This window comes from Lolium perenne, chromosome 3 (genome assembly GCF_019359855.2).
Source record: "Lolium perenne isolate Kyuss_39 chromosome 3, Kyuss_2.0, whole genome shotgun sequence".
NCBI classification, from domain to species: domain Eukaryota; kingdom Viridiplantae; phylum Streptophyta; class Magnoliopsida; order Poales; family Poaceae; genus Lolium; species Lolium perenne.
In genome coordinates this window covers 32285100-32357188 of record NC_067246.2, presented here as the reverse complement: position 1 = coordinate 32357188, position 72089 = coordinate 32285100, and the positions used below count along the sequence as shown (strand labels likewise).

Here is a 72089-nt window from a genome sequence, read left to right as displayed (position 1 = left end):
GCGCATAAAGTGCATGTGTATATGTGTGTGTTTTTTTGGCCAACAACGATATATAGATGATCGAGAGAGAGAGAGATTGAAATCCCCAAGAATATGTTCGATCAAATATATATTAAAATATATGCACGAATGCATGCATGGTAGGCCATGCATGCACACTAATTATATATATATATTATGAGGAAACTTAATCAAATGTGTTTTCATTCGAGAGAACTTGTCAAAATTCAAGTTAATTAATTTATCATCGATAATTATATAATTAATTAATGAATCTCAGGGAGATGTTATACAACATATGATCGATATAGGCCATGTCGTATATATTAATTGGTGTTAATCTACCGTTTAATTTGCTAGCTAGATGCTATATATAGATCGAGCATGTTTTTATTAGATCGGGTTATAGCTAGCTAGTATAGTTTAGGGTTATGTGTTTTAATGAACTAGGGTTTGATTAGCTAGGGGTTAGTTATATATATGGTTTAGGGTTAATGCATGGCACATTTAATTTAACTAGAGGACCGCGAGCTAGGCACCCCCTGGCTCGCTTGATGCACAATTAAGTGTCGTTGGCCTATATATAGGGTTTAATTAGGGTTTAGGGTTAGCTAGGGTTTAGGGTTTAGGGTTTAGTGTTTAGGGTGTTTAGCTAGGGTCTAGGGTTTAGTTTAGGGTGTTTAGGGTCTAGGGTTTAGGGTTTAATTAGTGTTTAGGGTGTTTAGGGTTTAGGGTTTAGGGTTTAGTGTTTACGGTGTTTAGGGTCTAGGGTTTAGGGTTTAGTGTTTAGGGTGTTTAGGGTCTAGGGTTTAGTGTTTAGGGTGTTTAGGGTTTAGGGGAGTTGTTTTAGGGTTGTTTAAGGTTTAGGGATCATCGATCGAGTGCGCACACTAATTATATATATATTATGAGGAAACTTAATCAAATGTGTTTTCATTCGAGAGAACTTGTCAAAATTCAAGTTAATTAATTTATCATCGATAATTATATAATTAATTAATGAATCTCAGGGAGATGTACGTTATACAACATATGATCGATATAGGCCATGTCGTATATATTAATTGGTGTTAATCTACCGTTTAATTTGCTAGCTAGCTGCTATATATAGATCGAGCATGTTTTTATTAGATCGGGTTATAGCTAGCTAGTACAGTTTAGGGTTATGTGTTTTAATTAAGTAGGGTTGATTAGCTAGGGTTAGTTATTACATATATATGGTTTAGGGTTAATGCATGGCACATTTAATTTAATTAGAGGACCGCGAGGCACCCCCTGGCCTGCTCGATGCACAATTAAGTGTCGTTGGCCTATACATAGGGTTTAATTAGGGTTTAGGGTTAGCTAGGGTTTAGGGTTAGGGTTAGGGTTAGGGTTAGGTTAGGGTTTAGGGTCTAGGGTGGTTTAGGGTCTAGGGTTTAGGGTTTAGGGTTAGCTAGGGTTTAGGGTTAGGGTTAGGGTTAGGGTTAGGGTTTAGGGTCTACGGTTTAGGGTTTAGTGTTTAGGGTGTTTAGGGTTTAGGGATTAGGGATTATTAGGGATTAGGGAAGGTTTTAGGGGTTGTTAAGTTTAAGGTTTAGGGATCATCGATCGAGTGCGCACACACATTATTAGAGGCACCCGAGCCTTTACGGATAAAGTGCATGCGTATATATGTGTGTTTTTTGGGCCACCAACGATATATAGATGATCGAGAGAGAGAGAGATCGAGACTGAAATCCCCAAGAATATATATGTTCAAATATACATTAAAATATATGCACGAATGCATTGTAGGCCATGCATGCACACTAATTATATATATATTATGAGGCAACTTAATCAAATGTGTTTTCATTCGAGAGAACTTGTCAAAATTCAAGTTAATTAATTTATCACGATAATTATATAATTAATTAATGAATCTCAGGGATATGTTATACAACATGATCGATATAGGACATGTATATTTTAATTGGTGTTAATCTACGGTTTGCTAGCTAGCTGCTACATATAGAGCATGTTTTTATTAGATCGGGTTACAGCTAGCTAGTATAGTTTAGGGTTATGTGTTTTAATTAAGTAGGGTTGATTAGCTAGCTAGGGTTAGTTACATATATATGGTTTAGGGTTAATGTATGGCACATTTAATTTAATTAGAGGACCGCGAGGCACCCCCTGGCCTGCTCGATGCACGCACAATTAAGTGTCGTTGGCCTATACATAGGGTTTAATTAGGGTTTTAGGGGTTAGCTAGGGTTTAGGGTTAATTAGGGTTAGGGTTTAGGGTCTAGGGTTTAGGGTCTAGGGTTTAGGGTTTAGGGTTAGCTAGGGTTTAGGGTTAGGGTTAGGGTTAGGGTTTAGGGTTTAGGGTTTAGTGTTTAGGGTGTTTAGGGTTTAGGGATTAGGGATTATTAGGGATTAGGGATTTAAGGTTTTAGGGGTTGTTTAAGGTTTAGGGATCATCGATCGAGTGCGCACACACATTATTAGAGGCACCCGCGCGCGCCTTTACGCATAAAGTGCATGCGTATATATGTGTGTTTTTTGGGCCACCAACGATATATAGATGATCGAGAGAGAGAGATCGAGATTGAAATCCCCAAGAATATATATGTTCAAATATACATTAAAATATATGCACGAATGCATTGTAGGCCATGCATGCACACTAATTATATATATATATATATTATGAGGCAACTTAATCAAATGTGTTTTCATTCGAGAGAACTTGTCAAAATTCAAGTTAATTAATTTATCACGATAATTATATAATTAATTAATGAATGTCAGGGATATGTTATACAACATGATCGATATAGGCCATGTATATTTTAATTGGTGTTAATCTACGGTTTGCTAGCTAGCTAGCTGCTATATATAGAGCATGTTTTTATTAGATCGGGTTATATCTAGTATAGTTTAGGGTTATGTGTTTTAATTAAGTAGGGTTGATTAGCTAGGGTTAGTTACATATATATGGTTTAGGGTTAATGCATGGCACATTTAATTAATTTAATTAATTTAATTAATTAAGTGTCGTTGGCCTATACATAGGGTTTAATTAGGGTTTAGGGTTAGCTAGGGCAGATGGTTAGGGTTAGGGTTAGGGTTTAGGGTCTAGGGTCTAGGGTTTAGTGTTTAGGGTGTTTAGGGTTTAGGGATTAGGGATTAGGGATTTAGGGTTGTTTAAGGTTTAGGGATCATCGATCGAGTGCGCACACACATTATTAGATCGAGGCACCCGGGCCTTTACGCATAAAGTGCATGCGTATATATGCGTGTTTTTTGGGCCACCAACGATATATAGATGATCGAGAGAGAGATTGAAATCCCCAAGAATATGTTCAAATATACATTAAAATATATGCACGAATGCATTGTAGGCCATGCATGCACACTAATTATATATATATATATATATATTATGAGGCAACTTAATCAAATGTGTTTTCATTCGAGAGAACTTGTCAAAATTCAAGTTAATTAATTTATCACGAGAATTATATAATTAATTAATGAATCTCAGGGATATGTTATACAACATGATCGATATAGGCCATGTATATTTTAATTGGTGTTAATCTACGGTTTGCTAGCTAGCTGCTACATATAGAGCATGTTTTTATTAGATCGGGTTATAGCTAGCTAGTATAGTTTAGGGTTATGTGTTTTAATTAAGTAGGGTTGATTAGCTAGCTAGGGTTAGTTACATATATATGGTTTAGGGTTAATGGATGGCACATTTAATTTAATTAGAGGACCGCGAGGCACCCCCTGGCCTGCTCGATGCACGTACAATTAAGTGTCGTTGGCCTATACATAGGGTTTAATTAGGGTTTTAGGGTTAGCTAGGGTTTAGGGTTAGGGTTAGGGTTAGGGTTAGGGTTAGGGTTTAGGGTCTAGGGTTTAGGGTCTAGGGTTTAGGGTTTAGGGTTAGCTAGGGTTTAGGGTTAGGGTTAGGGTTAGGGTTAGGGTTAGGGTTAGGGTTTAGGGTTTAGTGTTTAGGGTGTTTAGGGTTTAGGGATTAGGGATTATTAGGGATTAAGGATTTAAGGTTTTAGGGGTTGTTTAAGGTTTAGGGATCATCGATCGAGTGCGCACACACATTATTAGAGGCACCCGCGCGCGCCTTTACGCATAAAGTGCATGCGTATATATGTGTGTTTTTTGGGCCACCAACGATATATAGATGATCGAGAGAGAGAGATCGAGATTGAAATCCCCAAGAATATATATGTTCAAATATACATTAAAATATATGCACGAATGCATTGTAGGCCATGCATGCACACTAATTATATATATATATTATGAGGCAACTTAATCAAATGTGTTTTCATTCGAGAGAACTTGTCAAAATTCAAGTTAATTAATTTATCACGATAATTATATAATTAATTAATGAATCTCAGGGATATGTTATACAACATGATCGATATAGGCCATGTATATTTTAATTGGCGTTAATCTACGGTTTGCTAGCTAGCTGCTATATATAGAGCATGTTTTTATTAGATCGGGTTATATCTAGTATAGTTTAGGGTTATGTGTTTTAATTAAGTAGGGTTGATTAGCTAGGGTTATTTACATATATATGGTTTAGGGTTAATGCATGGCGCATTTAATTAATTTAATTAGAGGACCGCGAGGCACCCCTGGCCTGCTCGATGCACAATTAAGTGTCGTTGGCCTATACATAGGGTTTAATTAGGGTTTAGGGTTAGCTAGGGCAGATGGTTAGGGTTAGGGTTAGGGTTTAGGGTCTAGGGTCTAGGGTTTAGTGTTTAGGGTGTTTAGGGTTTAGGGATTAGGGATTAGGGATTTAGGGTTTTAGGGTTGTTTAAGGTTTAGGGATCATCGATCGAGTGCGCACACACATTATTAGATCGAGGCACCCGCGCCTTTACGCATAAAGTGCATGCGTATATATGTGTGTTTTTTGGGCCACCAACGATATATAGATGATCGAGAGAGAGATTGAAATCCCCAAGAATATGTTCAAATATACATTAAAATATATGCACGAATGCATTGTAGGCTATGCATGCACACTAATTATATATATATTATGAGGCAACTTAATCAAATGTGTTTTCATTCGAGAGAACTTGTCAAAATTCAAGTTAATTAATTTATCCCGATAATTATATAATTAATTAATGAATCTCAGGGATATGTTATACAACATGATCGATATAGGCCATGTATATTTTAATTGGTGTTAATCTACGGTTTGCTAGCTAGCTATATATAGAGCATGTTTTTATTAGATCGGGTTATAGCTAGCTAGTATAGTTTAGGGTTATGTGTTTTAATTAAGTAGGGTTGATTAGCTAGGGTTAGTTACATATATATGGTTTAGGGTTAATGCATGGCACATTTAATTTAATTAGAGGACCGCGAGGCACCCCTGGCCTGCTCGATGCACAATTAAAGTGTCGTTGGCCTATACATAGGGTTTAATTAGGGTTTAGGGTTAGCTAGGGTTTAGGGTTAGGGTTAGGGTTAGGGTTAGGGTTAGGGTTTAGGGTCTAGGGTTTAGGGTTTAGTGTTTAGGGTGTTTAGGTTTAGGGATTAGGGATTAGAGATTTAAGGTTTTAGGGTTGTTTAAGGTTTAGGGATCATCGATCGAGTGCGCACACACATTATTAGAGGCACCCGCGCCTTTACGCATAAATGGCATGCATATATATGTGTGTTTTTTTGGCCACCAACGATATATAGATGATCGAGAGAGAGAGATTGAAATCCCCAAGAATATGTTCAAATATACATTAAAATATATGCACGAATGCATGGTAGGCCATGCATGCACACTAATTATATATATATATTATGAGGCAACTTAATCAAATGTGTTTTCATTCGAGAGAACTTGTCAAAATTAGAGTTAATTAATTTATCACGATAATTATATAATTAATTAATGAATCTCAGGGATATGTTATACAACATGATCGATATAGGCCATGTTTATATTAATTGGTGTTAATCTAAGGTTTGCTAGCCAGCTGCTATATATAGAGCATGTTTTTATTAGATCGGGTCATAGCTAGTATACTTTAGGGTTATGTGTTTTCATTAAGTAGGGTTGATTAGCTATGGTTAGTTACATATATATGGTTTAGGGTTAATGCATGGCACATTTAATTTAATTAGAGGACCGCGAGGCACCCCTGGCCTGCTTGATGCACAATTAAGTGTCGTTGGCCTATATATAGGGTTTAATTAGGGTTTAGGGTTAGGGTTAGGGTTTAGGGTATAGGGTTTAGTGTTTAGGGTGTTTAGGGTTTAGGGATTAGGGATTAGGGTTTCAGGGTTGTATAAGGTTTAGGGATCATCGATCGAGTGCGCACACACATTATTAGAAGCACCCGCGCCTATGCGCATAAAGTGCATGCGTATAGTTTAGGGTTATTTGTTTTAATTAAGTTGGGTTTGATCAGCTAGGGTTAGTTACATATATATGGTTTAGGGTTAATGCATGGCACATTACATATAGTTTAAATCTCAAGAATGTTTATACATGATAGGCCATATGTGCAAAGGAATTTTTTTCCCTGTGAACTTGTCAAAATTCAAGTTTATCAGTGCCAATGGAAACTAGTCCAAAAAATTACATAGAGGACCAAAAGTACTAGACAATAACTAATAGAACCTGCAACTTTACAAAAAGGACCCCAAAACATATAGAAGAAAATCAATCGAGTCCTTCTCGACCGCACATCAGATCTCTGCTCCGCATCCTTTCCAGCAACTCCGTCACGGGGACGCACCACTTGGGACGGTGTCACCGGTAGTCGCCAGACGAAGGAGAAGAAGGGCCTCAAGCAACGGCATATTGGCTCTCGAGAAGGGCCGCCGAAAGGCCAAGATGTGCACGGGCAAGACGGATGACGCCGTCGTATGCCCCGAGCTTGTGAACTTTAGCAGCTTGACTTCCCCATTGACCAGATCTGAAGCACCGACCAAAGCAAGCCTCACCGTTAGCGCCATCACATTGATGGCACCAGATTGGGGTTTGGCCGGCAAGATCCGCCGCATTCACCATAGGCCGGATCTGAAGCCGATGACGAGATCCCGACTCCATTGCGCCATTCTGCTCATGGGAAACACTGGATCTAAGGTTACAACAACACTAACTCCCTCGGATCCAAATTAGCTGACTCAACTTTGCTTATCTAAATATGGATGTATCCACACATGTTTTTACTCTAGATACATACACGTCTAAGGAAAGTTGAATCAATTAAGTTAGTTCGGAGGGTGGACAATATACAGAGTGGAGTCGGCCTCGTCTCCCGGCCGGCGAGGCCGCCGGAGAGAAGGGGGAGAGGAGCCGGGAGTGGGAGAGACTCGAGAGAAAGAGAAGAGGAAGAAATGAGAGCTCCTCGGGGAAGAACATTATTTTTGTCGTTCGCTCGTAGCTTGAAACTGAAAATTTCGGCCGCGCGCCAAATCATCCCGCCGCATCCATTCGAAAAATCCAAAGTGACCAGTTTTACCCTTTTAACCCCCGGTCCTAAGCTACAACCCACCGACCATGGAGGGCTCATTCGGTAACAATGAAATATCTTGCCTAGATCCCGAACCCTCCCCACATGCCCACACCCACCCAACAACCATTAGCCCCATTAGCTCAAAAATACTCTCACACGCCAAAGCTCTGACTCTCTACAATACTAGATCTGCTTCGCCGCCGGCATACTCCTCCACGGCGTAGCCTTGATCGTGTTGGCTGTCCACCCACCTGATCCGCTCCCCCGCCGCCCTCGTCACCGACGGATCTGCTTCACCGCCGACCTTGCCACCGACGGATCTGCTTCACCGCCGACCTCGCCACCGACGGATCTGCTTCACCGCCGACCTCGCCACCGACTACCTCGTGCGCAGCGTCGTATCAACTTCACCGAATCCCTTGCCGGCCAACCAGATCTGCTTCACTAACGCCCGCTTCTCTTGAAACAGGTCGATTCATCGTCTCCCGCGTTCGCCGCCCGCTGGAATGCAAGTTGCCGCCCCCGTCCACCCCGCCGCAGCTTGGTTAGTACGCTGGCCCGTTAGATCGCGGTGTTTCTTTAGCCATGTTTTGTGTAGTTATTTGCAGATCTCATATGCCGTTAACTTTCTTGATGTGTTGCTTCGCATGAAGTTTGTTTAAATATTGTACAGGTCAAAAGCATTATCCGGTCGCTACCATCCTGTTCATTCTACTCGACACTGTGTGCATCCACATATTTATAGCCTTATACCCATTCATTTGCTGCCTATCAAGCTTTTGTACCGCATGCTATTGTCGCATCGCTTTTATAGTCATGCTATGGGCATTTCCAATCTGCTTGTTCTTATACCACGTCATTAGCTCACCGCTTCTAGTCGCTAGCTGTTTTCTCGTGTCTGCTATTCTCACACAGCTTTTATAATCATGCTATGTGCATTTTCAATCTGCTTGCTCTTATACCTCGTCTTTAGCTTATATAGTTATTGCTGCGTGCATGTCTGGTCTTTGTATTATCGTAGACTGACTTGTCAATGTTATTTTTCCTAGGGATTGATCATGCGAACCACTTATTAGAACATCCAACATTAACAATGGGGACGCTTAGGGAAGGTTGGAATCTGAAGTTCTTGGTTGGTAATTTTAGCGAGTTTACTTCGTTATTATCTATAACCTATATGCATTGTTCCTTATGCAAGAGATTAACACTTGGAACCCCGCCATAGCAATGCCATTCATGCTTTACTATGTTTCGCCTATTTGATATGCTTGTCTTGGAGAAAGCTGCGAAGGTGATTTGAACTCGACATTTGGTCATTCTTAATGCCAGTTTTACTTTATGTGGAAAACCTTGGCATTACCCTACTCTAAATCTGAATGTCTAAAATTCGTATCTCATGCAAAGCAACATCTAGTTGGTTTTATCTGATATCTGGTAAATATTGGCTTATTCATTTGGCAGCTCAAGTTTTTTGTTATTTGAAACCAAATTGACTTGGTCTTAAATGTGATATCTAAACACAGATTAAGGACAATGGAGCAGGAGGATTAGCATTTCACTTGATGGCTGAACTTAAAATGACAGGCATGTTGACCACGACTAGTGCACGCAAGAGAAGGACCTGCAGCGAGCCAGTATGTGCTTAGTACATGCATCTTATCTTATCTTGTGCTTATTTCTGCTACATGCTATTATCTGATCTCTACAATGCGTAATACATGTTTGAATAATTAATTGTTGTAACTATGTTTGCAATGTTACTAGAATGCAGTTTTAATGAAGCAGTCATCATTAGAAGATAGTCGCCAAAAAAGGATCTGTAGCGACCCTGTGCAACATTATGATGTAAGTTTGTGCTTAGTACAAGTTCCATACATTGTCTTATTTATGCAACTTGTTATTATCTTATATCTACATTGCATAATAAATGTTTGCATAGTTCATCGTTTAACTCTTTTTGCATTATTATCGAATGCGGTTGTGATGAAGCAATCTTCATTAGAAGTGAGGCCCACAAAAAGTTCTGATATTTCTTCTGATGCATCTTCTCATAGCCGTCAACCTAGACCATTGCTTTCATCAAACAGTAAATATCTCAAGGCTGTACTTTATAAAAGACATGGTATTGCTGCTTTAAGATCTGTAGCTGATATGTTGACAAAGAGTACACAAGATTCAATCAAGGCGATTGCCAAATGTCAACGTGTTATTGATGATGCTAATAGAAGTCCTCAATGATTCTATGTAATTTTTTTGTTTGGGCACATTAATTGCCTTGTAATTTTCCTACCTGTTTTATTTGTGTATGTAATTGTGTGTATCATTGATATCAGATTTTAGGCTCATGAAATGTAATGCAAGTTGACTAGTCAAACAAGTAGGGCACTACAACAGATTGGGCCGGCCGACTTATAGTAGTGTGGGACCCACTTTCATTTTGGGCCACCCACTTCTTTAGTAGGTCGCCCGGTTACACGATAGTGGGATCCACATGCTTATTGGGCCGGCCCACTATCTTGTTGGGCCAGACTATTTGCTATATGGTGGTCCCACATGGTAAATGGGCCGACCCTTTAACAGAAGGTGGGACCCACTGTGTTTTTGGCCCGGCCCACTATCTTGTTGGGCCGGCCCACTTGCTATATGCTTGGACCCCACATACTAAATGGGCCGGCCTTTTAAGCTGGAAAGTGGGACCCATCTGTGTTTTTGGCCCGCCCACTATCTTGTTGGGCCGCCCCACTTGCTATATGGTGGACCCCACATACTAAATGGGCCGCCTTTTAACAGAAGGTGGGACCCACATGCTTTTGGCCCGCCCACTATCTTATTGGGCCGGCCCACTTGCTATATGGTGGACCCCACACACCAAATGGGCCGGCCCTTTAACAGAAAGTGGGACCCACTGTGTTTTGGCCGGCCCACTATCTTGTTGGGCCGGCCCACTTGCTATATGGTGGACCCCACATACTAAATGGGCCGACCCTTTAACTGGAAAGTGGGACCCACCTGTGTTTTTGGCCCGGCCCACTTGCTATATGGTGGACCCCACACACTAAATGGGCCGGCCCTTTAACAGGAAAGTGGGACCCACCTGTGTTTTGGCCCGGCCCACTTGCTTCTTGGCCGGCCCGATTCTTTGTAAGGTGGACCCCACATGTTAAATGGGCCGGCCCATTTAAGTTTTGACTAGTCAACCTTAGAGGTTAGGCCCGGCCCACGTAACTAATGGACCAGCCCAGCTATATAGTTGACCGGTCAAACTATGTCAGCTGGCCCGGCCCGCTTAAGACGTGGCAGGCCTCGTGTGGGCCTACCATCTACCACGGGGTTTAATGGGTTAACGCCGTTAGCTGCCCGGCTAACGGCGTCACGCCACGTGTCGGTTGCATGACGTCGGCGATCAACGGCTCCGAAACACTTGGGCAATGGTCCGATTTTCCGTGGCGGAAGGGCGCCCAAGCGCGACGGACCGAAAAAATCGTCGTAGGACTTTGCCTGACGCAGTTTCCACAACAGAACCCATATCGTCGGGTTAGGCCCATAGGCGACGAAAAATACCCCTTAGCGGACGATTTTGAGACGTTGTCTATCAGAACTTTTCTTGTAGTGATAAGCTTCAGGAAGAATGTGATCAACAGTTTTAACTTCAATACATTTACCTATAGGTGAATCAGTTTTATCTTTGTAAGGTTCATGATACTTATCAAAATTCTTCCTAGGCAATTCAAAATGAGAGGCAAAAGCTTTATAAAAATTTGCAACAACTTGAGAGTCAAGACCATAAGTAGCACTCATATTACGAAATTTATCAGTATCCATAAAAGTTTCAATGCATTCATAATCATAATTTATACCTGACTCTCTACCTTTGTCGTTCTCCCATCCTTCAGTATTCTCCTGAATCCGATCAAGAAGGTCCCATTTAAACTCTTCTTTGTTGCGTGTGAATGATCCAGAGCAAGTAGTATCCAGCAAGGTTTTATCCTGAAAAGAAAGTCTTGCATAGAAATTATCAATGATGATATTACCAGGAAGCTCATGAATGGGGCATTTGAGCATTAAAGACTTCAATCTCCCCCATGCTTGGGCAATACTCTCTCCATCATGAGGCCAGAAATTATATATGCGGTTTCGGTCTTTGTGAATTTCACTTGGAGGATAAAATTTAGAATAAAATAGAGGCACAATATCCTTCCAATCAAGAGAATTTCCATTCTTCAGCAATTTATACCAATGCGTGCTTTACCGGACAACGATATAGAGAATAGTTTCTTCCTAACTTCATCCATAGAAATACCTGCACACTTGAATAACCCGCATAATTCATGTAAAAACAGTAAATGGTCTCCAGGATGGACAGTTCCATCCCCTTCATAGCGGTTATCCACAACACGTTCAATAATTTTTTATATGGAATCTTTTCCTCACCTGGTGCCTCATCCACTACCGTTGCAGGAGTAGTAGATTTTCCAAATAGGAATTCAAGAGAAGATCTCTCCATAATGAATTATAGCAGCAGGCAGAAATAAAAACAACACGTACAGTAAAAACTTTCCTTACTAATTCCACTTACCAATAGCGCTTCACTCCCCGGCAACGGCGCCAGAAAATAGTCTTGATGACCCACAAGTATAGGGGGTGTATCGTAGTACTTTCGATAAATAAGAGTCTCGAACCCAACGAGGAGCAGAAGGTGTTGACAAGAAGTTTCGATGAAGGATTCACTGTAATGCTCACAGACAAGTTTTCAGGGGATTTTGATATAGCAGATAAATAAAGTACAAGTAAGTAAAATGCGAGAGTAATAATTGCAGCGAGTGGCCCAATCTTTTTTAGCACAAAGGACAAGCCGGTTTGTTTACTTATGATGACCAAACGTTCTTGAGGACACACGGGAATTTAGTCTAGTGCTTTCGCTTCATATAGTTGATTAATCTTCATTGTTTTGATAAGTGTTGTGTGGGTGAACCTATGCTAATGCACCACCCTTCCTAGCTAGGACTAATACATACTTGTGATTAAACCCCTTGCAAGCATCCGCAAATACAAGAAAGTAATTAAGATAAATCTAACCACAACCTTAAACTCTGAGATCATGCTATCCCTCATGCATCGATATACCAACGGGGGTTCAGGTTGCTGTCACTCCGGCAACCCCACAATTAGCAAACGAATACAAGATGCATTCCCCTAGGCCCATAAAGGTGAAGTATCATGTAGTCGACGTTCACATGACACCACTAGAAGAATAACACGACAACTTAAATATCAAACCATTAAATATTACTCAACATAGTTCACTACTAACATTTAGACTTCACCCATGTCCTCAAGAACTAAACGAACTACTCACAAGACATCATATGGAACATGATCAGAGGTGATATGATGATGAATAACAATCTGAACATAAACCTTGGTTCAATGGTTTCACTCAATAGCATCAATAACAAGGAGTAATCAACATCGGGAGAGTTTCCCCTATGAAATAATCAAGATTCAACCCTAGATGTTACAGCGGAGACGAGGTGTAGCGGTAGAGATGATGGTGTCGGCGGTGGAGATGATGATGATCCCAATGAAGTCCAGCTTGATGACGGTGGCGATGGCGACGATTTCCCCCTCCGGGAGGGAATTTCCCCGGCAGATTTCAGCCTGCCGGAGAGCTCTTTTCTCTCTGGTGTTTTTTCGCCCCGCAGAGGCGGCTGTGTCTCTCCTCGATGTCCCCTGCACCTTAGGGTTTTCTGGAGATGAAGTACGCGAAAGGGAGATGGCCGAGGGGGGTCGTGGGCCCCTTCCCCACATGGCGGTGCGCCAGGCCTGGTGGCCGCGCCGGCCTATGGGGGGGGGGGGGGGGCCATGGTGGCCCTCCTCGGCCTCCCCTTCTGGCTGGCTCCGTCATTTGGAAAAATAGGAGCTTCGGTATATTTTCCGTCAATTGTTGATCTTCAGAAATACTGTATCCTGACGGTGCTTTTTCCAGTAGAATCCTGACTCCGGTGAGTAATTCTCCAATAATCATGAAACATGCAAAATAAGTGAAATAACATAAGTATCATCTCTAAATATGAAATATATCAATGAATAACAGTAAATTATGATATAAAATAGTGATGCAAAATGGACGTATCAAGGCGTTGGCGCCTGCTGCGCACGCGTCGGCGCTTGCTGTCTTCGAGGACGAGGTGGCGGTGGACGGTCGAAGGGAAAGTCCCTGTCGCCCATGAAGCCTGCCCTCCTCCTCCGATCCCTCTCGGACATGAGATACGTGCGCCAGCTGTCGAAGTCGATGGCGTACGCCGGATTGGCGCGGAGGTCTGGCGGCAGGTACTGCCCCAGGCATGTGCACATCCCTCCAGGTGTCGCACGGCGTCCAGTGCGCGTGCATCAGCCTCCCCACGCTGACGGGCAGCGCCACCCTGTTCCACTGCTCCTCCTTCTTGGTGCCGCTGCCGGACGCCTCGAAGTCGTTCTTCTTCTTGCCCATGGTGCTGCGGTGGTGGTGGTGGGAGTGGAGGTGTGGTCGATGGAGCAACGATGCCGGTGGACTTTTAAGGCCGGCCACGCGTGGGAAACGATGCCATTGAAGGCGGCGCAGAAGCCCAGCCGCCGCCCGCCAGTGCGCATGCAGAAGAGGCAGCCGCGACATTGATGGCGAAGGCTGCAGCGTAGACGCGGAAGCGCTGACCGCGGAAGCGATGGCCGCGGAAGCGATGACCGTGGAAGCGATGCCCTCGATATAGGCTCGCTTCCAGACGGGCCCGGTGGAGATGCGAGCGGTCACTTGGTGCGTCCGCGCAGCGTCCGCCGCGACGCATTCCAGGCGCAAATATGCGTCGGGTTTGCGTCATCGCGGATGGTCCGATCACGATGCGTCGCCCCGCTAAAGGTGGTACCAAACGCATTTTCAGGCCGGGCGAATGCAAACGGTCTCTCAGCGTCCGTTTGCATGGCCCCGTAGCGGTGTTGCTTGTCAGAATATAGGGGACGCCCGCTGAGAGGGGCTCCTGTATATCACTATAAGAGGGCGCGGGCATGGTTCCGCTCGAAGGAATTAACGCTAGGCTAGTGGAGGAGGCGTTTTGGCTCGTTGAAACATTTACATCTATTATGTAAAATAATTTTAAAACTGTTAAAAAAATTGACATAAAATTTATGGTGTACATTGTGACTTTTTATGTTCGTATGCAAGTTTTCATGAAAAAATAACATTTTATGTGGCATTTACAAAAAGACAAAAAAAATGTCATGCAAGTAGCTATGTTGTAGCATTAAAATTTGTCTTTTTACAGGAGACACGGAAAAATATAAAAGTTTCTGGAAACTTATGTACGAACATAAAATGTCTAGATGTACATGCAAAATTTATTTCGGATTTTTTAACACTTTAAAATGTACACAACAGGTTCGTATGCTTCTATAAGCCAAAGTGGATTTTCCTAGGCCAGTCCCATTTATTCTGTCGCTCTTCTCTCATTCTCTTTCATGCCTGACAGCGTGAGTTGCATGGTTTCTTCATCTTTCCAAACTCTAAACAAAGATTCAAAATCTGTATCGAACAAAATTTAAAATTGAAAAGATCTAGAAAACGAACAGGTTTCAAAATCGAACAATTTTTTACAAAGGTCAAATTTAAAAAATTGATATATGAAAATGTTCCAAAATCTAAAATAGTTCAAACCTGAAAATAGTTCAAACTCAGAAAATGTTCACATTTTAAAAAAATCAAATCTGAAAATAGTCCAAACTTGAAAAATAGTTAGATTTAAAATTGCTCAAAATAAAAAATGTTCCACCTTAAAATTTGTTCAAATTCGAAAAAGTACAAATCTAAAAAGTTTACACTTGAAAAAAGTTCAAATTTAAGAAATTTCAAAATATAAAAATTCAGAAAAAACCGAATGGCCAAACCAGAAACTGAAGACACCATCATAACCAAAGGAAAAACCGAAAGAAAAAGAAAAATAAAAGAAGAAAAACGAAGGAAAATCCCTACCCTCGGTAATGGCCAATGGACGCGCTCTAAGTGGAGCACCAGATAGCGCGCTATGAGCGGCCACGCCCTTACATGTTTCTCCCACTGGTGTTGGCCTCTAAAGTACGTATGAAAAGTCTGAACTAGCATGCCGATGACCGTATCCTTATAGTAGTACTGTAGTCGCCTCCAACTAGTTCCTGTCCAAATCGGAGAAACACGCACACCCTAGCCGACTCATATATGTCAAACTGTGGTATATATATTTACCCGGCCCAGGCCAAGACCCAATCGATAAGCTGTAATCGAAGACGCAATTCAGAGGAAGAACACGCCGACCACCAGCAGCATCATGGAAGTCCCCTATGACGTGGTCCGCGAGATCCTCGCCCGCGTCAAGGATGTGACTACGCTCTTCCGCTGCGCCACCACCTGCAAGGGATGGTGCAGCCTCCTCGTCGCCGACACCTCCTTCCTCTGTCGCTGCTTGCCGCAGGACACGCCGTCCCCCTTTTCGGGCTTCATCGCCCAGCGACACTGGCATGCGCCGTGCTTCGTCCCGGTGCCACATCCGGTGTTAGCCCCCCGTCCGTGTCCGGTGCTGTATAATGGTCGCCGCTTTCTCGACTCGTTCTTCCCCGACATCCCTACCGGCTACTTCAACAACGCGGTGCCTCTATCCTCGCGCCACGGCGTACTCCTCGTGCGCCTCGAACCGCACCATGCGGCCCGCGATCCAGATCCGAGCGGCGTGCTTCTGGCCATGTGTAACCCACTCGCCGGCACGGTCCATGAACTCCCCCGTCTAGAGCATTACTGGGATTTCCAAGAAGGCAATGAAGTGACCGGCTATGCCCTACTTACCGATGCCGACTGTTCTTCCAGGTCGCACGAAAATGGTGCGCAGCGGCCGCCCGGCTTCTTCAAGGTGTTAATCATTACCGTCGACCATAGGCAGATGCACTACAATCTCCACACCTTCTCGTCAGCCGGCGAGTCGGGATGGACCACGTGCTTCGGTGCCCATCGCATCTCAGCGAAGCTCATGCAACAAGATGCTGTCGTGCTCCATGGTACGGCACACTGGCTCTTGTCCGGCACGACCGGAACCTACACGCTAGATGTGAGCGCCGAGACCGGCCATGTCTCCTCTACCGAAATGATGGGGGTAACAGTCTATAGCTTTTGTAGAAAATACTGTGGCAAGCCATACCTTACCGTCAACGGTTTGGGGAACCTCACGGTGCTCCACCTACGTAAAGATGGTCTTCACTTGGAGATCTGGACATCGCACGACAACGGGAGATCCTTTCAAGGTTCGACGCTCATGCTACAACAACCAGATCAACTGGGGAATAGGTATACTCACGTGTACACTTGCTTGGGAGAGAAGTGCGGCATGATGCTTGTCAAGGTCAACAATAGACACGTCTATATTGTTGATATCAAGACGGGGGTGATGAGGAAGGTCCCGGATTGGCCTAGCAGTAATGCTCTGAACCGTATGAAGATTGTGCCCATTGAGATAGATTGGATGGCCTTCTTTGCTTCTCGACTTGCATATGTTGTGCGTTAACGATTATCTTGTAGCTGGATTTAACTTACATTATCAGATTTTTTTCCGAAATGGAGGGTGTACTGTGCCCCAGACTCTGCGTCAAAATGATGCGATTTAACTTACATGATCAGATATAGTGTACAGTGTATGCAAGTTCATTTGTTCGACATAGTTTAAATAAAACCCCAGTTGCATGAAGTGCAAGGTGTATTTTTTTCTTTCTAAACTACAGTTGTACTTTTCTCCGTTGACTGTGACTTAAAAAATAGTTAAGTGAGACATAGACAAACCCTAAAAAGAGAGACCAAACCAACATGAAAAGTGTGGGAAATGAGAAAATTCCCAAAAAGTCGACATATACAATTTTGTAGCGGTGCCTACTATGCCTGCATGATCAATTCGAGTAGGAGTCTACTTGGATCCAATATCCTAACGAGGAAATGTTACATCCGAAACAGAAGCAAGCCCACTCGATGAAAAACACGGCGGGTATATAGAACGGAAAACGCTCAACCAGAATGAAGAAGGGCTTGTTCGGTTTTGGGCATTCAAGGGGGATTGAGGTGTATTGAGGTGATCGTCAGTCTCACTGTTCTTCTGCCTTCCATTTACTAGTAGGAAAAGGCTCATTAGTGGCGCACCAAAAAGGCTATTCTGTGGCACATGGACGGTGCGCCACATAATTTTCGCCACAAAAATAAGAATTCTGTGGCGCACGGCCCCATGCGTCACAGAAAGTCTTCCACATAAGTCTTATTTCTGTGGTGCACCGGCGGTGGTGCGCCACAGTTTTTTTTTTAAATTTCAAAAAAATATGGAGGCCAGATCTAGATCTGGGGCCGCCGGAATTTTATTTAAAATTTGCTGGAGGTCATTGGAGGTGGGTGGGTTGATGGGGTGGGGTGGGTTGAGGTGGGTGGAGGAGGAGGCCGGCCGGAGTGGGTGGGTGGAGAAGGAGGAGGAGGGGGTGGGTGGTGGAGGAGGAGGAGGCCGACCGGATTGGGTGGAGGAGGAGGAGGCCGGCTGGAGGTGGAGGAGGAGGAGGAGGAGGCCGGACGGAGGTGGAGGATGAGGATAAGTGGAGGTCGCCATAGGAGGAGAGGAGGTTGCCAGAGGAGGAGGTCGCCGGAAGAGGAGGTCCCCGGAGGAGGTCGCTGGGTGGAGGAGAGGAAGGAGGAGAAGTGGAGAAGTGGAGGAGATGAGGAGGAGATGTGGAGAAGTCCAGAAGAGGTGGAGAAGTGGGGGAGAGAAGGACAAGTGGAGAATAAGAGGAGAAGGTGAGGAGAAGTGGTAAGTGAAGTAAAGAGCGGAGGAGGTCACTACAAAATACAAATTTTCGAGCAACATTCTGTGGCGCATGGGCAGCTCCATGCACCACAGATTTTTTTTTTCAAATTTTCTATTTTTGGAGGAAAAAATCTTTACTTTGCGCCATATCTTTTTGCTCTTTTCGAATTTTGAGATTCTAAAAAATTTCCAACTGGGTAAACCGGTCATTTTGATATATTATACGTTTTTTTTTCGAGATCGTATGCAATCAGAAATGCGTTTGATGATTTTGCAACACAATTTTGCAAAAAAAAGTCAAAATTCATGTTTGTTAATTCTCAGTGGTATTACACGACATAATACATGGGAACCTCGAAGGGTTTATTTTTTGAAATTTCTATCTATTTCTTTTGTATTTTACAGTGCTAAAAAGGCGATCCACTGGGGGGGTGGTCGCATGGAGAGAAAAAAAATCTTCTGTGCCGCATGGAGCTCATGTGCGCCACATAAATGTGTATTTTCTGTGCTCCACCGATAGTCTTATTTCTGTGGCGCACCTTGGCTGGTGCGCCATAGAATGTCTTAATTATGTGGCGCACGTGATCATGTGCGTCACAAAAATAGTGAAACCAATGGTTGGGCTGGCAGGGGGTGAGACCCACCTTATTTCTGTGGCGCATGGGTGGCAGGTGCGCCACAAAAAATACGCTATTTTAGTGGCGCACATTGTCACGCAAAACCGGTGCGCCACAGAATAGCATCTTCGCAAGTTGGGTACAATAATTTTTTGTGATCCTCTAACATCTGGTCGAAGCTCAACCTTTCCTTTTTTAGTTTCACATTCTCTCCTTGCATCAGCAATGACCCGACCAAGATTATCAACAGGCTCATCTTGTGCCTCTTGATCTTTTGTTTCATTGTCTTCATTGCCTTCTGATGGAAAACAATCCACCTTTGCAGTATCACCGTATTCAGCAAACATGGGATAGTTGTCATCATCCTCTTCTTCTTCATTGTTTTCCATCATAACCCCTCTTTCTCTGTGCTTGGTCCAACAATTATAGTGGAGCATGAAACCGAACCGCAGTAGGTGAGTGTGAATGGTACTCGACGAAGAGTAATTTATGACATTCTCACAGTTAACACATGGACAATACATAAAACCACCATGTTTGTTTGCCTCAGCCACATCGATAAAAAATTTCAGGCCCGAAGTGAACTCGTTAAAGCGTCGGTTAATGTACATCCATTGCCGATTCATCTGCATGATATAATTAAGCTTATCAAAAACAATTACATAACATCATGATTAGTGAAACGATGTATATATATATATATATATACATGCATTTTATCAATGACAGATGAAAGGATAAAGTTGTTAACCTCGATGAAGAAGGAAAAAAGACAGTTAAATGTGGCTTGTTTTATGTGAACTCAATTGGCAAAAGCTCTTAGGCATTTCATCGAACACCTCTTGTGCATATGAAGAGGGCAAAGCAACATACACCTCTCTTGTGCTAAGAAGTGGAAAATGCTAAGTGTGGCTCACACTTGGGCAGGGCAAGGGTATATATAGACAGATGGACACTTGGTCCCGATTTGTCTTACAAACCGGGACCAAAGGGTAGGTCTTTGGTCCCGGTTGGTAATACCAACCGGGATTAGAGGGTATCGGGGCCTGACACGGCCTGCAGCGCCCTGCTGCAACCCCTTTAGTCCCAGTTTGTATTACAAAGCGGGACCAAAGGCCCTAAACGAACCGAGACCAGAGGGTGGCGTCGCGCCGCGAAACGAACCGGGACCAATGCCTCCCACTGATCCTGATTTGCTTTAAAACTGGGACTAAAGCTTCCAGGAGCTTTGGACGAAAGGCATGTTTTGTACTAGTGAGAGTGACGACGATGACAACTGATAGCAACATCGATGGTTGTTTTTCTTCTTGATGGCTTTTGTGTATGCGCTTTGTGTGCGTGGAAAGGTCAGGCAGGGTGCACAATGTGGTTTCACTGATGATATTGGTCATTTGTAACGATTTTATACCGGTTCCTGCTAATGAGCTGGCGGTTTAATCAAGGTTTTGTCGACTATAAATTGATCAACATTATGGAAAAAACTGGATGAGAAAAACCAAAGGGGTATTGGCATGCCAAATAATTGCCAGTTATCTAAAGGAAGAGCATAATTTTTGTCATGTCCGACTCTCTGGTAGGGTGAATTTTAGCCAATCCAAACATAGCCAAATGCAAAATCACGTGGGTCAGCTCAGGCTCGGGGAGGCTCAAGATGGGAGCCATAGGATGAACTAGAGGCGAAATCCATAAGCGGCTCCGGTTGCATGGTTACTAGAGCTCGGAGTCTATTTTTTGTTCGGTGACCAAGTGTTTTTCTAGTACTCGTACAACTATTTTTTGGCAATTATTTTGAAACAGATGGAGTACGAGAAGTTGCTTGCAGTAACTCTTGACCATTTCATTCTCGAGAACAAAAGTCCTTACCTTTTCAAAATCTTATAATGGCACCAATATAATCCTTTTAATCTAGCACTAGGTGTTCCTGTTTTTCCCCTTAAAACCACATGAGCCAGTTTGACTCCAAGCTTGGCTTCTTATCCAATCCAAAGTCCAAACATATGCATGCATACATACGGACAGACATTGTATAAGGGACTATCTATTTGGCAACCGAGTGTTTTCCTTTTCGGTAACACCTGAATTTTCTGTCCAATGATGCAGCGACAACTGTCGTGGTCTCTCTCCTCTTCCTAACAGAACAATGAAGGAGATATGCCCTAGAGGCAATAATAAAGTGGTTATTATTTATATCTTTATGTTTATGATAAATGTTTATATATCATGCTAGAATTGTATTAACCGAAACATTAGTACATGTGTGATATGTAGACAAACAAGAAGTCCCTAGTATGCCTCTTAAACTAGCTTGTTGATTAATGGATGATTAGTTTCATAATCATGAACATTGGATGTTATTAATAACAAGGTTATGTCATTGTGTGAATGATATAATGGACACACCCAATTAAGCGTAGCATAAGATCTCGTCATTAAGTTATTTGCTATAAGCTTTCGAAACATAGTTACCTAGTCCTTATGACCATGAGATCATGTAAATCACTTATACCGGAAAGGTACTTTGATTACACCAAACACCACTGCGTAAATGGGTGGCTATAAAGGTGGGATTAAGTATCCGGAAAGTATGAGTTGAGGCATATGGATCAACAGTGGGATTTGTCCATCCCGATGACGGATAGATATACTCTGGGCCCTCTCGGTGGAATGTCGTCTAATGTCTTGCAAGCATATGAATGAGTTCATAAGAGACCACATACCACGGTACGAGTAAAGAGTACTTGTCAGGAGACGAGGTTGAACAAGGTATAGAGTGATACCGAAGATCAAACCTCGGACAAGTAATATATCGCGAGACAAAGGGAATTGGTAATATATGTGAATGGTTCATTCGATCACTAAAGTCATCGTTGAATATGTGGGAGCCATTATGGATCTCCAGATCCCGCTATTGGTTATTGGTCGGAGTGAGTACTCAACCATGTCCGCATAGTTCTCGAACCGTAGGGTGACACACTTAAAGTTGGATGTTGAAATGGTAGCACTTGAAATATGGAATGGAGTTCTAATATTTGTTCGGAGTCCCGGATGAGATCCCGGACATCACGAGGAGTTCCGGAATGGTCCGGAGAATAAGATTCATATATAGGATGTCATTTTATGTGAAATAAAATGTCGCGGAAGGTTCTATGGAAGGTTCTAGAAGGTTCTAGAAAAGTCCGGAAGAAACCACCAAGGAAGGTGGAGTCCACATGGGACTCCACCACCATGGCCGGCCAGCCCTAGATGGGGTGGAGTCCCAAGTGGACTCCACCATAGGGGGCCGGCCACCCCCCCACATGGGAGGTGGAAATCCCACCCTTTGGGTAGGAGTCCTAGTTGGGCTAGGTTTCCCCTCTTATGGAAGGTTTTGGTTTCGGGTCTTATTCGAAGACTTGGACACCAACACTTGGGATCCACCTATATAATGAGGGGCCAAGGGAGGGGGCCGGCCACCCCTAGACCACAAGCTGGCCGCCCCCCATAGAGTGGCCGGCCACCCCTCCCAAACCCTAGCCAAGCTCCTCTCCACCATATCTCCCGCGTAGCTTAGCGAAGCTCCGCCGGACTTCTTCACCGCCACCGACACCACGCCGTCGTGCTGTCGGATTCAAGAGGAGCTACTACTTCCGCTGCCCGCTGGAACGGGGAGGTGGACGTCGTCTTCATCAACAACCGAACGTGTGACCGAGTACGGAGGTGCTGCCCGTTCGTGGCGCCGAACCGATCGTGATCAAGATCTTCTACGCGCTTTTGCAAGCGGCAAGTGAACGTCTACCGCAGCAACAAGAGCCTAATCTTGTAGGCTTTGGAATCTCTTCAAGGGTGAGACTCGATACCCCTCGTTGCTACCGTCTTCTAGATTGCATCTTGGCTTGGATTGCGTGTTCGCGGTAGGAAATTTTTTGTTTTCTATGCAACGTTATCCTACAGTGGTATCAGAGCCGTGTCTATGCATAGATGGTTGCACGAGTAGAACACAATGGTTTGTGGGCGTTGATGCTCTTGTTATCTTTAGTTTGAGTACTTTGCATCTTTATGGCATAGTGGGATGAAGCGGCTCGGACTAACTTTACATGACCGCGTTCATGAGACTTGTTCCTCGTTCGACATGCAACTTGTATTGCATAAGAGGCTTTGCGGGTGTCTGTCTCTCCTACTATAGTAGAGATTCAATTTACTCTTCTATTGAAAACATTAGTATCAACGTTGTGGTTCATGTTCGTAGGTAGATTAGATCTCTCTCGAAAACCCTAAACCACGTAAAATATGCAAACCAAATTAGAGACGTCTAACTTGTTTTTGCAGGGTTTGGTGATGTGATATGGCCATAATGTGATGATGAATATGTATGAGATGATCATTATTGTATTGTGGCAACCGGCAGGAGCCTTATGGTTGTCTTTGAATTTCATGTTGAGTAGTATTTCAAAGTAGTTGTAATAGTTGCTACATGGAGGACAATCATGAAGACGGCGCCATTGACCTTGACGCTACGCCAACGATGATGGAGATCATGCCCGAAGATGATGAAGATCATGTCCGTGCTTTGGAGATGAAGATCAAAGGCGCAAAGACAAAAGGGCCATATCATATCACATATGAACTGCATGTGATGTTAATCCTTTTTATGCATCTTATTTTGCTTAGATCACGACGGTAGCATTATAAGATGATCCCTCACTAAAATCTCAAGATAATAAAGTGTTCATCCTTAGTAGCACCGTTGCCAAGACTTGTCGTTTCGAAGCATCTCGTGATGATCGGGTGTGATAGAATCAACAAGTGCATACAACGGGTGCAAGACAGTTTTGCACATGCGGATACTAAGGTGGCCTTGACGAGCCTAGCATGTACAGACATGGTCTCGGAACACGTGATACCGAAAGGTAGAGCATGAATCATATGGTTGATATGATGAACACTTTGAGTGTTCGCCATTGAAATCACACCTTGTCTCGTGATGATCGGACATAGGTGCGGTGGATTTGGTTCGTGTGATCACTAAGACAATGCGAGGGATATTGTTTTGAGTGGGAGTTCACCTAGGGTTTTAATTATGTTGAATTAAAATTTGAACTCAATTTGTCATAAACTTAGTCTAAACTATTGCAAATATATGTTGTAGAGATGGCGTCCCCAATCAATTTTAATCAGTTCCTAGAGAAAGAGAAACTTAAGAGCAACGGTAGCAACTTCACCGACTGGTTCCGTCATGTGAGGATCTTCCTCTCTGGCGGAAATCTGCAATTTGTGCTTGATGCACCGCTAGGTGACCCTCCGGCAGAAGATGAATCCGATGAAGTAAAAGCTATTTACGCAACTCGGAAAACTCGGTACTCTCAAGTTCGTGTGCCATCCTGTGCGGTGCGGAATCCGATCTTCAAAAACGTTTTGAGCACCATGATCCTCATGAGTTGATGAATGAGCTGAAAGCTATATTCGAGACTCATGCGGCGATGGAATGCTATGAAGCATCGAAACATTTCTTCAATTGTATGATGGAAGAAGGCAGCTCTGTTAGTGAGCACTTGCTCGCCATGAACGTGCATGCTAAGAAACTCTTTGACTTGTTAATAGTGATTACTAACAGATCGGGATTAATCGTGTCCTTCAATCACTGCCACCAAGTTACAAGAACTTTGTGATGAACTACAATATGCGAACATGAACAAGGAGTTACCTGAACTCTTTGGCATGCTAAAAGCTATGAGACTGAGATCAAGAAAGAGCACCAAGTGTTGATGGTCAACAAGACCACCAAGCCAAGAAACAGGCAAGTCTAAGGGTAAATTCAAGAAGGGTGGCAAGAAAGCTGCCACGCCTCCTATGAAACCTAAGAACGGCCCTAAGCCTGATGCTGAGTGCTATTACTGCAAGGAGAAGGGACACTGGAAGCGTAATTTCTCCAAGTATCTGGCTGATCTGAAGAGCGGCCTTGTCAAGAAGAAGAAAGAAGGTATATCCGATATACATGTTATAAATGTTTATCTCACCGGTTCTCGTTCTAGTACACTGGTATTTGATACCGGTTCGGTTGCTCATATCTGTAACTCGAAACAGAACTAAAGAATAAACGAAGACTACTGAAAGATGAAGTGACGATGCGCGTTGGAAATGGATCCAAAGTCGATGTGATCGCTGTCGGCACACTTCCTCTACATCTACCTTCGGGATTAGTTTTAAGCCTAAATAATTGTTATTTTGTACCCGCGTTGAGCATGAACATTATATCTGGATCTTGTTTAATGCAAGACGGTTATTCATTCAAGTCTGAGAATAATAGTTGTTCTATTTTTATGAATAATATCTTTTATGGTCGAGCACCACAAAAGAATGGCTTATTTCTGTTAGATCTCGATAGTAGTGATACGCATATACATAACATTGATGCTAAGCGAATTAAACTTAATGATAATTCTACTTATATGTGGTAATCGTCTTGGTCATATTGGAGTGAAACGCATGAAGAAACTCCATCTTGATGGATTACTTGAATCACTTGACTTTGAGTCACTTGATAGATGCGAAGCATGTCTAATGGGAAAAATGACAAAGACTCCATTTTCTCAGTATGATGGAGCGAGCCATCGACTTATTGGAAATCATACATACCGATGTATGTGGACCAATGAGCGTAGCATCGCGCGGTGGTTATCGTTATGTTCTAACCTTCACAGATGATCTGAGTAGATATGGGTATATCTATTTCATGAAACATAAATCCGAAACTTTCGAGAAGTTTAAGAAATTTCAAAGTGAAGTAGAAAATCAACGTAACAAGAAGATCAAATTTCTACGATCTGATCGTGGAGGTGAATATCTGAGTTATGAGTTTGGCATGCATTTAAAGAAATGCGGAATACTTTCACAATTGACACCGCCGGGAACACCTCAACGAAACGGTGTGTTCGAACGTCGTAATCGAACTCTCTTAGATATGGTTCGTAGTATGATGTCTCTTACTGATTTGCCGTTATCATTTTGGAGTTATGCATTAGAGACAGCCGCATTCACTTTAAATAGAGCACCATCAAAATCCGTAGAAACGACACCGTATGAATTATGGTTTAATAAGAAACCTAAGTCATCGTTCTCGAAAGTTTGGGGTTGCGAAGCCTATGTAAAGAAGTTACAACCGGACAAGCTAGAACCCAAAGCGGAGAAATGCGTCTTCATAGGTTATCCTAAGGAAACTATAGGGTACACTTTCTATCACAGATCCGAAGGTAAAATCTTTGTTGCTAAGAACGGAACCTTTCTTGAGAAAGAATTTCTCACTAAAGAAGTGACTGGAAGAAAAGTAGAACTCGATGAGATTGATGAATCTATACTCGTTGATCAGAGTAGCGCGATCTGAAATTGTACTGCATCGCCTACACCGGCAACAGAGGAAGCTAATGATAATGATCATGAAACTTCGAATGAGGAAACTACTGAACCTCGCAGATCGACAAGGGAACGTGCCACTCCTGATTGGTATGATCCTTGTCTAAATGTCATGATTGTAGATAACAATGATGAGGACCCTGCGACGTATGAAGAAGCGATGATGAGCCCAGATTCCAACAAATGGCAAGAAGCCATGAAATCCGAAATGGGATCCATGTATGATAACAAAGTATGGACTTTGGTAGACTTACCTGATAGCCGAAAGGCTGTCGAGAATAAATGGATCTTCAAGAGAAAAACAGATGCTGATGGTAATATTACTGTCTATAAAGCTCGACTTGTCGCAAAGGGTTTCCGACAAATTCAAGGAGTTGACTACGATGAGACTTTCTCACCTGTAGCGAAGCTAAAATCTGTGAGGATTTTGTTAGCAATAGCTGCATTTTTCGATTATGAGATTTGGCAGATGGATGTCAAAACGGCGTTCCTTAATGGAGACATTGAGGAAGAGTTGTATATGGTACAACCCAAAGGTTTTGTCGATCCTAAAAATGCTGACAAAGTATGCAAACTTCAGCGTTCAATCTATGGACTGAAGCAAGCATCAAGAAGTTGGAACCGACGCTTTGATAAGGTGATCAAAGACTTCGGGTTTATACAGTGTCATGGAGAGGCCTGTATTTACAAGAAAGTGAGTGGGAGCTCTGTAGCATTCCTGATATTATATGTAGATGACATATTATTGATCGGGAATGATATAGAACTATTAAGCAGTGTTAAGGGTTATTTGAATAATAGTTTTTCAATGAAAGACCTTGGTGAAGCATCGTATATATTAGGCATCAAGATTTATAGAGATAGATCAAGACGCCTAATAGGGCTATCACTGAGTACATTTCTGGTCAAGATTCTAAAGAAATTTAGAATGGACGAAAGTAATAAAGTGTTCTTACCTATGTTACTGTGCAAGGTATTGAGTAAAACTCAAGGACCGGCTACGGCGAGAAGAAAGAGAAAGGATGAGTAACATCCCCTATGCCTCGGCAAAGAGGATCTATCATGTATGCCATGCTATGTACTAGACCGGATATAGCACATGCCGTTAGTTTGACTAGCAGATATCAAAGTGATCCAGAATGGAACATCGGACAGCTGGTCAAGAATATCCTGAAGTACTTGAAAAGAACTAAGGATATGTTTCTTTGTTATGGAGGTGACCAAGAGCTCGTTGTAAATGGTTACACCGATGCAAGTTGGAACACCGATCCCGATGACTCTAAGTCACAATCTGGGTACGTGTTTATATTGAATGGTGCTGCGAGCAGCTGGGCAAGCTCGAAGCGGTGCACGGTGGCGAAGTCTTCAACGAGAATCAGAGTACATAGCGGCTTCAGAGGCTTCATCGTAAGCGGTATGGATGAAGAGGTTCATTGTAGAGCTCGGTGTGGTTCCTAGTGCATTGGACCCATTAATCATTTACCGTGATAACATGGGTGCCATCGCCAATGCACAAGAGCCAAGGTCACACAAGAGGCTGAAGCATATCAAGCTGCGTTACCACTCGATTCGCGAGTACATCGAAGATGGAGAAGTAAAGATTTGCAAAGTACACACTGATCTGAATGTAGCAGATCCGTTGACTAAAGCTCTCCCTAGGGCAAAGTATGACCAACACCAGAATGCCATGGGTGTTAGGTATATTACAATGTAATCTAGATTATTGACTCTAGTGCAAGTGGGAGACTGAAGGAGATATGCCCTAGAGGCAATAATAAAGTGGTTATTATTTATATCTTTATGTTTATGATAAATGTTTATATATCATGCTAGAATTGTATTAACCGAAACATTAGTACATGTGTGATATGTAGACAAACAAGAAGTCCCTAGTATGCCTCTTAAACTAGCTTGTTGATTAATGGATGATTAGTTTCATAATCATGAACATTGGATGTTATTAATAACAAGGTTATGTCATTGTGTGAATGATATAATGGACACACCCAATTAAGCGTAGCATAAGATCTCGTCATTAAGTTATTTGCTATAAGCTTTCGAAACATAGTTACCTAGTCCTTATGACCATGAGATCATGTAAATCACTTATACCGGAAAGGTACTTTGATTACACCAAACACCACTGCGTAAATGGGTGGCTATAAAGGTGGGATTAAGTATCCGGAAAGTATGAGTTGAGGCATATGGATCAACAGTGGGATTTGTCCATCCCGATGACGGATAGATATACTCACGGGCCCTCTCGGTGGAATGTCGTCTAATGTCTTGCAAGCATATGAATGAGTTCATAAGAGACCACATACCACGGTACGAGTAAAGAGTACTTGTCAGGAGACGAGGTTGAACAAGGTATAGAGTGATACCGAAGATCAAACCTCGGACAAGTAATATATCGCGAGACAAAGGGAATTGGTAATATATGTGAATGGTTCATTCGATCACTAAAGTCATCGTTGAATATGTGGGAGCCATTATGGATCTCCGTATCCCGCTATTGGTTATTGGTCGGAGTGAGTACTCAACCATGTCCGCATAGTTCTCGAACCGTAGGGTGACACAATTAAAGTTGGATGTTGAAATGTTAGAACTTTAAATATGGAATGGAGTTAGAATATTTGTTCTGAGTCCCGGATGAGATCCCGGACATCACGAGGAGTTCCGGAATGGTCCGGAGAATAAGATTCATATATAGGATGTCATTTTATGTGAAATAAAATGTCGCGGAAGGTTCTATGGAAGGTTCTAGAAGGTTCTAGAAAAGTCCGGAAGAAACCACCAAGGAAGGTGGAGTCCACATGGGACTCCACCACCATGGCCGGCCAGCCCTAGATGGGGTGGAGTCCCAAGTGGACTCCACCATAGGGGGCCGGCCACCCCCCCACATGGGAGGTGGAAATCCCACCCTTTGGGTAGGAGTCCTAGTTGGGCTAGGTTTCCCCTCTTATGGAAGGTTTTGGTTTCGGGTCTTATTCGAAGACTTGGACACCAACACTTGGGATCCACCTATATAATGAGGGGCCAAGGGAGGGGGCCGGCCACCCCTAGACCACAAGCTGGCCGCCCCCCATAGAGTGGCCGGCCACCCCTCCCAAACCCTAGCCAAGCTCCTCTCCACCATATCTCCCGCGTAGCTTAGCGAAGCTCCGCCGGACTTCTTCACCGCCACCGACACCACGCCGTCGTGCTGTCGGATTCAAGAGGAGCTACTACTTCCGCTGCCCGCTGGAACGGGGAGGTGGACGTCGTCTTCATCAACAACCGAACGTGTGACCGAGTACGGAGGTGCTGCCCGTTCGTGGCGCCGGAACCGATCGTGATCAAGATCTTCTACGCGCTTTTGCAAGCGGCAAGTGAACGTCTACCGCAGCAACAAGAGCCTCCTCTTGTAGGCTTTGGAATCTCTTCAAGGGTGAGACTCGATACCCCCTCGTTGCTACCGTCTTCTAGATTGCATCTTGGCTTGGATTGCGTGTTCGCGGTAGGAAAATTTTTGTTTTCTATGCAACGTTATCCTACAAACAAAAGGTCGTTTTCTTGTCTGGTTTTTCTCCGGTTCTCTTTCTAACAACGGAAAAAACCCAACTCCCGGCGTTGGCTCGTGGGCACCTTCTGGCGACGCACGAAAAGCAGACAACAAGAACACAACCAGTCGCCAGATCCAAAACACAGGAGACGAGTACCGAAACAAGCAGAAAAAGGAGAGGGAAAACCCTCCATGATCTAGATGGAAGAGGATGTCGATTGTTGATGCAGAATCCATCCTGGAGAACACCCAACTTAGCCAGGTTCTTCTACTTCCCTCCTAGAATCTCTGTCGTCTTTCCTCTCTGTTGCTCTTTTGTTCCTGCAAAAAAATCAAGGGAAGAACAGAAAAAGTAAGAGATGATAGACGGGGGAACTATGCTTGTTCATGAATTTACTTGTACATGATTCTACTTGTTCAGATTCATATAATCCCATCAAGGATTCTACTTGTTCAATTAATGAAATCTGAGAAATAAGAAAAGTTACAGATAAAATACTGACATAAAAGAAGAAGACATGTATTAACTTCAGATTCATATAATCAATGTACATAACAAGTGAACATACATGTGTGAGAAGTTAATACAAATAAACAGAATAGATTCCTGGTGAAAGAAACATATAGTTTTCGGCTAACTATAACAGAACAAAACCAACTAACATTCTTTGAAGCAGACACGACACTGCCAAAAAGCCATCACATACATATTTCTACAAAAGGATGCAAAATGGTATCATTTTCAGAAAATTCACTTGAAAAAAAAAGCACATCAACAACGGAAGCATGTTCAAAAAATATGAACTGTTTCTTCATGACTAGAAACTAAAGCTTTTCGTACTGGTATATCTAACTTCATGTATCATATATTTACACTGCATTTACACTACCTTGTGTGTAGTTTACAACATATTTACACTGCATTTACAAGTATATTTACATGTATTTAACACTGTGAAAAAAGAAACAAATGTATTTACAGTGTACATGCGCTTGCAATTACATTTGCATCAGTGCATGTTAGCGGTGATACACTGTAAATGCAGGCTAAATTACTTAGCGGTGATACAACAACAACAACAACAACAACAACATCAAAGCATTTTCCCAAGCAAGTTGGGGTAGGCTAGATATGAAACCCAGCAGAAACAAAAGGTAAATTTTCTTAGGATTTACAGTGTATTTGCAGTGCATTGAAATGAAAAAATAGGTCGGTTTTAACTGATACATTTCAATTCATGTGCAGACTAAATTACTTAGAAAATAATTATGCAAATTAATTATCAAATCTGAAAACCAAAAACATCAAGGAAAAACTTTAAATTTGCCATGATGTATTTTCAGTGTATGTTAGTAGTGTATATACTGTAAATGCAAACTAAATTACTAAGTGGTGGCACACTATAAATGCATGTGAAATTACTTAGGATTTACAGTATATGTACATTGTATTTACAGTGTAAACCACCAAGTCCAAAACAGGAGCATATAATTTCGCATGATGTATGTTCAGAGTATGTTAGCACTGTAAATGCAAGCCAAATTTCTAAGTGGTGACACAGTGTAAATGCATGCGAAATTACTCAGGATTTACAGTATATGTACATTGTATTTACAGTGTAGACCACCAAATCCAAAACATGTGCATATAATTTCAGGTTCAAGACTATGTGTTCAAAACAACAAGCGGATAGGTACCTTTTACTTCTTCCAGGCTCCAGGACCACAACACACTGTAAACCAACGCAACCTGCTGGCTGTTGCTTGCACTTCAGAACCAAGTGGACATCCTCATTCAGTCTTGGAGAGAAAGATCGTTTCGTGCTGCTGCGATTTTCAGACAGACCGTTACTAGATTCTTCAGGAGATAAGAATCCTAAAATAAAAGGAAACAAGTTCATAGTAAGATTTACTGTATCCCATCCATTCTGAAATGGTCATCAGCCATATTGAAGACACGCATTTCTTACAAACACGCTTTTGTATTTCTTTACAGTGTGTGTACAAGTTAACGCTAATAGGTAGGACATAGCTACGTGCTCTGGTGAAAGGGGCGGCAAGCCGGCAGTGGCAAAAATTCATCCAGGGGTTATTCACTTACTAGGCTAATGTCAAAATGGACAGTAACCTTAATTATAGCACAGCGATCAGAACAAAATGAGGAGAAAGAAAATGGCATATCTCACAGAGTTATATACACTGAACACCTGAACATACATTGCATATATATCCCCCATGACTGTCTATCCATTATTAAAAACTGGTACAAATACAAGAGAATTTACACTGCATATACATCCCCATGGCTATGTATATCCAAACTGTCAAATGACTGTATATCCATCAACAAATTGGCTGCCCAAAACCAACACAGACAATCAAACGTGTTATTTTAAGTTAACAAAAAGATGAAACGAATTGCACAAGCGAACACTTAAGACATGGGCAGAAGCATAGTTGAGAAAGAGACAAAAACAATACAAACACTACACTACTTAGACTACAAACTGAACACGCTTGGCACCAAGTGCAGCTCAGAACTGACAGCATATACATTTGCAGCTCACAACTGACAGAATAGCAACTCGTATATGTGAACTAAAAACATGGTTGTATACACTACATATAAATCTGGATGCGGAAAATTGCATCTCTCCCCACATGGTAGAAACAGGTGCAGCTGAACCTATAAACATCCAAAAATGTCCATAAAACCTATTGCAAAAACACACTGACAACTCACTTCTCATGAGGGATGAAAATCCACAGAACAAGTGAAGAACAATTACTCGCACTCACCTCTCATGAAACTGTGTTCCAGCCGCTACTACATATATGACAATTTATCCCCCAAACATACTCACGGTGGTGTGCAAAAAACAACACTCAGGTCGATCTACTGAAAACAACACTCAGGTCGATTCCTTCGGCTCATGAGCCCTGTATACCTTCCATGCTACTCGATTTCTCCTGCTCATGAGCAAACACCAGAGAAGTGCTGTATAAAAACACCAGTAGCATCCACTAAAAATCCCCCAGCTCCCCCACTGTTCACCAATACCCTAGACGGCGACAAAAACTTGGCTAGAAAGCAACACGCGGGTCTCCTAAAACTCACGGCGTTGTTTTTGACGAGTAGGCATGGATGAACATTGAATTCGCGCGGAACTCGACGCGCGGCGATGGAGAAAGTTCGGCGCAGAACAGCTACGACCTAGCGACGACTGCCTCCTCCCCCAACCCCCCGCACAGTACGTAAGGGCGCAGCGAGCTGCGTGGCGAACACAGGAGCGCGCGCTCCCAAAGACCGCCGACCGCTGGCGGCGAATCCTTGCCGCTCTCCTCTGCCTCTGGGTGTTCCTCTGGTGGAGAATTTGGGTGAAATGAGGACGGGAAGAAAATGAAGAAAATGGCCCACACGTAAGGGTAAAAGGAAAAAATGGCGTTGATGGCCTGTGGGCTCCCGACTCCCGTCCGTTCTCTCGCGCGAGAAAAGAAAAACCGAAGAAAAGAAGAAAATAACCGGAACCGTACTCGACGCGGACGTGCGGAAGAAAAAAAAAAGAACAAAATTAGCGGCCGAAACAAAACACAAGCAACGTATGAAAAACATTCCGAGTGTTGTCGAATTGAAAAACAACCGGTTGCAAGATAGCAAAAGTGTTGTATAATGGAGATAATTAATGAAAATAGAACAAATCAAGCATCTGGTCGATGCATGATGGACAGCTCGCTTGATGTATCGACCAAATAGCGTGGAAATCACATTCTTTAATTTATCTTCGTTTGAAGAGATCAGCATGGGGCCAAGATGAAGATTCATTCCTAAGCAAACGATGTCAAATTGTCAACTACAAGCATCAAGGTTCAAGGATGGCTCCCGCCCACATATAATAGTCGATCCAAGCATACCAGTATACCACCCCAGCCCAACCGCAGGTAGCTGGTCGGAGAGCACAGGAGATGGCCGGAGAAAGAGGAGGAGAGGAGGTGACGCTGCTGGGCCACTGGGGGAGCCCGTACGTGATCCGGGTCCGGCTAGCCCTCTACCTCAACGGCGTTCCTTACACCTACGTCGAGGAGGACCTTCGCAGCAAGAGCGACCTGCTCCTCCGCTCCAACCCCGTCCACCAGTCCGTGCCCGTGCTCATCCACAACGGCCGCCCCGTCTGCGAGTCCCAGGTCATCCTCCAGTACATCGACGAGGTCTTCGTCGCCGGCTCCAGCGGCGGCGCGACGTCGTCGGCCGTCTCCCTCCTCCCCGCCGACCCCCACGCGCGCGCCGTCGCCCGGTTCTGGGCGGCCTACGTGGACGACGAGATCGGCGCGCCGTGGGACAAGGCGTTCAGGGCCGGGACGGAGGAGGAGAGGGCGGAGTGGATGGGGAAGGTGGCGGCGGCAGTGCCGGGTCTGGAGCGGGGGCTGAGGGAGTGCACCCGACGGGGGTCGCAATGGCTGCTTCTTCGGCGGGGCCGGTGGAGTCGGCTACGTCGACGTCGTGCTCGGCGGCGTGGCGCCGTACGTGCACGCGATGGAGAAGGTCTCCGGCCTGAGGCTGTTTGACGGCGAAAGGACGCCGCTGCTGGCGGCGTGGCTCGAGCGGTTCGGCGAGCTCGAGGTCGCGAGGGCCGTGCTGCCGGACGTGGACCGAGTGGTGGGATACGTCAGGATGATACACGCCAAGAACGCCGCAAAGGGTGGAGAGTCACTACAGGAAAATTCATCACTGCCGTGCGTTGCACCTTTGCCGTGCGCTGCTTCACGGCAAAGGATTCTTTGCCGTGCAAGGTTGCACGGCAAAGAAGGCAACCACGGCAAAACAAATTAGAGCACACGGCAAAGAAGCATAGCACGGCAAAAGCCCAGAGACAACGCACGGCAAAGAAAAACGGCACGGCAAAGACTATAAACAACGCACGGCAAAGAAATACTCACGGCAAAGGCCAGAAAAGGCCCACGGCAAAGAAAATACACGGCATACCGCCAGGCAGGGCCCACCACTACGGCCCAGGTGACGGGGCCGTGGTGACGGCAGGGCTTTGCCGTGTGCCTTACCGTCAAGCACGGCAAAGATTTGAACCTCCAAATTCTATTTCACCGCGAAAATTTCCCGCCATTTTATTTTATAACCCGCGAAAATGGCCTGCCCGAATGATTCAACGCGGGAAGCTTCTTTGCCGTGTAAGTGTGCACGGCAAAGGATTCTTTGCCGTGTAACCACGCACGGCAAAGGCTTCTTTGCCGTGTAACCGTGCACGGCAAAGAGCTTTTTTTTACCCCTTCTTTCCCTCCATTTTCTTTTAGCACACAATTTATATGTTTAGGTCATAGGTAAATTACACCTTCCACGACACTTACTAGGCGGACGCACCTGGGGGTTCAACATTGGATACAACACCACACTAGTGTACACACCATGCATGTGGGCATTCCCACCCGAAGGTAGATTTTCGGACAAACCCTAATTCCGCTAAACACGCTGTCTACATTATTGACTGGGCACCGGCGTCGCCTCCCTGGTGGACTTATGCCTCCATTTGAGCTTGGCTAGGTCATAGGAGCATGTGGTGACAAGGACCACCCCATATGCTCTCGGGATTAGCCCCTCTCTGGAGTTCCTCACATACGTCCCAAACATGGCTAAGTGTCGTCAGCGCATGTGCGTGTAGCCGAACGCACCCGGGGGTTCAACATTGGATACAACAACACTCCACCACACTAGTGTACACACACCATGTGGACACACACAAGTTTAGGGTTACGATAACGGTTTAGGGTTAGGCTTACAGTTAGGGTTAGGGTCACACCGGGTTGACATGTGTTGCACAATTTGGTGAATTATACCTTCCACGACACTTACTAGGCCCACATGCAAGATTTGTTGAGATTTCGGTGCTCCGGCGGTCATTCTCCAGCTAAAACACCCCATAGGCCCTTAGGGTTAGCGTCTCCCAGGAGTTCCTCTCATACGTCCAGAACATGGCTAAGTGTCGTCAGCGCATGTGCGTGTAGCCGGACGCACCCGGGGGTTCAACATTGGATACAACAACACTCCAGCACACTAGTGTACACACCATGTGGGTATCCCACCCTCCAAAGGTAGATTTTCGGAAAAACCCTGATTCTGTTGATCACGCGGTCTACATCATTGTCTGGGCACCGGCGTCGCCTCCCTGGTGGACTTATGCCTCCATTTGACCTTTGCTAGGTCATAGGAGCATGTGGTGACAAGGACCACCCCATATGCTCTTGGGATTAGCCCCTCTCTGGAGTTCCTCACATACGTCCCAAACATGGCTAAGTGTCGTCAGCGCATGTGCGTGTAGCCGGACGCACCTGGGGGTTCAACATTGGATACAAGAACACTCGACCACACTAGTGTACACACACAAGTTTAGGGTTACGGTAACGGTTTAGGGTTAGGCTTACGCTTAGGGTTAGGGTCACATCGGGTTGACATGTGTTGCACAATTTGGTGAATTATACCTTCCACGACACTTACTAGGCCCACATGCAAGATTTGTTGAGATTTCGGTGCTCCGGCGGTCATTCTCCAGCTAAAACACCCCATAGGCCCTTAGGGTTAGCGCCTCCCGGGAGTTCCTCTCATACGTCCAGAACATGGCTAAGTGTCGTCAGCGCATGTGCGTGTAGCCGGACGCACCCGAGGGTTCAACATTGGATGCAACAACACTCCAGCACACTAGTGTACACACCATGTGGGTATCCCACCCTCCAAAGGTAGATTTTCGGAAAAACCCTGATTCTGTTGATCACGCGGTCTATATCATTGTCTGGGCACCGGCGTCGCCTCCCTGGTGGACTTATGCCTCCAATTGACCTTTGCTAGGTCATAGGAGCATGTGGTGACAAGGACCACCCCATATGCTCTTGGGATTAGCCCCTCTCTGGAGTTCCTCACATACGTCCCAAACATGGCTAAGTGTCGTCAGCGCATGTGCGTGTAGCCGGACGGACCTGGGGGTTCAACATTGGATACAAGAACACTCGACCACACTAGTGTACACACACAAGTTTAGGGTTAGGCTTACGCTTAGGGTTAGGGTCACACCGGGTTGACATGTGTTGCACAATTTGGTGAATTATACCTTCCACGACACTTACTAGGCCCACATGCAAGATTTGTTGAGATTTCGGTGCTCCGGCGGTCATTCTCCAGCTAAAACACCCCATAGGCCCTTAGGGTTAGCGCCTCCCGGGAGTTCCTCTCATACGTCCAGAACATGGCTAAGTGTCGTCAGCGCATGTGCGTGTAGCCGGACGCACCCGGGGGTTCAACATTGGATACAACAACACTCCATCACACTAGTGTACACACCATGTGGGTATCCCACCCTCCAAAGGTAGATTTTCGGAAAAACCCTGATTCTGTTGATCACGCGGTCTACATCATTGTCTGGGCACCGGCGTCGCCTCCCTGGTGGACTTATGCCTCCATTTGAGCTTTGCTAGGTCATAGGGGCATGTGGTGACAAGGACCACCCCATATTCTCTCAGGGTTAGCCCCTCCCGGGAGTTCCTCACATACGAACATGACTAAGTGTCGTCAGCGCATGTGCGTGTAGACGGACGCACCCGGGGGTTCAACATTGGATACAACAACACTCCACCACACTAGTGTACACACACCATGTGGACACACACAAGTTTAGGGTTGTGGTTACGGTTTAGGGTTAGGCTTACGGTTAGGGTTAGGGTCACACCGGGTTGATATGTGTTGCACAATTTGGTGAATTATACGTTCCACGACACTTACTAGGCCCACATGCAATATTTGTTGGGATTTCGGTGCTTCGGTGGTCATTCTCCAGCTAAAACACCCCATAGGCCCTTAGGATTAGCGCCTCCCGGGAGTTCCTCTCATACGTCCAGAACATGGCTAAGTGTTGTCAGCGCATGGGCGTGTAGCCGGACGCACCCGGGGGTTCAACATTGGATACAACAACACTCCAGCACACTAGTGTACACACCATGTGGGTATCCCACCCTCCAAAGGTAGATTTTCGGAAAAACCCTGATTTTGTTGATCACGCGGTCTACATCATTGTCTGGGCACCGGCGTCGCCTCCCCGGTGGACTTATGCCTCCATTTAAGCTTTGCTAGGTCATAGGGGCAAGTGGTGACAAGGACCACCCCATATGCTCTCAGGGTTAGCCCCTCCCGGGAGTTCCACATACGTCCAGAACATGGCTAAGTACCGTAAGCGCATGTGCGTGTAGCCGGACGCATCCGGGGTTCAACATTGGATACAACAACACCCCACCACACTAGTGTACACACCATGTGGACACACACAAGTATTGGGTTAGGGTTACGATTTATGGTTAGGGTCACACCGGGGAGACATGTGTTGCATCAGTTGGTGTATTATACCTTCCACGACACTTCCACACATATGATAGGCCCACATGCAAGATGTATATCTACATTTTTTATTTGATAGAACAAGTGTATCTGACCACCTTAACCACCATTCCAACGTTTGCGACAACATTGACCACCTTAACCACCGTTTCATTTATTAGTAATGTTTTAAAAGTAGAAGAAAATAAGATATAAAGAAATTGTGGCTTTGCCGTGCGCCTTCACACGGCGAAGGTTGCGTTGCCGTGACATGTTACACGGCAAAGAATACTTTACCGTGTGCCTTTGCACGGCAGAGAAAGACGTAGAAAATTAACATACAAAGGATTAATCTTTGCCGTGTGGGTGTGCACGGCAAAGTTCGATCTAGGTTTTGCAAAAAATGGGTTCGGCCGGCCTCTCCAACTACGGCCCTATCCACTCACACACAGCACGTACGCCCCCATCTCCACTTTGCAAAAAATAGCCTCAGCACAGCCGCCGCCGCCCCACCCCGTCCGACCTCCTCTCCCGAGCCGCCACCCCCGTCGAGCCTGCAGCGGCCGCCCCGGTCGCAGGCCCGCGCCGCCGCCCCGGTCGAGCCTGCAGCAGCTGCCCCGGCGCAGGCCCGCGCCGCCGCCCCCGTCGAGCCTGCTGCAGCCGCCACCGTCGCAGGCCCGCGCCGCCGCCCCCATCGCGCCCGCAGCCCCACCTCGTCCCGCGAGTGCTCCGGCCGGCACCCTCGAAGGCTGGTGCGTTGATCTCTGCCTTTTTCCTGTGCCACTTTTTCTCCCGTTTCAAGCCCGGAAACCAGGTCAATGAGGGGCTCTTTTTGTGCCGGACGGCATCAGGGAAAAGCGCAGGGTGTTCTCATCTGGTATTGTTGCATTTGAGGGTTAAATTGATGTGAAAGTACCGGTGCCACTTGCATTTTTGTGGGCGAGGCCTTGTTTTAGATCTTGCTGATTGCTTCTTTTTTGGCCTTGAAAGTGCTTTGTTTTTCCATGGCATCTTTCAGAGAAATTTCAGTGAAATTCTAGACATCTGAAACTACAACTAGTTTCCAATCAATTATACTAGTGTACTGTATATATTGCAAATTTATCGCCTATTGAATTAAGTGGAGGTTTTACTTTTACCATAGCATATGTAGCAGCGGCAGGAGCAACAATTTTTTTTACCATATATAAGAAGTGTCCAATATTACTAGCTAGCTGGTAGCTATGAGCAAAAAGGAAGACAGTAATCAGATTGTTCGATGCTTTACCGTACTGTATGCTGTGTTGTGCTAGCAAGTTTCGTGCATGTTGACTTCAGTTAGATTGGTATAGTGGAAATTATGTTAAGCTGTCAATGACAGCGATTACAACACTATGTTGACAGATTAGTCATTTTCGTGTTTCTAAAACAAAATTTGTATAATAATGTGTATCATTTGCATGGGCAGGCTATGCTTCGAGGTGGACACCGGGGCCGGCGTCGTAGAGCTGGTTGAAGGAGTGTCCCAGATCTTCTTCGACGATTCGCTCACGCTTCTAGGGTATAAATATCGCACCTAACATTACATGTACCTAGGTTTTATTTTTGTGTCTAGATCACCAAGTCAGTCGCGTTACCTAGGCGTCTCCCGTTCGGAAGGGTTACGCGAATATATATATGCATTAAATTGCATATATATATGGTCGTAACTGTTTCGGATTGTCCACGTATTTTGGACAGCCGGAGGATGTGCAGATTGGGTACATTCTCCATGCTCTAGCTCGCCACGAGACAGAATTTCGGCGGCACCTCCCCGTTGTTCTCCGGATACACACCCTCTCGGCTTTTGGCTGAGACGTGTATCGGGAGAACAGCGGGGAGGTGCTGCCGAAATTCTGTCTCGCGGCGGGGTAGAGCATGGAGAATGTACCCAATCTGCACATCCTCGGGTGGGATTAGGACATATCTTTACCTATTAGAGAGATAGGTGTGGGTGCAACGCGTAAAACCTGTATTTCTTGAAATTAATCGAACTAATACTTGATTTAACAACATGTTAAGTTGAAAAACATTATATGTCTGTTTTTGTACTAGTCAAGAGGATGGATCCAGAACGTTTGTGGATGTACGAGGGCTGGACCGGTCATGGGAAGTTTACTGATGAGTGGCAAGAGAAGGCCGAGCAGTTTGTGGACAGTGTGTTTGCCGACCCTATAAGACCCGCAAAAGTGTTGTGCCCCTGCGCGCAATGTTGTAATGCTAAACGGAAGTCGAAGGATGAAATGACTATACACCTGATAAAATTCGGGTTCACACCGGGATACAGTCGGTGGATTTGCCATGGCGAGACACCTGCAAAAGCACCAAAATGTGCTAGAAAGCAGTCGCAGCCGAGTCAACTAGCGGGAGGATTTGATGCTGGGTTTGACAAGTGCTTAGATGACTTCCTTGATGCAAATGTGCCTGAAAACCGTAATGCAGAGGAGGCGGAGACACCACAGGTGACGGAGACAAACGAGGAGCCTGAGGAGAGCTGATGGCGTGTATTTCACACGTTCATTGGGCAACCCCAAGAGGAAGGTATGATGCGCATGTTATCACCGGAATTTGACCAAGTCAGAGGTGGGCCGCGACCAAGATGGACTTGAAGATATATACGTGGAAGAAATATATGAATCGGCCTTGTGTACCAAGTTTGGGCTAAATTGCCCATGTATCTGTAACATATTAGGATACGTGTCGTTTGGAGGTTAGAGTTTGGGCTCGTGCCCGGTTGGGATTGTTCCCACGTTAGAAAGTCCCCTGGACTATAAATATGTATCTAGGGTTTATGAAAGAAACAACAACTCACGTTCAACCCAAAACAAACCAATCTCGGCGCATCGCCAACTCCTTCGTCTCGAGGGTTTCTATCAGGTAAGCGACATGCTGCCTAGATCGCATCTTGCGATCTAGGCAGCACAAGCCCCACGTTGTTCATGCGTTGCTCGTACTGAAGCGTCTTTGATGGCGAGCAACGTAGTTATCATAGATGTGTTAGGGTTAGCATAGTTCTTCGTATAATATGCTTACGTAGTGCAACCCTTGCATGTCTAGCCGCCCTCACACCTATCTCAGGTGTGGGGGCGGCACCCCGCTTGATCTTTATTTAGTAGATCTGATCCGTTACGATTGCTCCTTGTTCTGCAAGGATTAGTTTAATATCTGCAATAGTTAGGCCTTACAAAGGGGGGGGAGGATCCAGCGGCACGTAGGGTGGCGTTCGCAAGTCCTAAACAGGATGTTCCGAGGATCAACTTCATGTTGGTTTTTAGGCCTTGTTTAGGATCGGCTTACGATCACCGTGCGTGGCCGCGAGGCCCAACCTGAAGTAGGATGATCCGATTATGCGGTGAAAACCCTAAATCGTCGTAGATCTAATTAGCTTTATCTTGATCAAGCAGGATCACCATATGTTCGTGCACCCCGTACGAATCATGGGTGGATCGGCTCTTTGAGCCGATTCACAGGATAACCTGAGAGCCGATCGAGGCTCGTATTTAATGTTTACGTGTATGCCATGCAGGAAACTAAGCGAGGCATCCCCATCACCTTCCTGACCAGGTATAGGTCAGGTGGCACGCCCTTGCACCTCGCATCGCCGCGTGTGACCTGAAGAGCATTGCGGGCCGTCGCTCGGAGGGGTCTCAGCCAGCCGCAGCTCTAGGCTCTTCCCGGCTCTACCGTGTTGACAGTCGCTGCCCGCCGGTGGGTTTTGGCAGTCAACACATTCTGGCACGCCCGGTGGGACCATCGTCTACATCAACCACATCGCCATCTACATCTGAGATGGCGGATGGCACGCCAGTCACCTACGAGGAGCTGCCTGACGAGCTCAAGAAGAGATACGACGAGATCAAGGTCACCCTCGAAGCCGACCTCATCGGCTCTTTTCAGAGAACCCGTTCCCATGGCATCAGATGGAAGGGGTTCTCACCGCAAGGTGCACTCGATGGGATAGACCTCTCTGCCCCGTCGGAGGAACGCACCAGGGGCCTGCGGCAGGAGATCAACTACTTGGTGGCTCACTCGCTACACCGCCACTCTGAGAACTTGGTCAACGTGTTGGAGCGTGTCGCTCTGCGCGTGATCCAGGAGATCATGAGCCACCAGTACTCGCCGTCAGGACCAGCTCTCGGGACGCATCAAGGAGAGTTGCCACTCCAGTCCCGTCCACCGCTGCCATATGCGTTGGCAGCACCAGCTGAAGTGCCGGCTACACCGGCATTCGTCGTCTACAAGATCGGTGGTGACCCTAGTGACTACCAGTTCTTGGCTGAGGCGCCTAAGGAGATCCCTCAAGGATACGCGTGCACGTATGTGCCCATTGTGGCAACCGGGCACTCTCAAACCAGGCCACAACATCAGGGACTCCGCGAAAACAGAGGAACGTCGGCAACAGAGCTTGAGAAGCACGTGGCTAACTAAGTACGCCACCCCGACGAAACTCCAGAGCCCAGCTCCTGCAGTTGGCTCAGAGCTGGAAAAGCAAACATGGCTGGCTAAGTACGCCACCCCGGCGAATCTTCGAGTGCAACTCTCGCAGCCAAAGACAGCCGGATCAGATCAGCACCATACCGAGAGACCAGTTCGGCATGGTGCCGAAAAGAAGGACAATCGGCTATTCCAAGCCGTACCCGACGAGTACGAGATGATCCCGCTGCCACCTAAATATCGGCTCCCGACTTCTCCAAATTCAGTGGATCGGATGGCTCCAGCTCCATCGAGCACGTCGGCCGATATGTGGCGCAACTAGGACCGGCTTCAGTGTCGGATCAGCTACGCGTGAGGCTCTTTTCTCAGTCCCTCACGGGATCGGCTTTTGGATGGTACACCTCTTTTGCCAAGCAAACTCCATCCAGTCTTGGAAGCAATTGGAAGAACAATTCCATACGCAATACCATTCGTAAGCTTCCGAGTCTAGCATTGCCGATCTAGCACAACTACGTCGAAGCGCGGAGAAACGGTGACAGAGTACATCCAGCGCTTCAGGAATCTTAGGAACCGATGTTATTCGGTTCGTATAATCGAAAAGGAAGCGATCGAGTTGGCGTAGCTGGCCTTGCAACACAGCTCAAGGACATGGCCTCCCAAGCAGATTATCCCTCGCCGGCGCACATGGTTCGTAAACTATCAGCATATGAACAGCGCCACCCGGACCTGTACCAAGACAAGTTCAAGCGTGCAGTAGTCCTGGTCGATGCGGAGGAAGACGAAGTTCCTGCGGGAGACCAAGAAGTAGCAGTGGCTGAGTGGACTCGGGGAGGAACCCCCGTGTCCTGCAAATGGGTAAAGCCACCAGGGCCGCCCAGGGGATTTGATTTTGACGTGACCAAGACTGAACAAATCTTCGACCTCCTGCTCAAGGAGAAACAGTTGACGATTCCTGAAGGTCTCAAGTTCCCCACGGCGCAAGAGCTAAACGGAAATCCGTACTGCAAATTCCACAACTCGCTCTCCCATGCCACCAACGACTGCAGGGTGTGGCGTCAGCACATCCAAGCGGCGATAGAGAAGGGGCGTTTAATTTTCAACCAGATGCGCCATGAAGGTCGACACCCAACCCTTCCCCGCCGTTAACATGGTGGAAGTCACCTACCCTGAGGGTTGCCAGCCAGGTCCCTCGTTCAGTATCAACATGGTAGGACCTGGAAACCACTCTGGCAAAGATGGAGATGAGGGCAGCTGCTCTCATAGCAAGGACACAAAGGAGGCCGCTCCACGCGATCGGCTCCATCATGATGGCAAGCGCTACGTCACAGAGGGAGAGGTGAAGAACATAAGATATCAACGACCTCTCTCTGATCACCTCCTCAACAAATATGTGAGTCAGTATGACCAACGCCGACGGTCCAACTATGATGATGAAGGAGATCGCCCGGCTAGAGAAGCCTTAAGACATCGTAGGCTTGATCGCGATGAGGAGGAGTGCGAGCCCCGTGCCACGGACAGGTCAAGGGAGCAAGATGACAACGCTGGTTAATCGGGATTGCCCTTTCTTCGTATATCGCTGGGATTCAGGAATGAGCCGATTGCCCACAATCGGCAATTGCCCAGAATGCAACAAGAAGAAGAAGGAGGCAGCCAACGTGTCTGTGTTCGAGCGCTTAGGGCCTCTCCCGCCACAAAGCAAACGTGCTGAGTCACCTCGTTGGGCAGATCTTGAGGATTCCGAAGACGAGGGACTAGAAGAAGAAGAAGACAGGTACCACCATCCAAGGTGGTGCCCTGACGGACTTAGCCGTTCACAGAAGCGCAGGGTTCAGCGGTTGCGCGGCCTGGAGGAAGCCGAAAGGTTATACCTGCATACGCTAAGGAAGGCACGGCCTGATCTGGCTGCAAAGGTTCAGCGAGCCCTGGATGAATAGGGTCATCCACGGAGAATGGAGTGGCGTCCCAAGCAAAAGAAAGCCGATGATGAAACATCGGCTGGCACAAACATGGTGCTCGTCCTTCCGACAGAGTTTAGTGCTCCACGAGTCTACGATGCACTCAAAATGGACGACAGCAGGCGCATCAAGTCAGAGGTTGGGTTGGTTTTATCCAGCCTGACCGAGTAGCAAGAACACACCAGTGAGCAAAACAAGACGAGGCTGATCCTTGTGATCGGCTCCATGATTATGAAGGAGCTTTACAGAACCTTCAGTCAGCACTCTAATGGAGGCCGATTCCAGCAATCGGCCAAAATTATGTTCGCTACATATTCAGCACATATTCTGCTTGTGTTCAGCAATGATTCACTGGGCAGCGGCCACGTCGGCAGATGAAAGGCAGCATGGATCTTTGTGGAGCCGACGTGTAAATACAGGGCCCTGGCTAAACCATAGAAGCCGATATCTGCAGTCATTTGGCAAATATCGGCTCGGGGGGCATATAGTCAGATGAACATGTGCAGATAAACATGTGCAAACACGTGCAGACATGCGTGCAGTGGAACATTGGGGGCCGATTAAGAAAAATCGGGCAAATAAAAAAAAAAATTTCAGCCGATGCAGATACGTGGCTATCGACTCAAGAGGTACAATTGTTATGAGCAGAGGGTCAATGAAGCAGGTTTCCTTTTGCGAGTAATGTGCAGATCAGGTTAAGGATGTGTTGCATCAGATCCGATCCACCAAAGGAAAGGAGCCGATCTGACCCGCAAGGCGCGAAGAGTAGACTGAAGAGGCTCGGGGGGCAGCTCGCCCTAAGGGTTTTTTCGTTCTGAGGAGCCAATCTTGTTGGAATCGGCTGACTCTGTATCACAGCTTGGTTAAAAGGTGGTGAATTCTTGCAGAATAGAACCACTAATTCGAAGAGGAAGCCGTCATAATTGACAGGCTTTGGGCCAGTTTGTTGCTGCAAAGAACAGAGCATCGCAAGGAAAGTGGTAGGCGGTCAAGATTTTCAGCAATGGTCCTAAAATTCTCCTGAAGGCATTGACTCTGGAGTCTTGCCGATTTAAGCTAACATTAAGCTCAGGGGGTTTGGATTTCCGAGGTCTAAGGTTTGCGCGACTACGATTTGGTCCTGTTCGACGGGAATCTTGGGTCTGAATTGATCTATCTCGAAATTTATCATAAGAGTCCGATGCGTTGCCATCGGCTCGTGGAGCGTTGATCAGGATAGCAGTCGGCAAAGCCAGATGAGGAAGAATTGGCTAAATTAACATACAAGGAATCGGCAAGATCAAATTAAGGAGAGTTCTTCATTGATAGCCAGATTCTTACATGAAGAGCTAAAATTGCTCTCAAAAGGAGTTGCCAGGGGATACAGTGCCCTATCTACTACTGCTGATCCTAGTCTAAGGATCCCATCTACGGGCCATTGCTGCCCTCATCGTCGCCGTCATCACCGCTGTCGGCGCTGCTCCCTACCGGCTCGTTGTCGCTGCTCCAGCGGCCGCCGGCGGGGCCTTCGTTGTCTTCATCCTCCTCGTCAGCGTCGTCGTTGCTGTCGAAGTCACTAAGGTTCCCCGGCCAGGGGCAAAATCGCTTGGCCGGGGGCTCGTCGAAGGAGCTGTTCTCCTCCTCCTCCTCCTCCTCCTCGGAGGTGGTGAAGTCCGCCCAGGAGAGGCGATCATCATCGCTCTCCTCCTCCGGTTCCCCGTCAGCAAGGAAGAGGGGGTCACTCTCCCCGTCGGTCAGGGATTTGTCATCCTCAGACCAGACAGAGAAGTCGTGGTCCTCTTGGTCCCACGCCGTTGGGGCGAGAATGTCGTACGCCGCCTGCGTACCCCACTCAGGCGTCGACTCTCGGATGGGAGAGGACACATGGGAAAGTCCCGATGAGGAGGAAGACGAAGAAGACGAAGACATGGTGGCAGAGGAGGGTTTTTTGAAGGCTAATGCGAAGGGGGTGAGGAAGAGAACTGTTTGATGCGGTTAAATAAAGGAGATATCTTGGAGATTTAATGCTCAAACAGTTTCCGAGGGCGTGATGCCAAAACTGTCAAATCGTGCAGAGGAGTTTGGAAGGCAAGTTGTCATGATGAAGGACTCTGCGACGGTTCTGCCCTGCCACGACATGACCCGACGAAGGAAAAGCATAATGATTTTGGAAATGTCATTTCCAAAACCAGGGGGGCATGTGTTATCACCGGAATTTGACCAAGTCAGAGGTGGGCCGCGACCAAGATGGACTTGAAGATATATACGTGGAAGAAATATATGAATCGGCTTGTGTACCAAGTTTGGGCTAAATTGCCCATGTATCTGTAACATATTAGGATACGTGTCGTTTGGAGGTTAGAGTTTGGGCTCGTGCCCGGTTGGGATTGTTCCCACGTTAGAAAGTCCCCTGGACTATAAATATGTATCTAGGGTTTATGAAAGAAACAACAACTCACGTTCAACCCAAAACAAACCAATCTCGGCGCATCGCCAACTCCTTCGTCTCGAGGGTTTCTATCAGGTAAGCGACATGCTGCCTAGATCGCATCTTGCGATCTAGGCAGCACAAGCCCCACGTTGTTCATGCGTTGCTCGTACTGAAGTGTCTTTGATGGCGAGCAACGTAGTTATCATAGATGTGTTAGGGTTAGCATAGTTCTTCGTATAATATGCTTACGTAGTGCAACCCTTGCATGTCTAGCCGCCCTCACACCTATCTCAGGTGTGGGGGCGGCACCCCGCTTGATCTTTATTTAGTAGATCTGATCCATTACGATTGCTCCTTGTTCTGCAAGGATTAGTTTAATATCTGCAATAGTTAGGCCTTACAAAGGGGGGGGAGGATCCAGCGGCACGTAGGGTGGCGTTCGCAAGTCCTAAACAGGATGTTCCGAGGATCAACTTCATGTTGGTTTTTAGGCCTTGTTTAGGATCGGCTTACGATCACCGTGCGTGGCCGCGAGGCCCAACCTGGAGTAGGATGATCCGATTATGCGGTGAAAACCCTAAATCGTCGTAGATCTAATTAGCTTTATCTTGATCAAGCAGGATCACCATATGTTCGTGCACCCCGTACGAATCATGGGTGGATCGGCTCTTTGAGCCGATTCACAGGATAACCTGAGAGCCGATCGAGGCTCGTATTTAATGTTTACGTGTATGCCATGCAGGAAACTAAGCGAGGCATCCCCATCACCTTCCTGACCAGGTATAGGTCAGGTGGCACGCCCTTGCACCTCGCATCGCCGCGTGTGACCAGAAGAGCATTGCGGGCCGTCGCTCGGAGGGGTCTCAGCCAGCCGCAGCTCTAGGCTCTTCCCGGCTCTACCGTGTTGACAGTCGCTGCCCGCCGGTGGGTTTTGGCAGTCAACAGCGCACAGCAGCAAGTTTTCCCTCAGAAAGAAACCAAGGTTTATCGAACCAGGAGGAGCCAAGAAGCACGTTGAAGGTTGATGGCGGCGGGATGTAGTGCGGCGCAACACCAGGGATTCCGGCGCCAACGTGGAACCTGCACAACACAACCAAAGTACTTTGCCCCAACGAAACAGTGAGGTTGTCAATCTCACCGGCTTGCTGTAACAAAGAGTTAACCGTATTGTGTGGAAGATGATTGTTTGCAGAAAACAGTAGAACAAGTATTGCGATGGGATTGTATTTCAGTAAAGAGAATTGGACCGGGGTCCACAGTTCACTAGAGGTGTCTCTCCCATAAGACGAACAACATGTTGGGTGAACAAATTACAGTTGGGCAATTGACAAATAAAGAGGGCATGACCATGCACATACATATCATGATGAGTATAGTGAGATTTAATTGGGCATTACGACAAAGTACATAGACCGTCATCCAACTGCATCTATGCCTAAAAAGTCCACCTTCAGGTTATCATCCGAACCCCCTCCAGTATTAAGTTGCTAACAACAGACAATTGCATTAAGTATTGCGCGTAATGTAATCAGTGACTACATCCTTGAACATAGCACCAATGTTTTATCCCTAGTGGCAACAGCACATCCGTAACCTTAGTGGTTCTTGTCACTCCTCCAGATTCACGGAGACATGAACCCACTATCGAGCATAAATACTCCCTCTTGGAGTTACTAGCATCAACTTGGCCAGAGCATCTACTAATAACGGAGAGCATGCAAGATCATAAACAACACATAGCATAACTTTGATAATCAACATAACAAGTATTCTCTATTCATCGGATCCCAACAAACGCAACATATAGAATTACAGATAGATGATCTTGATCATGTTAGGCAGCTCACAAGATCCGACAATGAAGCACAATGGGGAGAAGACAACCATCTAGCTACTGCTATGGACCCATAGTCCAGGGGTAGACTACTCACACATCACACCGGAGGCGACCATGGCGGCGTAGAGTCCTCCGGGGGATGATTCCCCTCTCCGGCAGGGTGCCGGAGGCGATCTCCTGGATCCCCCGAGATGGGATCGGCGGCGGCGGCATCTCTGGAAGGTTTTTCGTATCGTGGTTCTCGGTACTGGGGGTTTCGTCACGGAGACTTTTTATAGGCGGAAGGGCAGGTCAAGAGGCGGCACGGGGGCCCCACACCACAGGCCGGCGCGGCCAAGGGGGGGGCCGCGCCGCCCTATGGTGTGGCCCCTCCGTGGCCCCTCTTCGTCTCTCCTTCGGACTTCTGGAAGCTTCGTGAGAAAATAGGCCCCTGGGCTTTGATTTCGTCCAATTCCGAGAATATTTCCTTACTAGGATTTCTGAAACCAAAAACAGCAGAAACAAAGAATCGGCACTTCGGCATCTTGTTAATAGGTTAGTTCTAGAAAATGCACGAATATGACATAAAGTGTGCATAAAACATGTAGATAACATCAATAATGTGGCATGGAACATAAGAAATTATCGATACGTCGGAGACGTATCAGCATCCCCAAGCTTAGTTCTGCTCGTCCCGAGCAGGTAAAACGATAACACAGATAATTTCTGGAGTGACATGCCATCATAATCTTGATCATACTATTTGTAAAGCATATGTAGTGAATGCAGCGATCGAAACAATGTATACGACATGAGTAAACAAGTGAATCATATAGCAAAGACTTTTCATGAATAGCACTTCAAGACAAGCATCAATAAGTCTTGCATAAGAGTTAACTCATAAAGCAATAATTCAAAGTAGAGATATTGAAGCAACACAAAAGAAGATTAAGTTTCAGCGGTTGCTTTCAACTTGTAACATGTATATCTCATGGATATTGTCAGCATAGAGTAATATAATAAGTGCAATAAGCAAGTATGTAGGAATCAATGCACAGTTCACACAAGTGTTTGCTTCTTGAGGTGGAGAGAAATAGGTGAACTGACTCAACATTGAAAGTAAAAGAATGGTCCTCCATAGAGGAAAAGCATCGATTGCTATATTTGTGCTAGAGCTTTGATTTTGAAAACATGAAACAATTTTGTCAACGGTAGTAATAAAGCATATGCATCATGTAAATTATATCTTATAAGTTGCAAGCCTCATGCATAGCGTACTAATAGTGCCCGCACCTTGTCCTAATTAGCTTGGACTACCGGGTCATCACAATGCATTGTTTTTACCAAGTGTCACAAAGGGGTACCTCTATGCCGCCTGTACAAAGGTCTAAGGAGAAAGCTCGCATTGGATTTCTCGCTATTGATTATTCTTCAACTTAGACATCCATACCGGGACAACATAGACAACAGATAATGGACTCCTCTTTTATGCATAAGCATATAATAACAATTAATAATTTTCTCATTTGAGATTTGAGGATTGTTGTCCAAAACTGAAACTTCCACCATGGATCATGGCTTTAGTTAGCGGCCCAATGTTCTTCTCTAACATATGCATGCTTAACCATATGGTGGTAGATCTCTCTTACTTCAGACAAGACGAACATGCATAGCAACTCACATGAAATTCAACAATGAAAAGTTGATGGCGTCCCCAGTGAACATGGTTATCGCACAACAAGCAACTTAATAAGAGATAAAGTGCATAATTACATATTCAATACCACAATAGTTTTTAAGCTATTTGTCCCATGAGCTATATATTGCAAAGGTGAATGATGGAATTTTAAAGGTAGCACTCAAGCAATTTACTTTGGAATGGCGGAAAAATACCATGTAGTATAGGTAGGTATGGTTGACACAAATGGCATAGTGGTTGGCTCAAGTATTTTGGATGCATGAGAAGTATTCCCTCTCGATACAAGGTTTAGGCTAGCAAGGCTTATTTGAAACAAACACAAGGATGAACCGGTGCAGCAAAACTCACATAAAAGACATATTGAAAACATTATAAGACTCTACACCGTCTTCCTTGTTGTTCAAACTCAATACTAGAAATTATCTAGACCTTAGAGAAACCAAATATGCAAACCAAATTTTAGCATGCTCTATGTATTTCTTCATTAATGGGTGCAAAGCATATGATGCAAGAGCTTAATCATGAGCACAACAATTGCCAAGTATCACATTACCCAAGACATTTATAGCAATTACTACATGTATCATTTTCCAATTCCAACCATATAACAATTTAACGAAGAAGAAACTTCGCCATGAATACTATGAGTAGAAACCAAGGACATACTTGTCCATATGCTACAGAGGAGCGTGTCTCTCTCCCATAAAGTGAATGCTAGGATCCATTTTATTCAAACAAAACAAAAAACAAAAACAAACCGACGCTCCAAGAAAAAGCACATAAGATGTGATGGAATAAAAATATAGTTTCAGGGGAGGAACCTGATAATGTTGTCGATGAAGAAGGGGATGCCTTGGGCATCCCCAAGCTTAGACGCTTGAGTCTTCTTGATATGTGCAGGGGTGAACCACCGGGTGCATCCCCAAGCTTAGAGCTTTCACTCTCCTTGATCATGTTGCATCATACTCCTCTCTTGATCCTTGAAAACTTCCTCCACACCAAACTCGAAACAACTCATTAGAGGGTTAGTGCACAATATAAATTGACATATTCAGAGGTGACACAATCATTCTTAACACTTCTGGACATTGCATAATGCTACTGGACATTAATGGATCAAAGAAATTCATCCAACATAGCGAAAGAGGCAATGCGAAATAAAAGGCAGAATCTGTCAAAACAGAACAGTTCGTATTGACGAATTTTAAAATGGCACCAGACTTGCTCAAATGAAAATGCTCAAATTGAATGAAAGTTGCGTACATATCTGAGGATCATGCACGTAAATTGGCTTAATTTTCTGAGCTACCTACAGGGAGGTGGACCCAGATTCGTGACAGCAAAGAAATCTGGAACTGTGCAGTAATCCAAATCTAGTACTTACTTTTCTATCAACGGCTTAACTTGGCACAACAAAACACAAAACTAAGATAAGGAGAGGTTGCTACAGTAGTAAACAACTTCCAAGACACAAAATAAAAACAAAGTACTGTAGGTAAAAACATGGGTTGTCTCCCATAAGCGCTTTTCTTTAACGCCTTTCAGCTAGGCGCAGAAAGTGTGTATCAAGTATTATCAAGAGATGGTGCATTGTTATCATGAGCTCCCCATCCATAGTGGTACTAAGGGCTTTGTCAATTTTAGGCCTATAATAATACTTCTTTGGTCTAGGCACTTTAGAGACATACATAAACTTTTGCTCCTTACCCACATAAGCTTTCTCCTTATATTTAAGAGAAGAAAATGTTGAACCCAAGGTTCCCATAGCTTTTTCAAGTTCGTCAATCCTATTGATTTGATCATCATGGACAGCATTAGTTCCTAGGACACTAATTCTTTCATCAATTCCTCCTAAGGATTTATCAAGTTCATCAGTTTTATCAAGTAATATTTCCAATTTAGCTTCAATACTTGGAAAATTTTTCTCTATGGTTTCCAATTTTTTCATAACATCTTCAAGAGAGATTTCAGTTTTAACTTTATCAACAGGGGTATTCCAAATAAGCTCTCAATAATGCAACTAGCTTCTAATGCAGGAGTACTTAGGAAGTCACCTTTTGCGAGACTATCAAGAACATATCTATTCCAGCTAGAGATACCAACATAAAAATTCCTGAGTAAAATAATGGTGGAGTGCTTCTTAGTGCATCTATTATGAGCATCGCTAATTCTATACCAAGCATCTCTCAAACATTCTCCCCCTCGTTGCTTAAACGTGCGAACTTCAACTTCAGGATTACTCATTTTAGTAGTAGTAAATAAAGCAAACTAGATAAAGTAAATGCAAGTAAACTAATTTTTTTGTGTTTTAGATATAGCAAACAAGATAGCAAATAAAGTAAAACTAGCAACTAATTTTTTTGTATTTTGATTTAGTGCAGCAAACAAAGTAGTAAATAAAACTAAGCAAGATAAAAACAAAGTAAAGAGATTGAGAAGTGGAGACTCCCCTTGCAGCGTGTCTTGATCTCCCCGGCAACGGCGCCAGAAAAAGAGCTTGATGGCGTGTATTTCACACGTTCGTTGGGCAACCCCAAGAGGAAGGTATGATGCGCACAGCAGCAAGTTTTCCCTCAGAAAGAAACCAAGGTTTATCGAACCAGGAGGAGCCAAGAAGCACGTTGAAGGTTGATGGCGGCGGGATGTAGTGCGGCGCAACACCAGGGATTCCGGCGCCAACGTGGAACCTGCACAACACAACCAAAGTACTTTGCCCCAACGAAACAGTGAGGTTGTCAATCTCACCGGCTTGCTGTAACAAAGAGTTAACCGTATTGTGTGGAAGATGATTGTTTGCAGAAAACAGTAGAACAAGTATTGCAGTAGATTGTATTTCAGTAAAGAGAATTGGACCGGGGTCCACAGTTCACTAGAGGTGTCTCTCCCATAAGACGAACAGCATGTTGGGTGAACAAATTACAGTTGGGCAATTGACAAATAAAGAGGGCATGACCATGCACATACATATCATGATGAGTATAGTGAGATTTAATTGGGCATTACGACAAAGTACATAGACCGTCATCCAACTGCATCTATGCCTAAAAAGTCCACCTTCAGGTTATCATCCGAACCCCCTCCAGTATTAAGTTGCTAACAACAGACAATTGCATTAAGTATTGCGCGTAATGTAATCAGTGACTACATCCTTGAACATAGCACCAATGTTTTATCCCTAGTGGCAACAGCACATCCGTAACCTTAGTGGTTCTTGTCACTCCTCCAGATTCACGGAGACATGAACCCACTATCGAGCATAAATACTCCCTCTTGGAGTTACTAGCATCAACTTGGCCAGAGCATCTACTAATAACGGAGAGCATGCAAGATCATAAACAACACATAGCATAACTTTGATAATCAACATAACAAGTATTCTCTATTCATCGGATCCCAACAAACGCAACATATAGAATTACAGATAGATGATCTTGATCATGTTAGGCAGCTCACAAGATCCGACAATGAAGCACAATGGGGAGAAGACAACCATCTAGCTACTGCTATGGACCCATAGTCCAGGGGTAGACTACTCACACATCACACCGGAGGCGACCATGGCGGCGTAGAGTCCTCCGGGGGATGATTCCCCTCTCCGGCAGGGTGCCGGAGGCGATCTCCTGGATCCCCTGAGATGGGATCAGCGGCGGCGACGTCTCTGGAAGGTTTTCCGTATCGTGGTTCTCGGTACTGGGGGTTTCGTCACGGAGACTTTTTATAGGCGGAAGGGCAGGTCAAGAGGCGGCACGGGGGCCCTACACCACAGGCCGGCGCGGCCAAGGGGGGGCCGCGCTGCCCTATGGTGTGGCCCCTCCGTGGCCCCTCTTCGTCTCTCCTTCGGACTTCTGGAAGCTTCGTGAGAAAATAGGCCCCTGGGCTTTGATTTCGTCCAATTCCGAGAATATTTCCTTACTAGGATTTCTGAAACCAAAAACAGCAAAACAAGACAGCGGCACTTCGGCATCTTGTTAATAGGTTAGTTCCAGAAAATGCACGAATATGACATAAAGTGTGCATAAAACATGTAGATAACATCAATAATGTGGCATGGAACATAAGAAATTATCGATACGTCGGAGACGTATCAAGAGCACAAAGAAGTTCTACGAGGCTATGTTTGCCGCGCAGAAACCCCTTCATCCACATACAGAGGTAACCCAGTTGGATGCCGTGGCTCGCCTAATGTCCTTCAAGTGCCAGAGTAACTTATCTAGAGATCGGTTCGATGATCTTCTGGTAATCATTGGCAGCATCCTGCCGACAGGGCACCTCTTGACAAAGAGCTTTTATGAGTCGACGAAAATCCTGCGTTCACTAAAGATGACATATAAGAAGATAGACGCTTGTCCAAAGGGATGCATGCTATTTAGAAATGAACATGCTGAAGGAAACTATTGCATCCATTGCAAGTCCTCTAGGTACTTCGAGGTTGACACCGGTGATGGACAGAAGAGGCAGACAGGGATTCCCCAAAAGATTCTACGTTATCTTCCATTCTTGCCGAGGCTCCAACGGCTTTTCATGACGGAGGAATCTGCCCAACAGATGCGGTGGCCCGTTGAGGGGAACCGGTACACAGACAAGATGATACATCCGTCGGATGGTCAAGCATGGCAGAACTTCGCGAAGAAATATCCAAAGAAAGCGGGCGACTCGAGGAGCGTAGCAGTTGCGATATCAACCGATGGGTTCAATCCATATGGTATGTCAGCTGCAACGTACAGTTGTTGGCCTGTGTTTGTTATTCCCCTCAACCTCCCTCCTGGCGTCGTCATGAGATCCGAGAACATGTTTGTGTCGATGATTATACCAGGGCCAAAATACCCAGGGAAGAACATGAATGTGTACCTGGAGCCGCTAGTGGATGACTTGCTTGTCGGGTGGAACGACCGTGGGGTGCGAACTTACGACGCCACAACAAAGCAACACTTCGATATGTATGTCTGGTACCACACATCACTGCATGACCTACCAGCACGTGCGTTGTTCTGCGGCTCGTGTACACATGGGAAGTGGCCGTGCCCGCTGTGTAGGCAGGCTATGACTTTCTTCTGGCTGAAGAATGGAGGCAAGTATTCCTGCTTTGATGAACACCGAAAGTACCTTGAAGCGAAGCATAAATATAGGAGTGACAAAAAGAACTTCAAGAAAGGCGTTGCTGTCCATACTCCACATCCACATCTGCCAACCGGCAAGGATACTAAGTCTGAGTTAGAGGCTCTCGTGCCGAACCCCGATGGTAATGGTTTCGTGGGATACGGGGAGACACACCAGTGGACCCACATTCCATGCTTATGGAAGCTTCCTTACTTTGAAGACCTAGAGCTTCCACATAACATTGATGTAATGCACACCGAAAAGAATATTGGCGAGGCCCTTTGGAGCACAATCATGGACACCGAGAAGACGAAGGATAATGTTAAGGCTAGGCTAGATCAGGAAATATGGTGCGATAGGCCAAATTTGAACATGCGGCCTCCCGGACTCAAAGGCGGGTGGACTAGGCGAAAGGCCCCGTTCTGCCCTACAAGGAAAGAAAGGAAGGAAATATTCCAGTGGATCGTCCAATGCTTGTTCTTCCCTGATGGGTATGCAGCTAACTGGATGAGGGGAGCAAACTTGGAGACGTTGCGAGTGCATGGGCTCAAGAGTCATGATTATCACGTGTGGCTTCAGCGGATAATGCCGATCATGATTCGAGGCTATGTCGATGAGGAGACTTGGCTAGTGCTGTCGGAGTTGAGCTTTTTCTTCCGCCAGCTTTGTGCTAAGGAGTTAGATAAAAAAGTGGTTGAGAAGCTAGACAAACAGGCACCCGAGTTGCTTTGTAAGCTAGAGATGCTCCTTCCGCCAGGGTTCTTTAATCCGATGCAACATCTGATTTTGCATCTCCCGCAGGAGGCTTTACTTGGGGCCAATGTGCAGACCCGTTGGCAGTATGGCCCTGAGAGAGAAACAAAGAAGCTTCGTGAGGACTGTGGCAATAAATGCAAGATCGAGGCATCCATAGCCGAGGCAGCCCTTAACAAGGAGGTTTCAAACTTCACGACAAAGTACTACGATGAAAACATTCGCACTCGACACAATCCAATCCTTCGTTACAATGCCGCCAACCCTGAAGATGTACCCAAGCTTGGCATATTCATAGGGTTAGGTGGCAAATCAAGCGGCACGAAGAGGCTCAAGATAACGGATCCCAAGTGGGGTTTAATCCACTCTTATGTCTTGAAAAGCATGAAAGAAGTGAAGCCGTACATCGAGTAAGTGCTTCCCACTTATTGTTTTTCACACACATTCGCTCGTTACCGTGTGGCTAACATTTCCTCTTTTTATTCCCGTAGACGATTCAATAAAAAATATTGGAAGCTAAGCAGGAGTCGTACGGCCCAAGATGACCAGGATCTCTTTGAAAATGGTGGTGGATACGGTTTCATTAACTGGTTCTCGAATTTGGTACCTTTCTATATAACTTTGCTTGTAGTGCCTACATTATTCAGCCACCTCTCCTACTAAACTTCTCCTATCGAACTTGTAGGCACAAAATGACATTGAAATGAATCCGGACTTGAGAAAAATTGCCAAGGGCTTTAGCTCACCTGTCAATGCATTCGATGCTTATGATGTGAATGGGTATCGCTTCCATACCCATCAGTACACACAACGCCGGGCCAACCGGAAGACAATAAATAGTGGGGTTGTGCGTGAAGGCTCAGATAAGCTCCAGTACTATGGTAGAGTCGAGGGGATATACGAGCTGCCTTATGGTTTCGGCAAAGGCCTAGATCCCGTTGTATTCAAGTGTCACTGGTTTGACCCGCATCGGGTGAGACGGAAACCTGAAATTGGCTTGGTCGAAGTTGAGCGAAGCTCCGTTTACACGGGAGATGATGTATATATTTTAGCTACCCAGGCCTTTCAAGTATTCTACCTCCCGTACCCGTGCAAGAACCCGAAGAAACGTCTGCAGGGCTGGGATGTCGTGATCACGGTCCCGACACACAACAGGCCGCCTAAGCCAGACAATGAAGATTACCGTCGCCTTGACCCCTCGACATATGAAGGCGAGTTTTTCCAAGAAGAAGGCCTCCCAGGGCATTTCACTATCAACTTGCCGACTGATGATGACATGGTCGTAGAGGAGGAGGATAATTTAGTCGAGGATGTTGAGGAGGAAGAGGATGTAGTCGAGGAGGTTCAGAGCGCACAAGACTTGACTTTGCTTGCCAGGTTCCAACAAGGCCTAGACATCGCTGAGTCAACGGAGCCGCCTCCAGGTTACATCCCTGATTATTGGGGGGAGCGTGATAGCGATGACGAAGCTTGTGGCCCATTGGTTGTTCGCGATGATCAAGAAACGGGCTTCTGAAATTCATAGTCTTCCTCTATGTAATAGTGATTTGTAAAAGTAGCCTATTCTAAGAACTCTATGTATTTTAATTATTGCCATTGTAAGAACTCTATGTATTTTAATTTATTTGCTTTGCTAATTTCTTCTTTCATCTACATCATTTTGTATCATGCGAGGTTGTATTATAATTATTGCGTTCTTCTTTCATCTACATCATTTTGTATTCTAAGAACTCTATCTAATAGGTACTTTTTTTTGTGAATGCAGGTGATTCAAACATGCCAGGAGGAGGACTAGTGAAGAAGGCCGCGAAGAAAGTTAGGGCCGTGTCTACGCTTCTCTCGAAGCCAGTCCCAAGAGCTTCAAGATCCACTTCGAGAAGGGTGGATAGACGACGACCTAGTCCTGCTCCCACTACGAGGAGGAAGGGTAGAAGACTACGTACTCCGTCTCCCCCACCCGTTGACGATGAGGAGGATGAGGAGGATGAGGAGGATGAGGAGGAGGACCGTGTGGCAGAGGAGGAGGACGAGGAGGAGGACTCGGGGGGTGAGCACGAGGAGGTGGAGCACGAGGAGGTGGAGCACGAGGAGGGTGAGGACTCGGAGAGTGAGAAGGAGGAGGAGGAGCTGCCTGTTTTTGACTTCGAGGACGAGGAGGGTGAGGCGAGGGTCTGGAAGGAACCGGCCGAGTACGTTGAGCCCGAGTACACGGGGATGCCTCAGGAGCCTGGGACGACGACTCCGTACATGCGGGGGGCGGCGTTACTACCTAGTATGGATTGGTGGGAGAAAAAGGATGGGAATGTGGTGCTCACACCGAGCGGAAAAAAGTGAGCACTTAACTTTTTTTCACAACCTTTTAACTTTTGATATTATAGTAATTACTTCATCACCTTTTGCTAATACCCTTTTTGGCTTCTCTATGTGCAGTTCGTTCGTGTATAAGAATGGGAAGCATGCACGCACCTACTCGAGCATCCTTGCATGCATCATCAGAAAATACTTCCCTGGGGCTGTAAAAATGCCCAATGGTCGTTGGGAGATAGCTTTGAGTTGGAGGCACTACAAGCTAGCAAGAGATCCCTTGGGCACGAGGCAGGAGTACCTTGTGAACTGCCAGGCGAGGGTCATCAAGGAGTTCTGGGTAAGTTACTTCATGTACTAACCATTTGGTAACTTTGAGGTTGAAAATAGTTGAACTAACGCATTTCTGCCACTTTTAACCTATGTCCATCTTGCTTGTAGTCTTACTTTCAGATGGATCCGGATTATCCCCAGGTGGTGTGCGTTGCCCAGTCTCGCAGGGCGGCTGCGAAGCAAGTCACTGACACTATGCACGAGGCGCGTGTGGGCTGCGTCCGAAGATGGTACGCCAAGAAGCGCAAGTTGCCGATGCGGGACAAGTCTCCAGCCCGAGATATCCTTATGGAGCCGTGGCAGTACATGCAGGTAATATGTGTATTTTGTCTATGTAGTGCCCAACTCCGTGCTCCTTTCACTAATATGTGTATTTTGTGTATGCAGGTGCCTCCTCCGTTCGTAGGTCACGCCAGACCGGGAGTCTACAAGGCTATGGTCCATTGGTGGACAAGCGCCGAGTTCAAGAGGAGGCACATAGCAGGACAGCTAAAGAGAGCTGCGATGATAGGTGGGTCACACACGCAAGGCAGCATGCCCATGACCGTCATCATGCAGAACAAGGTGAGAAAAAGCTTTCTCTTAACCTTGCTCATCAGGTTGTTCCTTATTCCGCAAATGCGTCCCTCTTGATGCATCTTCGTGCTCTCTTTTGCAGGAAAAATAGTTAGGCACGACGCCCTCGATGTTTCTGGTGTGGAAAGAGTGCCATCAGAAGAAGAACAAGGATGGGACACTATCGTGGGTGAGCGAGAACGCCGAGCTGAAGGACACCGAGTACCGGGCCGGCTTTGCTGAATCATATGGCGAGGCGAACCCTGAGATCGAGCCCTTTGACCCCGAGGTTGCCATGCGTAGGGGAGGTGGCAGGAAGAATGGCCGCTTGTGGATGTGTGATAGCGCCATCGATCCTAGGACCGTCCGGTCTATGAGAGAGATTAGGCATGACAGCTCGAGCTCCTCCACTACCATACAGTCTCGCCCGACGCCGGCGTCTAGAGCCATTGAGAAGCTTCGGGTATGCTTTTCTTCCTTTGTCATCCACACTTCATTCCATGTTTTCCATTGCAACATCCTTGACCTTCTAATGACACAATGTAGGAGGACTTTGAGAATGAGAGGAAAGAGAGGGAGCAGGCACAGGCCCTCCTTGCTCAGCAGAGTCAGATGATGGCGCAACAGAATCAGATTATGGCGTGGTTTACACAGAGGATGGCAGCGTGCGAGTCCCAGTTATCGGTAAGTTCTTTATCATAGGACCTAAAACAAATCCTTCCATACACCTTACCCGCACATGCTTGATTTCCAGGCCCTTCTGCCAAGTGGCGCCACTCTTCCTACAGTTGGTCCACCTCCTTTTAACCTCAACGCATGGGTAAGTTGTTTTGCGTATTAGGTGCAGGCCTCCGGTGGATCCAACAATATTGACTAAGGCTCGCAATTTTCAATCTTGTAGCTTCAGGCCTCCGGTGGATCCAACAACGCGGAGCTCGGTGGACCATCGTCTCAGGACGAGACCATGCAAACGCCTCCTACGGGGGGTAACCCTGACAACCCGCTCGCTCGCTCTTCTAGGTTTGTATCTAATTCTAGTGACATCTTGGCTCTTACCATCTATGCAGAATTAACAGTACAAGCATACTCAACAACAATAATTCAAGATGCAAGTGGTGCGGTCCTACCCATTGACCCACTGGACCGAACCTGTATTTTTGTACCATAAGGTTCAGCCCAAGAGTTAGTAGACGTGACCCAATATATCTGGATGACTGGATAGATAGACAAGAGGAAATCAATACATTCCAGTTAGCACTTAGCACAAATTCAGTTAACTCTATGTGTGACAGAATAGATAGGCAGAATTCAGAGGTCGTCTAAATTTAGACGATGCTATAGACGAGCCACTGGGAACGATTTTTGGGCTTACGATCCTCTAAATTCGTTTAGACAACCATATAGACGATGCAAATGAACACTCAAATGAAGAATTGATCCGGTTTTCAAAACATCGGAAAGCAAATCTGTAGTATGTAACTCCATGTTTCCGTAGCTGCTTCATACCTTATGATCAAAATGAATCTTGGTAATTTGGTATGCTTTATTTTGTTTTGAGGTAAATCGCCATATATGTATGATCTGATGGATCAAATGTATGCACTATATTGACTAATGCCTAGTTGCCTACAAATATACATGTCTTACAATTAGAATTCTTTGTGTTCTGCTTTAGCTTGGCCCGCCCAATATTTTCTCTGTAGGTCCGCCACTGATCTCATGCATATCTAGATATACATACATACATATATATTGGTACATGAATCTCATGTCTTTGAGTTCTATTTTGTAGGACGTGCATGAAGGAAGGAGCTATTCGACGTTTTGATTACATGTGATGAGCTCTATGCATGGTTGTACTCTATTTGTGGTTTGGACTCTATGTGTGAACTTGTATTTTATTTGTGGTTTGGACTATGTGTGAACTTGTATGATCTTATTATGGACATATGCACTCTATTTGTGGCTTTGGTTCTTGTATGCACTTATTATGGACATATGTTGTGTTGTTTGATCTTGTATGTGATCTATTTGTGGCAATAGATCATTATATTGTGCATTACATGTTATATGAATTGAATTATGTCGATATTGTGCCACAGATGTTGTTCTTTATACATATTTGTGTATATTTGAATTCGAATTGCTGTTAAAAATGGAAAAAGGGTGAAAAAAAATACACATAGGAGCCTTTGCTGTGTGTAGACGCACGGCAAAGAAACCAAAGTCTCTTTGCCGTGTGACGACACACGGCAAAGATGACACGCGGCGCCATACTGCGCTCCAGGGACGCACTGGTGACCAAATGGTCACTTTGCCGTGTGCTGGCCCAGAATGCACACGGCAAAGAGGACACGGCAGACGGAGGCGCACGGCAAAGGGATATCGCCCGGCAGAGAGAGGCGCACGGCAGAGAGGGGATCACGGCAAAGGGAAGAGTCTTTGCCGTGTGAGGGTGCACGGCAAAGGGCAGAGTCTTTGCCGTGTAAGGGTGCACGGCAAAGGGCAGAGTCTTTGCCATGTGAGGGTGCACGGCAAAGTGTCCTACTGGGACCCACCAGCGGCGCCGTCTCGCCCGGGACGGCGTCAAGTGCTTTTCTGTGCCGTGGAAGGTAGCAAGGCGCACGGCAAAATCTTTGCCGTGCATTTTCATCCATGCGCACGGCAAAGATACGTTTGCCGTCCTGATTTTTGCCGTGCGATCTTTGCCGTGTATTGTTACACGGCAAAGGCTTTGCCGTGCACTTCTAAGGCTTTGCCGTGCACTTATAGTTACACGGCAAAGAATCAATTTCCTGTAGTGAGTGATGATACCATGTCTAGATCGTGAACCGGCATGGCGACGTGGCCAGCAGGATGATGTATCGGTGCAGTGTACACGTGTGTGTATATACTCCAGCGAGGCCCTGTCATTGTCGTCAACACACGATGCAAAACTTGTTATTGCTACTGATCAACGGTGGGTGGGTACAGGATGTGTTAATCCTGCGGTATGAAATGAGGGTGCCCAAAACGTGCAAGAGACCATCTAACTGCGGCTGCCGAGCCGGAGAAGAAGCTAAAAACCACAAAGTATTCTCTCTCCCCTACCAATTATTATTTAGCTAACATTAACGTTGTGATTGGCAAAAGGTTGGTCAACATTAGGAGGAAGAAAAGGTGCAATAGGCAAACAAATAGTGAGGTGATAAAATTTTTGTCATGACAAAAAATTTATAGGGTAAAGTTTGGCTGGCATGTAAAGATACACCTAATCCAATGCGAGATGGTTCATCGCTTGGGCTCGTTGAGACGCCACCACGGAGTCACACATGATGACTAGAGGACGGCGCGACACCGCATGGCCAACTTCTTTTTCGAGAAGGGGAACATTCGGACCTCTGCATGAATCGACGCATATATCCACATTGTAGAATGAACTACATGCATGGTTCCTAGCTCACTATGTTCGTTGATTGGGGACGTTGGTTTTGTTGAACTTCTAGGCAAGGCCGTTTTCCATGAATTGTTTTTTGAAGGAAACTAGCATAGTGGCCCTCGCAAATGCGAGGGCATCACTTTGACTCTCTTGAAATTGTTAGAAATATAAATTTATAATTTCATAGACACAAATGTCATGAGACTGGAAGCTAATAGTTATATTTTGTAATATAGTAAGCAAACATACACATTTAATTTTATTGATATGTCATCTAGGAAAAGTACAATCTCAATGATTTATTGTGTGGTCATTCACATATGGAATCATATATAATTGAAATATCATTCTAGAAATTTAATTCTTTTGTACAACACGTCTCAGTGATTGGAAGAGACAGCGAATTCCTGAGTATTACATATATCTTTTTTTTTTGAATTTGGTGTGTATTACTTAAACTTGAGAGTCATGCTTACAACTGTCGTTACAATCTTTTTGAGCTGAGTCCAACACACAGGGAGGAATCACGCTCAGTAATACACCCCCACTCCACACACTACGACCAAAGCTAGCTAAATCATGAGCCACTATATTACTTATTCGATTTACTTTTTGGACTTTGTAATCAGGAAGATGAATAAGCAAATCTCTAGACTCTGACAGGATGAAAGAAATTTGAGATCTGCTCCCCATGTCCAACTTTAGTTCATTCACCACTCTACTATTATCACTTTCAACAATCACAAGGTTTGTTGCCATCGGGATAATAGATTTTATACCTTCCCGGACTGCTATTGCTTCTGCAGTTTCAGCTGATTGACAACGGGGAATAGTCCCCCAAGCCGACATGACCACTTTTCCTTCATAGTCTCTGAGGACAACACCCCAAGAACCAGTCTCTGAGGCTAGCGTTCACGTTTAGTTTGTGCCAACCTTCTTCAGGTCTTGTCCAAACCCCAGGTGGTTCCCTTGGGTGTTTTGGCAGCCCATCACCTATAGGAATTATAGGCTTCTTACCTTTATAATCCTGCTCAAGTTCTGGATCTTTTATCTGCAAAAACATAGATAAGTATGATTGAATGTAGTTGGCTGATTGTTCATGGCTGCATTTTCCATCTCCGAAAATTGAGTTATTTCTCATATGCCAAGCCCGCCACCAAAGAAATAGAAGTTTCGCTTTCATGTCATCAGTATTACATATATCTTGACCAGATTTCCAAATGACACTCACTATTATTTAGTTGTCTAAAATTTATTGATCTATTATGGTTTCTTAAATATCTCTCAGTTTTCAAGCTCTCGAGAATTTTTAAACCTCTAACATGATGTTAAAACAATCTTAAAGTTTTAAAGTTATTGGAATAACTTAGGGTGGGCTCTAGTATGTTAGTATTTGCTCTATTTTGATTGGTTAAGTAGGCATTTGTCATCTGTACGCGAAAACATATTAAATTTATAAATATAATCGTGATCATCGTTTTGCATTTGTGAATGCTTGTCTTACATGATAAAACTCTTTACCTTATTTTACACTCCTTTAAAAGGTATCTCTATTGTAAAGTTTAAAATAATATTTTAAAATGTTAGTATCGACTGTCTACTTGCTTTCCAGCGTAGTTCGTACAGGATAGCAGGGTCACTTGCTTGGCCGTATCGAATTGCCTTCTTCCGCTCACCACGGGGACAACGAACTGGGTCGTCGGTCTCTAAGCCAATGGAGCGGAGGAGGCCATACACGCTGTTTGCCGCGAGCTTGTGCTACTCACCACCTCATAAATCTTGGGGCGCCGGTTAGCTTAGAAGCATCGGGTGAGGCGGCGGCGCTCAACTCAAGCCAGGTAACAGCGACCTAGAGTGGCTGGAGTCCTGGATCGTCCGGCGCTGCTAACGACAACCGATCGATGTTGCTAACAACGACCTCCAATTATCCATAGACCCTGGCGCATCGACCACTTAGTCATCGGCCGATGTTCATCGCTCCACCGATCGTCCCTCCTTTCGCCTTTCGTTTCTTGGCATTCCCTAATTTTTTGCCATGATTTATTTTTCGTCTAGAAAAAAATAAATTCAGGCCTAGAACTTAAAATCGTAGAAAATCATCCTGTCCAAAATCACAATTTAAGATCCTTTATAGCTAAGCTATTGCATCGGACTTTTTTTCTTTGACAGATCTTTTTTTTTTTCTGAGCGAAAAGCAGTCAACTACTCATACGAAGCTAGCTATAAGCTAGTGCATCACGTCTTTTTTTCTGAAGGGACTCCTCTATTCCGATCCTACCAACCTGGCTTGCTAGCGAATCTCTTTTTTCTTTTTAATCTGGACTGTTTTGTTTTGTTGCATTTCCTTTTCCAAATAGACTTAGCCAGCTACGGCTCACGTGTCAACCGGAACCTGGACGGTTACGTTATTAATATTCTTTCATTAAATCTTAGCCACAAAATTTAGATCTAACCATTTAAATAATTGAGATGATGTGGATTAACGTGGTATCTCTATTTTAAACATCCGTATTTTACTTTTAATATATAATAGATAGATAATAGATGCCATCATAGTGGTTTATATTAAATTTGAAAATACGAATACATCGTTCAAAATTACGTCAACCAAAAAACCTAGGAAGATCTTCCGTCAAAACAGGCGAAACAAGATCTTCTGCTTTGCTAGCTAAAGCATGAGCGGCCATGTTTGTCTTGTACTCCGCTTTGCTAGCTAAAGTAGGAGTATTCGAATTGTTGAAAGACTTAATGGCAACTTAATTACAACAGGGTATATTAACCGCTAAGAATTGTACTGTCTATACTGCACGACGTGCACACGACGCAGCATGGAATAGATCTTCATCATGTGGTTGTGTGCGCGGGGACGGTCGTAGCGAAACCAGCCGCGTGTAGGGGTTGCCCGTTCGTGCCTCATATTCTCGAGATGCTAAGACATTAATTTAACCTTGTACCATGTGTCTTAAGTTTGTTCAGTTTCTTAGAATACATTCAATCAGTCTAGTCGTACCGTACCTTGAACCCGACAAAGTGCAATGTCAATTAAATAAATTCAAGATTGGGCCATCAAATGTATCGAGGCGAATTGGTGTGGTGCTGCATACGATGGGGCGATGGGCACGTGTTAGTTCAGATGTGGCGCGGGAAAAAAAGTCAGATATGTAGAATTACCGACGCAGTTATCTCTAACAACTTTTATTTGTTGGGCGAGTGCGAGGTCGTCGAGTAGCGGCCTGCCTCGACAGTTAAAATTGACAGGGCTCGCTTAATTACCTCGTTTCAAGGAATAAGGCGGACGCGTATTCCAAGACGAACTTTAATTATAAAAAATAAGCAATAAAGTCTTAATTATATTACTCCCTCTCTCACAGTTTATAAGGCGCGCGCGTACCCCTAGGTCGCAAATTTGATCAAGTTAGCATTAGTTATATGTTATAAAAATTATATCATTAGAAAGTTTAGATGTTCTATTTTCTAATGATATAATTTTTGCATTACATAATTTAAATTATATAGGTTAAATTGGTGACCTAGGGGTACGCGCGCGCCTAATAAACTGTGAAGGAGGGAGTATATGTAATTAGTACCGTTGGATTCGTATTGAAAATCACTTTTTAATGATACTAATTTCATACAAACAGTCTTTATCTATTTAAAATAATTCTTGATCAAATAAAAAGCACGTAAAACGAGAGCATTTTATTCCTTGAAATGGAGGTAGTATTGTAGTGTGTGGGATCAGAAATCGGGACATATCTTATTACATTGCGCGACAGCCGGCCAAGGATCTCACTTTTCTGCAATAAAATATCCGATAAAATTTGTCCAAGTTTTCACAAAATTCAACATCTACTATTCGAAATACCTAGCATTTCCTATGCACAAGACAATTTAGATAAGGAAGAATAGAGGTGATCAAAATTTGATTAGAAAACTTGATGATTTCCTATGCACAAAACATTTGTCCAGCACAAATGACAATAGATAGGTTGAGCTAAGATAATATATATTTTACCTTTCATTAGTTTAATGATTTGTTTGTGTATTGCTTCACTTTTTACGAGTGTCACTTCTACCCTCCTAAAATAGAGTTTTAACAAAGATTATTTCAAAATTTTAAAACTCAACTTGATGAACTAGCTAGTTCTTAAGCATTAACTTGGGTGTAACTTGGCCAAAATTTGTATGCAAGAATACGATACACATTCCTATTTTCTACCCAATCCGAGTCTCTCAAATTACGGGATGTTACACTTAATCAACCTAACCAAACATAAGAATATTTTTTAACAAGTGAACACCAAAACAACTCGAAGGCTCCCTGGATGGCCTTGTTTCCGGTGGCTCCTATGATATGGTGTGGTAGACTATCCAACGATCAAATTGTTGTGCATATATGGCATCGATGATGGCCTGGTGGTGGAGGCCAAGTACTAGCAGGTGCTCCTATGATTGAGGAGAAAAATGTAATACCTGGACAAATATACCTGGCTGGACACTTTGACTTTGATTAGTATACAAAGCTGCAGAACGCGATTCGTCTTGTTGCAGATCGCCTCTGCAGACTGCAGCACTAGCGGTAGAGATGATGAAGCCCTTCTCGCGAAGCACGACGAAGAGAGGCGTCCGGCCGTCCCCGACATTCTACGTCGTGGTGCTCTCCATGTTTTTATGGGCCCTCATATTCTCTCTCCACTGCTCCACCAGCTTGCAATCCGGCGATGCAATCAAACCGCCAGCCATCTTCTCGTTCCGCTTTGGCCGCCCGGACCAGTGCGCCGGCCGGTACGTGTACATGTACGATCTGCCGCCCCGGTTCAACGCCGACCTCGCCCGCGACTGCCGCAGGCTCTCCGCCTCCACGGACATGTGCAAACACGTGGCCAACGACGGGTTCGGCCCGACGATCACGGGGGGCGGCGACGGCGGCTCGCTCCCGGAGAGGGGAGCCTACGACACCGACCAGTTCATGCTGGGCATGATCTTCCACGCCCGGATGAGGCAGCACGAGTGCCTCACCGCTGACCCCACAGTCGCCGCCGCGGTGTACGTCCCGTTCTACGCCGGGTTTGATGCGGCGATGAACCAGGACAACAGCGACCTAACGGTGCGGGATGCGCTGCCGCAGGACATGGCGGACTGGCTGGTGCGGCGACCGGAGTGGCGCGCCATGGGGGGCCGTGACCAGCGTTCCCCTCGATGGTCCCGCTAGAAGACCGTCCACGTACCAGGCTGGCTCCAGCCAACACAATTCTCACTCCAGCCAATCAAGCCCGAGCCGATCGATCGCTGATGTCCAGCTAATATATGCTTCAATATTTCATTACTATTACTACTAAGTACTCAAATAAAGTAGCAAGTCCATGGGGCTTTTTATCTGAACATAGAACGGTCACGAAGGACCGAGAGACACTGCATTATATTTAGTCGGTGCGATTACAGACTACGAAGAGAACCTTAAATAAAAAGAAAGACTACAACCAAGTTCTCAGAATATGTAAAAAGGACCCTAGATCTGAAAATATGAACGCAATCCAATCCTTCTCCGCCGAGCTCGGATCGAAGCCTCCTCATTGTGCTCTAGGTCGCAGTGTCAATTATGATGTGCTAAAAGAGCCAAAGACAATCTTAATCATCCAATTGTAACATTGAGTTGAGTTATTTCTTTCATGGTTCGTACTCAGCAGGTGTCCAAGGAGCTGACCTTCTCAGTGGACCCTATTTCAAAAGCATGTGCTTCAGCATGACGCAATGTAGTTGTTATAGAGTAGGAACTTAAGAGAATAATTCTTAGTTTGCTGCTGTCACAATGCAATATTTTTCTGTTAACAACTCAAGAGGTAAAGCATATTGGCTCTATGACCCATTATGCAATGAAATACTACCGAGTTCCTTACGTCTCAGAAATTAATTTTATGTCTTCCATACTACGTACTGTAGATCATCTTGGTGTAGACATTTATATTATGTACACTGTCATTGCATGCACTCGTGCCGTGTATTTTTATAGCTTCTATGCTTATGTTAATGCATGCACATATATACTTCAATAGTTAAATGATATATGGAAGTATCCTGTTTTTTTAATTTGTGTACATGGGTAAAGTGTTTGTATTTTAATGTCTGCTTATTTGGAGTAGCTAATGGTCTGTGTGTGTATCTTTGTAGGTAGATCGAAGACGATGGCTTCTTATATTTCATACTGTACTTTTTTTGAGATCTTCCACAGAAAAAAAAGGGAGAGAAAACCCTAGCTCATGTGTTGCTCCCGCGGGCGACATGGGAGCTCCTGGTGGAGGCCCCTCCCGTCCCTCCGCATCCCTCCTCCTCATCCTCACCGCCACTAGAGGGCGTACGTAGCCGGGCAAAGACCCGGCGGCGACGAGGCCCCATGCTCCCTCGTTCGGTCGCGGAGGCGTTGGTCTTCACTGAAGGTGAGGGCACATGCAGCGCGGGTAGGGCGCGTCGGCGTGGTTGCTTGGCGATGGCGTGATGACTATGCGGTACCAGTGCGCGCGCGGCGGCTCCCAGGAGCAGTTTCAACGGTGGGCGACATGAGCTCGGCGTGCGGCGGGGTGGTGGTTGACATGGGCTCGGTAATTAGTAGGCCATAGACGATTTCTCCTGCCAAATCTAAGTAATAAAAGGCCATGAACTGCTTTTAATTACTACAATAGTAGTCCATGTCATCATATGTGTTATATCTATATATGTAATGAAGTGCTGAACTGTAACAAGCCTGTTTGATGTGTCGAGCCACCACGTATCACACATCGCGTTCATATTTTCAATCGCACTATTTTTTTTTGGAACAACAGAGGGGTCTAAATGACACCGGTGGCTTTTCATTCAAGTAACACGTGGCAGGTACAAAGTGCAAATAGGCCCTTTACAACACTCTCCCTAAAGGACCTAGTATTTGAATATAAGGCATGTACATATGCAAAAAAACACCCTAGAAGAAAATTTGAAAAAGCAATCAGGTCCTCGGGCATCTTAGCCACAGATCGCCAGCGTCCTCAAGGCGTCGCCGCCGAGGAACAAGGGAAGGATGCTCGCAAGCCCTCTTCAGGAAGAAGAACCGCCGCAACTGGGCACCTCCAAGCCGCCGGGGACGAACCACTTGGTGGAAAAGATGCGCCGAGCTGCAACAGCAGACTCGGTGAAAGGCCTCCACATCGGTGGTACAACCATGGCCGCCTTGCCGGCAATAGATCCTAGAGGCGATGATGCCATCCACGTGGTTGAGCTCGAAGTCGCCGCACGCGCCACCGCAGCAAAGGTTGGCACAACCTGAAGAAGACCATAGCCCCATCACCTCCTCTCCCCTCGCCACCACGATAGGATGAAGAGGAAGATGAAATGGAGCTCCAATCCTCCAGATCTCGCTAGCCACCAAACCAGAACGCAGATTTATTGGAAGAGACGGTGGCCCTCTTCTCCTCCACCAACTCCAACTAGAGGAGCACGGCTGCCAAGATCTGGTCTTCCCCAAAACACCGACATGAAGCAATTCTCCACACGGGAAAAGAAACAGAAACCTATATTGCTATGCACATAGGGAGGCGACCTCCTCTCTCTGCTCCACATAGGGAGGAAACCTAGACTGATATGCACATAGGGAGGAAACGATTCTCAAGAGAGGGAGAGAGAGAGAGAGAGAGAGAGAGAGAGAGAGAGAGAGAGAGAGAGAGAGAGAGAGAGAGAGAGAGAAAGAGAGAGGGAGGAAGGGGGAAATGAGAGCGAGACCAATCACACTATCAATATGCACTATTTTCATCCTTAATGTGCATATATCAAGTTGCTCCTTTATTTATCCTACATGTTAGAATCTGATAATGTACTATACGGATGTTATAGTTGTAACATTGGTCGATGCACACATACTCGCAATACGCATAAATTGGACGCTGTTATTCGCCCTTTATTTAGCCATTAACATCTTACTAGAAATATGCAAGAAAAATAACAATTGGCCGTTTAACCAGTTCATGTACCTTTGAGCCCTTAAAATTCTCACATGTGCGCCTGCTTTTGCTAGTTATATCAACAGTTATACACATGAAATAATGCACCACAGCCGTTATACACCACCCGTTTATAAGTACAAAAATAAAGAGTATGCAACAAACATGTAAAACAATAGTTATTAACTATTTCCTCACTGTAGAATTACAATATGTAATAAAGTATCATGCATGCACATTCAGTAAAAGTACATGTAATGTGCATGAAATAATAATCATGCGAGTAAAATCATCCCAAGCTGGCAAAGAACGGAGTAGATTTCAACGATCTTAAAATGCCACTAATCCAGTCTTTGGTAGGCATTGCGTGAGTGTCATAGGAGGGATGGTTGGTAACACGAGTCAGAGTGGATGGCCTACATGGAGACGAGCCTCCCACATCAAGAAAAGTAGTAGCTAGGGTTAATTATTGAGTTAGACACGAGTCGTTCATGTCAAGGAAGGAGTTGTTAGCTGAAGTGACCAATGACGAGCGAGCGATGATTACCACCGAGACCAGCCTACTACGTTAAGAAATAAATTGTTATGTTTAGGGTTAGGGTAAGGGTTTAGGGTTAGTTTTAGGTTTTAGGGTAAGGGTTTAAGATTAGGTTTTGGGTTCAATGTTTAGGCTTAGTGATAGGTTTACGGTTTATGGTTTAGGATTTTGGCTTATGATTTAAGGTTTAGGGTTTTTGGGGTTTAGGAATCAAGCGATTATGGTAACAAGAGCCGAGTGACCAACGGCGAGGGAGCGATGATGAACATGGAGACTATCCTGCACATTAAAAAGGAAATGGATACGTTTAGCAAGTCGAAGACAAGCCGTGAGTGTCAAGGAAAGGGAGGTTATGATAATATGAGTCTTAGTATATGGCAAACAACGTTTACGGTAATACTAGTCGCAGTGAATAAAATCGCGGGTGGAAAGAGAGAGACAAGGCCAGGACATCAAGGATTAGCGTGTGATAGACGATCCATGCATGTCACGTAAATGGCGATTAGGGGATGTGATTCCTAGTGGACATCGACGCAATAGTGACAACGAAGACGAAGTAATGTGATGTTAGTT

At 45.2% G+C, this 72089-nt stretch overlaps 2 protein-coding genes and 1 pseudogene across 4 annotated transcripts; all 3 read left to right on the top strand.

The window, feature by feature from the left end:
- The first annotated feature begins 33806 nt into the window (after positions 1-33806).
- LOC139837838 (probable glutathione S-transferase GSTU6) lies at positions 33807-34682 on the top strand (annotated as a pseudogene).
- A 3945-nt stretch (positions 34683-38627) lies between these two features.
- LOC127340806 (uncharacterized) lies at positions 38628-61682 on the top strand. Of its 3 annotated transcripts, XM_051366553.2 has the most exons (7): positions 38630-38971; positions 39667-39759; positions 58167-58731; positions 58832-59045; positions 59147-59350; positions 59426-59602; positions 59697-59831. In XM_051366553.2, exons 3-7 carry the CDS (start codon positions 58178-58180, stop codon positions 59703-59705), a joined length of 1158 nt encoding a protein of 385 aa, XP_051222513.1. In that variant the 5' UTR covers positions 38630-38971; positions 39667-39759; positions 58167-58177; the 3' UTR covers positions 59706-59831. The 3 variants fall into 3 exon arrangements, with proteins under 3 accessions (XP_051222514.1, XP_051222513.1, XP_051222516.1); XM_051366554.2 differs by lacking the exon at positions 39667-39759 and having other exon boundaries at positions 38628-38971; XM_051366556.2 differs by lacking the exons at positions 38630-38971; positions 39667-39759; positions 58167-58731; positions 58832-59045; positions 59147-59350 and adding exons at positions 60140-60277; positions 60348-60413; positions 60495-60613; positions 61386-61682 and having other exon boundaries at positions 59467-59602; positions 59697-60056.
- On the top strand, positions 54911-58111 carry LOC127340805 (uncharacterized). Its single transcript, XM_051366552.2, has 3 exons — positions 54911-56811; positions 56893-57004; positions 57087-58111. Exons 1-3 carry the CDS (start codon positions 54911-54913, stop codon positions 57915-57917), a joined length of 2844 nt encoding a protein of 947 aa, XP_051222512.2. The 3' UTR covers positions 57918-58111.
- Positions 61683-72089: the final 10407 nt, after the last annotated feature.

Excerpts from the sequence above, each read along its gene's own strand:
- LOC127340805 (XM_051366552.2), top strand. The coding sequence starts at position 54,911 with ATGCTATTTAGAAATGAACATGCTGAAGGAAACTATTGCATCCATTGC. Across the intron at positions 56,812-56,892 it reads GAAGTGAAGCCGTACATCGA|ACGATTCAATAAAAAATATT; the intron begins GTAAGTGCTTCC and ends TTATTCCCGTAG. Across the intron at positions 57,005-57,086 it reads TTAACTGGTTCTCGAATTTG|GCACAAAATGACATTGAAAT; the intron begins GTACCTTTCTAT and ends TCGAACTTGTAG.
- LOC127340806 (XM_051366554.2), top strand. The coding sequence starts at position 58,178 with ATGCCAGGAGGAGGACTAGTGAAGAAGGCCGCGAAGAAAGTTAGGGCC. Across the intron at positions 58,732-58,831 it reads CTCACACCGAGCGGAAAAAA|TTCGTTCGTGTATAAGAATG; the intron begins GTGAGCACTTAA and ends CTCTATGTGCAG. Across the intron at positions 59,351-59,425 it reads AGCCGTGGCAGTACATGCAG|GTGCCTCCTCCGTTCGTAGG; the intron begins GTAATATGTGTA and ends TTGTGTATGCAG.